This window comes from Hypanus sabinus, chromosome 25 (assembly GCF_030144855.1).
Source record: "Hypanus sabinus isolate sHypSab1 chromosome 25, sHypSab1.hap1, whole genome shotgun sequence".
Classification (NCBI taxonomy): Eukaryota; Metazoa; Chordata; class Chondrichthyes; order Myliobatiformes; family Dasyatidae; genus Hypanus; species Hypanus sabinus.
In genome coordinates, this window is record NC_082730.1 from 34921156 (window position 1) to 34993244 (window position 72089).

Genomic DNA, 72089 nt, shown 5'->3' on the forward strand with positions numbered 1-72089 from the left:
TATCAAATATTCCCTCAGTCTTCTACATTCTAGGGAATAAAGTCCCAACCTAGTCAATCTTTTTCTATAATTCAGGTTCTCAAGTCCCCAACAAAATACTTGTAAATTTTTTTGCTGAGCTCTTTCAATCTTATTTATACCTTTCCTGTAGGTTGGTGTCCAAATTGACACAACACAACAAATAAGGCCTCACCAATGTGTTATACAATTTCAACATACAAACCCCAGCACCTGTACACAATACATTGATTTATGAAAACCAAAAAATTTCTTTACAACCATATCTACCTGTGACATTATTTTCAAGGAATAATGGATCTGTATTCCTAGATCCCTCTGTTCTACTGCTTTCCTCAGTGCCCTACTGCTCACCGTGTAAGATGTACACTGGTTGGTTCTCTCAAAGTGCAACACCTCACACTTGTCTGCATTAAATTCCATTTTCCATTTTTTAGCCAATTTCATCAGCTAGTCCAAATCCTGCTGCAAGCTCTGACAGTCTTCCTCACTGTCCACTACACCCCTAATCTTGGTGTCATTTGCAAATTTGCTGAATCAGTTTACCACATTATCATTCAAATTGTTCAAATAGATGACAAACAGCAACAGACCCAGCTGCGATCCCTGTGATCTGCCACTTGTCACAGCCCTCCAGTCAGCAAGGCAAACATCCCCTGCGAAGCCAATGTCTAATAGAATTTACTGCCTCATCTTGAATGCTGAGCGACTGAACCTTCTTGACTGACCTTCCACGCGGAATCTTGTCGAAGGTCTTGCTAGACTCCATGTAGAGAACATCCACGGTCCTGAACTTTCCTGGTAGCTTCCTCAAAAAACTCTATAAGATTGGTATGACACGACTTACCAAACACAAAACCACGATGACTATCTCCAATACCTTCCAATAACTTTCCCACTGCTGATGTCAGGTAACTGGCCTATAACTTCCCAGCTTATTCTGAGAGCCTTTCTTAAACAACAAAACAACATTAGTTATTCTCCAATCCTCCAGCACCTCATCTGCAGCTAAGGGTGGTTTAAATATCTGTGCTAGGGACCCTGCATTTTCTGCACTAGTCCTTCACAGGGGTCAAGGGAACATACTTGTAGGACCCTGGGGTTTTATCCACCCTAACTTGCAAACACTTCCTCTGTAACTTGTACAGGGTCCATGATATTGTAGCTACATTGCCTCACTTCTATAGACTCTGTGTCCACCTCCCAACTAAATACAAATGCTAAAAAACAAGTTTAGATTGCCCCATCTTTTTTGGCTCCACTAATTGATTGCCACTCTGACCCTCCAATTTTGTCCCTTGCTATCCTTTTGCATTTAATATATCTATAGAATCACCTAGGATTCTGCATCACCTTGTCTGCTGGAGCATCCTCACGTCTTCATTTAGCCCTCCTGATTTCCTCAAGTTTTCTCTTGCATTTTTTTTACTCCATAAATACCTCATTTGTTCCTACCTGCCTATTCCTGTTACGGACCTCGTTTTTCTTAACCAGGGTCTCAATTTCTCTTGAAAACCAGCATTCCCCAAATCTGCCTTTTATTCTGACAGGAACACTGTACACTCAAAATTTCACTCCATGAAGGCCTCCCATTTAGCAAGTACACCTTGGCCTGTGAACAACCTGTCCCAATCCACACTTGCCAGATTCTTTCTGATACATACAAAACTGCCCTTTCTCTAATTTAGAATATCATCCCAAGCACGTTCTAGCCTCTTCTATAATTACTTTGAAACTAATGGCATTATAATGAATAGATGCAAAGTGTTCCCCTACGCAAACTTCAGTCACCTGCCCTGTCTTATTCCCTAGTAAGAGATCTACTAGCACACTCTCTCTAGTTGGGACTTCTATGTACTGATTAAGGAAACTTTCCTGAACACATTTGACAAACTCTTCAATTCTTTTAGAGTATGGGATTCCCAATATGTGAAAAGTTATAATCACCTACTATCATAAGCTTATATTTCTTGCAACAGTCTGCAATCTCTCTACAAATTTGCTCATCTATTGGGTGGCCTATAATCCCATTAATGTGGGTTATACCTTTTTTTATTCCTTAGTTCTACCCATAAAACCTCACTAGATGAGGTCTTCGCTCTGACCTGACTGAGCACTGTTGTGACATTTTCCCTGACTAGTAATCCCATCCCTCCTGCTCTATCAAATCTAAAAGAACAGAACGCCAGAACACTGATCTACCAGTCCTGTTCCTCCTGCAACCAAGTCTCACTAATAGCTACAATGTCATAACTCCACGATCTGATCCATGTCCTGGGTTCAATACACCTTGCATTGAAATATACACAGCTCAGAACATTAGTCTCACCTTTTGGTTCCTGACTTTGCGTGCAGGCTTAACCGCATCTCTCTGCACAACCAATGGACTATCTGTTCTGGTGTTCTAGTTCCCATCCTTTGCAGCACTAACAGGGACAATCCCTTCTGTACAGGTCTCTCCTTCCCTGGAAGAGAGCCAAAAGATTCAAATATCTGAAGCACCCCCTCCTGCACCATCTCCTTAGCCACATGTTAAACTGTATGATCTTCCTATTTTTGGTCTCACTAGTACATGGCACGGGTAGCAATCCTGAGATCTCAACCCAGGAGGTTCTGTCCTTTAAACTAGCACATAACTCTCTGAACTCACCTTGCAGGACCTGGTCACTCCTCCTACCCATAACAGTGGTACCGAAGTGGACCATGACCTCTGGCTGCTCCCCTCCCACTTAAGAATATTGTGGACTCGATCTGAGATGTCTCTGACTGGGAGGCAACAAACCAGCCAGAAATTTTGGTCTCATCCACAGAACATCCTTTCTGTTTCCCTAATCAACAAATCCCCTGTTACTGCAACTCGCCCCTTCCTCCTTTCCCTCTGAGCTGTAGAGCCAACCTCAATACCAGAGATCTGACCGCTGTGGCTTCCCTCTGCCAGGTCACTCACCCCAACCATATCCAAAGCAGTGTAGCTGTTGTTGAGGAGAATGTCCACAGGGGTACAATGCACTGGCTGCCGATCCCCTTTCCCCATCCTTACGGTCACTCAGTTACCTACATCCTGCACTACCTCTCTGTGCATCCTATCAACTCCTCAGCCTCCTGAATGATCCAGAGTCCGTCCAGTTCCAGCTCTCATTCCGTCTGTTGGAAGCTGCAACTGGATGCAGTTCTTGGAGGAACAGTTGTCAGGATCACCAGAGGCCTCCCTGCTTTCCCATACACACAAGAGGAGCATTCCACTACCCTGCCTGGCATCCCCACTGCTCAAAATGTACACTAAGAAGAAAGAATAAATAGCGACCTATTGCCTAGCCTCTCCTTGCAAAAGCCTCAACACCCCCACTTTAAAACTGGCCCGCTCACACAATAGCTGCTCCGCTTCTGTCTAAAAGTCAAAATCAATTAACTGCTCGGGACTGTGGCATGCAAAATGCGTCGACTGCCCCACATGCTTCTTTCAAGGTCTCCCCCCTCTAAGCAATCCAGTGTTTCCTCGGGGTTGCGATTCCCCCAACTTTGCACCACAGTAGATTTACGATTATTTAGACGAGTTTGAATAGTTGTGACATTTAAAACATCTCTAAATGCAGAATGCCTTTTGGGTACCGTGAGAGCTTCATCCTGTCCCTTTGTCTGGGGAGTAAGTTCAGCTGGCTGGTAATTTGGTGAGCCCAGCCAGACGGCTGGGTCCTGCATCTTATCAATCTGATCATCAGTAGTTTCTTTGTAGAAAAGTGTTTCATATTTCACTAAATTGTTTCATCTTTATTTCCATTAACCTGGGAAGGATTTAAATCAAGATTATAGTAGAGATTGTTAAATTTCATAGTCATTATGTGTGACGGGGCTAAACAGAGATAGGTGAGCCCTGATTGAACTTTTAGGGTGTTCTGCACAAGGGCTCCCAAGTCCCGTTGTATCTCAGATTTTTGGATTTTCTTCCTGTTTAGAAAATAGTCCACACATTTATTTCTACTACCAAAATAATATGGTAAATACCCATAGATCCTATCTCTAAGAATCTTTTCCAACAGCTTTCCCACCACAGACGGAAGGCTCACTGGTCTATAATTACCCGGACTATCCCTATTACCTTTATTGAACAAGGGGACAACATTCGCCTCCCTCCAATCCACCGGTACCATTCCCATGGACAACAAGGATGTAACGATCCTAGCCAGAGGCTCAGCAATCTCTTCCCTTGCCTCGTGGAGCAGCTTGGGGAATATTCTGTCAGGCCCCGGGGACTTATCCATCCTAATGTATTTTAACAACTCCAACACCTCCTGTAGCTGGGAGGGTGAGTAGTTTCAAGTTCCGTGGCGTACACATCACTGGGGATCTCACCTGGACTGTCCATGCCGGCTGTGTGGTGCAAAAAGCACAACATGCCTCTTTCACTTCAGACTGCTGAAGAAGTTTGGCATGAGTCCCCAGATCCGCAGAACTTTTTACAGGGGTACCATCGAGAGCATCTTGATTGGCTGTGTCACCGCCTGGTATGGGAACTGTACTACCCTCAATCACGGGGCACTGTCGAGATTACAGCTCGGGGCACCTGTAGATTCTATTCTATTCAGGCCATTTACAGCAGCAGCTTCATAAAACTGGCCCAGAGGATCATTAGGGACTCCAGCCTCCCCAACCACAAACTGTTTCAGCTGCTTCTGTCTGGCAAATGGTGCCACAGTGTTAAAGCCAGAACCAACAGGCCCCTTCTTTCACCAGGCCATCGCATTTATCGATAAGTTTGATCTGATTCCCTATCTGTCTGTACATACATATATATACAGAACAATTATGTATACAATCTGAGTATACATGGCAGTATCCTCCCATATGCCCCTTCCTTTTTGCTTGTACATAGTGATGGACACACAACATAAAGATTTTTACTCCCTCGTGTTGTGAGATGGATGTAAGAAATAAAATTATAATTTGAATGCATCAAAACAGGCCCTTTAGCCTACTGAGCCCAGACTGGCTATTAAACTTTCTTCTGCACTGATCTTCTATTATTCTTTCCACAGTCCCTTCAGGTCTTGTCAGGTTCCACCATTCACTCACTGAGGGTAATCTTCACAGTGGTCACTAGCTACCTGCCTGCATTTCTTTTGATCTGTAAGGAGTACCGAGAGTAAGGTTACGGGGAGAAAATGCAAACTCCAGGCAGACAGCCAGGAAATCAGGACTGAACCCAGTCACTGGAGCTGGGAAGCAAAGTCTCAACCAGCTGTTCCACTGTGCTGCCCTCTAGTAACTTTGCCTGGTAGTTTTCACAAAACACAACAACTGAAAAGCCCATGATACACTCCTTGTCGGAGTACAGTGACAGCTAAGCGTGTGTGATTGGCTCTCTATAAAAGCAAAATAACAAACTTTTTTGATGAAATCGATGCAAACACCATACCCTTATCAATTGCTTAACAATTTGGGGCAATCTCAGTAAAAATCCGGGTTAAGATTTATTATGCTTCTAACAATTCCAAGGATTGATCAGTTCTGCAACGTTTTACTTAATCAGGGTTAAAATACCCTGTGCATTATTTTCTGCTGCACCAAGTAAATTTGATGACAACAAAGGTAAAAACCAAGAGATTAATATGTGTCATGATTGATAGTTGGTGAAATTTAATTTATGCATAAGTACAATTTTACCTGGTTACCTGGTTGAATTCCTGAACTGAAACTGCATCCTTGAAGATAGCCTGTAGCTCATCTTCAGTATCAGTCACTTATGCTGAAATCTCTTAGCACTTTATAGCTTTGCCTGTTATTGGAAATTTTCATTTATATACATTATTATTGTATGCTCTATATCTTATGTCTTGAGGTCTTTGCATCATGATTTTAGTTTGGGACTGAATATTTCTTCATCCACTAACCTCAAATTTAAAAATGGCAAACTTCTGAGTTGCAAACATACCTCATGTACTAATGTTTCCAAGTTGGCTGAAAAGTTGTTATTTTACTTTGAAGAGGTAATTAATTATCACTGGGATAAAGATGTTTGAAAGAACCTTTGGAAACTCTTGTATGATCACTTTTGTGGCATTTGTGCTGCTTAACTGAGAAATTAAGGAAGTGAGTTGTCATCCAGAAATTGCTCATCAGATTCCATCTATATCGTAGTCAGTGTTTGTATTAGAAGATTGTGAGTCATTAAACCTTATGGATTGCCTGACAGGTTTTGGAATTGCAGTTGATCTCCCAGGATTGTTGCTCAAATCTGAGATTTTTGCTTTTGCTTTTTGTTGCATTTTGTTTTGTGTTTGTATCCCGTTACTTCTTCAAATCAGGGATTGGTCTGAACCTTGGTCAAGGAGTTTAAACTGTTAATTCAAATTTATCAAGAATAAAATTTAAACAGTTTAAACAAGCAAGCAATGCTGTAATAACAAAATCTTTGCTTTCAAATACTTTGGAAAGTTTGAGAAATTCTGCTGAAGTTCAGTAATTGAGTTTCTGGATGGATTTGTGGATATTAAGGGAATTGAAGTTAATGGTGATAGTGTAAGAGAAATGGGCTGAAGTAGATCAACCAGTTGCTCACTGTCTGATATGGTAACACCCCAGGAACAGAAAAATCTATGAAAATGATGGGTAGTCCAGGTAAAGCCCTCCTCTCCATAGAATATACTCATATGGAACTGGGCCACAAGAAGGCAGTATCCATCACAGACCCTCCACCATCCAGGCCATGTCCTCTTCTCACCATCACCACCAGACAGGAGGTCCCAAGAGAAGCCTTAGGTCCCCCATCACCAGGTTCAGAAACAGTAACTTACAACCATCAACCTCCTGAACTAGCGTGGATTACTTAAATCAGCACTTCTCTGAACTAATTCTACTACCGACAGGCTCACTTCTTGGACAACTTGGGTTTTCAGAATTTATTTTTTTTTGCAGAGTTTGTTTCTTTTCCACATTGGTTGTTCACCAGTCCTTGATTATGTATCGTTTTTTTCAGATATCCTGTTGTATTTCTTTTTCCCTGTAAATGTAATCTCAAGGTAGTATATGGAAACATACAAATACTTTGATAATAAATTTACTTTGAACTTTGAGAATTTGGATGAACAGCTAAACAAATCGAAGGAGAGACAGCCTCCTCTGACTTGTAATTTTCACATTAAAATCATGTACAAGGTAACAATGGTGTTTTGACAACAAAAAAATGCTAGGAAGTTAATTGACTATACTTATACATTTCTCCTGGTTTAGGTGAACTGGTAAACAGATTACAATGAAATATGTGGGGAATGGAATTGATAGGATTGTCCTGAGAAATGATATAAACTTGGATGTCTAAATGGCTTTTTCCTGTATCGGAGATAAATATGATGCAAGTAATTTGCCTTGTGTACACCAACTAAAAATGTAGGAATGCTAGTATGTTTCCAATAGTATTCTTTCTGGGAGGAATTGGAGCCAACTGCTCCATACACTGGCACTGTAGCGGTCTTAGTAGTGTCATTTAACATCTGATATAGGACTAGAAAACTGAAAGCATCTGTGCCTTGGTTCTGCCTATGAACTCTCCATTTACAGTCATTATTTAGGAAGTGATCATTAGGGTCAGAGCAATGAAAGACACCATCAACAAGCTTTCAGTAGAAATGTGAGGAACAGTAGGAATTTCATCGAAAGGAGAGAGTGCAAACATGAATATACATTGAACATCTAGAAGTAATGAATAACGGATTACAGTTTTAAAAAACTTTATTACTCAAATACCTTTCTCACATATGCTCTGTTAAGATTGAAGAATGACAATGATCACACGAAAATGGTAGAAGGCACCTGCAATCTGTATTTTTGTTTACCAATATTGTCCCAGGGTCATGTTTTTAATATAGCATGTAACAGATAACATTTTGGGGTTTTTTTGGTGACTCAAATATAACCAATATTAGCAATGATGAACCATTTTTGGGATCTGCATTTATAAAGTTTCACACACAAAATGCTGGAGGAAGTCAGCACGTCGGGCAGCATCTATGGGAGGAATAAACTGTTGACATAAGGGGTTGAGACACTTCCAGATGATCAGTTCTGATGAAGGGTCTTGGTGCAAAGCATTGACGCTTTATTCCTGCAGCATTTTGTGCGCATTACTCTGGATTTCCAGCATCTCCAGAATATCTGTGTTTGTCATATTTCTTTGTACAACCTGAGATGGAATGATGACCTTTGGTATTGAGCAGTACTAAAGTGACTGCCGATTTTCACAAAAATGCACAGATGAATTAAACAGTTTTCCTCACGTTTCCCTCACCAAGAAACTTCGCTGCAAAAAAATTAATAATGTAATATAAACCAATAGATAGTACCATGTTTCGAGAGCATGAACTTATGGAAAGGTCAGCCAAGCACTTATCAACATCATATACTAGTTAAGAGTTTCCAAAGAAAGAAATACTTATCTTAAAAAGCAGATGATAATCATCACGGGACTGAGAAGTATTGCTGAGTTGCTTATAAATCCCTCAACTCTCTGAGAAACTAAGAGACACCAACATGAATAAGTGAAACATATTCTGCTTGAGCTTGAGTTATTTGCAAAGTTATTGGATGAGAGGGGATCTGATTGAAACATATAAGATTATTAAGGGATTGGACATGCTGGAGGCAGGAAGTACGTTCCTGCTGATGGATAAGTCCAGAACTAGAGGCCACAGTTTAAGAATAAGGGGTAAGCCATTTAGAACAGTGATGCGGAAAAACTTTTTCACCCAGAGAGTGGTGGATATGTGGAATGCTCTGCCCCAGAAGGCAGTGGAGGCCAAGTCTCTGGATGCTTTCAAGATAGAGTTAGATAGAGCTCTTATAGATAGCAGGGTCAAGGGATATGGGGAGAGGGCAGGAACGGGGTACTGATTGTGTATGATCATCCATGATCACAGTGAATGGCGGTGCTGGCTCGAAGGGCTGAATGGCTTACTCCTGCACCTACTGTCTATTGTCTATTATTGCTCTTGTGCCTCTAGAAAAAGTTAAGAGGCTCCCGAATGGTTATGCAATAGTAATCATAAGACATGGTAGTAAGTCAAGGGTTAAATATCTGCAGCAAATATTGTTTTAAGAATTCTAGAGACACAGTATGGTAACTGTTCTGTAACTGTTTCAAACTGTCAGCTGCACAGGTACCATTAAGTAAAATAAAAAGTCATACAGTATTGAAACAAGACCCTTCAGGCCAATAAAGTTTGGTCAAATAAAGTTAAGCAGCTGATGGTGGACAGTTATCAAAAGTGCACAAAGTATCAGTGTGAAGTGCTTAGCCATATATGTCAGTGCTGCAACGCTCTCAGTGCCTTTTTGTCCAGCACCGAAATACAGTACGTGTTGCAGGTTTTCTCTCAATACTGCAAGTTCCTGAAAGAAATAAGCAATTCAACAGGAGTGAAAACAGAAAGGATTGAAAATGCATCCATGGACAGCAAAGCTATCTTCGAAATGTTGATCTGAATGTTAACTCTGTTTTTCTCCCTCCAGAGATGTTGCCTCCCTTGCTGGTTACTTGCAGTCTCTTTTATTTTCAACTTCTTGTATCTACTGTATTTTTAAAAAAGTTCAACTGTAATTGACCACGAGTTTGTATCCACTAAAGAAATCAGATTCGAGACTTTTCAATGTATATTTAATTCAAAACGTACATTTAATTTCATGCAGAGTGGTGGGAGTGTGGAATGAGCTGCCAGATGAAGTGGTGAATGTGGGCTCACTTTTGACACTTAAGAAAAACTTGGACAGGTACATGGATGAGAGGGGTTTGGGGGGATATGGTCCAGGTGCAGGTCTGTGGGACTAGGCAGAAAATTGGTTTGGCAGAGCCAAGAAGGTGCTGTTTCTGCGTTGTAATGTTCTATGGTTCTAAAAACTCGATAAATCAATAATCCCTCCAGGAATGAGATGGTTTGTTATATGAAGTATCACTATAAATCTCAGTAGATTTGGCTTCAATCACAGCGTTCAGTTCTGAGCACTCAAAAATGTATGCTTTACACAAAACATATTCTCCTTTGATTTCAGTGTACCGAATAGAAGTGGGCTTGTCATAACCAATTACAATACCCCCAAGTTACCCACATATCCTATAGCCAGTATTAATTGCATTGTTTCGAAAATCTCTATAACTTTCTTTGATAATTATACACATTATTAAATGAAATCATAAATTAAAAAGATTCCCCTCTTCCTAGCTGACTGACGCATTATTTGTTGTAAACTTTTCCGGGATCTACACAATTCTGTGGGTTGTATATGCAGCATGATCACAACATACATGTGTCTCAAAGGCAAGGAAACAAAATACACCAAGTCCTCTGCATTGGGATCAAACATGCCAACGGAAGTACATTTTGGCTCTGTCCAAGGTAATCCAGTGCTGTGTACATGTTTTCATTTCTGCATATTGCTTTTCAGAAACCAGACTGTGTAGCAGCTCTTCTGTGAGTGCTCAGTGATCAGCAGTTTCCTTGGTGCCGTATGAACCAATTGATCAGGCCTTCATACTGTTTGTGAAAAACGCTCTTTTATAGTTTTGTGGAGCTCCCCAACTTTGCATCAGCTGTCAAAGCAAGAAACATGCATTTTTTAACACTGGAAGTCATTTCAATGAGAATCTACACCCAGTGGTCACTTTATTTGGTACTGGAGTGGAACCCATCTGCTTCTGTAGCCCATCCACTTCAAGGTTCAACGTGCTGGCATTTAGATACGCTCATCTGCACACCACTGTTGGTTATCAAAGTTACAGTAACCTTCCTGTCAGCCTGAACCAGTCTGGTCATTCTCCACTGACCTCTCCCATTAACAAGCCATTTTCGACCACAGAAACACCCCGCTCACTGGATGTTTTTTTGTTTTTCGCACCATCTCTGCAAACTCCAGAAACTGTTATGCTTGAAAATCCCAGGAGATCAGCAGTTTCTGAGACAGCCAACCACCCCATCAGGCACCAACAATCATTCTGCGGTCAAAAGCATTAAAATCCAATTTCTTCCCCATTCGGAAGTTTGGTTTGAACAAGAACTAAACCTCTTGACTACGTCTGCATTCTTTTATGCACTGAGTTGTGGCCACACGACTGGTTGATTAGATATTTGCATTAATGAGCATGCATACCTAATGAAGTGGCCACTAATAATAGAGTGCTTGTTAGAACATAGAAATCTACAGCACATTACAGGCTCTTCGGCCCACAATGTTGTGCTGGCCTTGCCTCAAATTTCCCTAGCTCATAGCCCTCTATTTTTGTAACCTCCATGTACCTATCTAAGAGGCTCTTAAAAGACCCTATTGTATCCTCTTCCACGCATTGATAGATGCCATCAGCGGCAGTGCATTCCACACACCCACCACTCTCTGTGAAAAACTTACCCCTGACATCCCCTCGGTACCTACTTCCAAGCACCTTAAAACTATGCCTCCTCGTGTTAGCCATTTCAGCCCTGGGAAAAAGCCTCTGCCTATCCACACGATCAATGCCCCTCATCATCTTATACACTTCTATCAGGTCACCTCTCATCTTCCATCGCTCCAAGATAAAAGTTCACTTAACCTGTTCGCATAAAGTATGCCCTCCAGTCCAGACAACATCCTTGTAAATCTCCTCTGCACTCTCTCTATAGTATCCACATCCTTCCTATAGTGAGGCGATCAGAACTGACCACAGTACTCCAAGTGGGGTCTAACCAAGGTCTTACATAACTGTAACATTACCTCATGGCTCTTGAACTCAGTCCCACAGTTGATGAAAGCCATTGCACCATACACCTTCTTAACAACACAGTCAACCTGCGCAACAGCTTTGAGTGTCCTATCGACACAGACCCCATAATCTTTCAGATCCTCCTCACTGCCAAGAGTCTTACCATTCGTATTATATTGTCTTCAAATTTGACCTACCAAAATGAGCCACTTCATACCCATCTGTGTTGAAGTCCATCTGCCACTTTTCAGCCCAGTTCTGCATCCTGTCAATGTCCTGACGTAACCTCTGACAACCCTCCAGACTATCCACAACACCCCCAACCTTTGTGTCATCAGAATTAGCTTGTTGGAACAGATATACAATTTTATTGCAATTAGTCCTTGAGCTGCTCTTATTATGCAACCATTTAATTTTGTTTATGTGGTTTGGAAACCACAGCACTCATCTCTCAATGCAGCCAATAACAGTACACACTGCCAGGTCTGTGTTACTCTGCCAGAGGCACTCGAGCTCAGTTATTCATTTAATTTCAACAATCCAAATGCCAAAGAGATATATAAAAAAAAGACACTAAGACAGTAGTAATTCAAAACAATTTGAATTGCTTTTGAAAAATTTGTGAAATGCCTTTGAGATGACTTTGTAGGGAAAAGGCAATTCAGGATTGAGTGTCGTGTAATGAACCAGATTTGATTAGGAAGCTTAAGGCAAAGGAACCCTTACACCTATGATTGTGTGGCTAAGTACACATCTAAAACCACATTCAGGTTCACTGGTGACACCACTGTTGTGCTGTTGTGGGATGTATCAAAGGTGGTGATGAATCAGCATAGAGGAGGGAGGTTGAAACATTGGGCGAATGGTGTCATAACAGCGCCTCTCACTCAATGTCAGCAAGACCACGGAACTGACTGTAGACTTCAGGAGAGGGAAATCAGAGATCCATAAGTCAGTACTCAGAGGAGTGGAGGTAGAGAGGGTCAGTAACTTTAAATTCCTGGTTGTCACCATCTCAGAGGTCCTGTCTTGGACCCATCACATAAATGTAATTGCAAAGAAAGCACGACGGAGCCTCTACTTCCTTAGGAATCTGCGGAGGTTTGGCATGTCATCAAACACCTTGACAAACCGGCAGGTGGAGTTCAACCCAGATGAGATGATTCACTTTGGTAGGTCAAATATGATGACAGAATACAGTATTAATGGCAAGACTCTTGGCAGTGTGGAGGATCAGAGGGATCTTGGGGTCCGAGTCCATAGGACACTAAAAGCTGCTGTGCAGGTTGACTCTGTGGTTAAGAAGGCATATGGTGTATTGGCCTTCATCAATCATGGGATTGAGTTTAGGAACCACGAAGTAATGTTCAGCTATCTGGGACCCTGGTCAGACCCCACTTGGAGTACTGTGTTCAGTTTTGGTTGCCTCACTGTAGGAAGGATGTAGAAACCATAGAAAGGGTGCAGAGGAGATTTACAAGGATGTTGCCTGGATTGGGGAGCATGCCTTATGAGAATAGGTTGAGTGAACTTGGCCTTTTCTCCTTGGAGTGATGAAGGATGAGAGGTGACCTGAGAGGTGTATAAGATGATGAGAGGCATTGATCATGTGGATAGTCAGAGGCTTTTTCCCAGGGCTGAAATGGCTAGCACGAGAGGGCACAGTTTTAAGGTGCTTGGAAGTAGGTACAGATGAAATGTCAGGGGCAAGTTGTTGTTTTTTTCACTCAGAGAGTGGTGAGAGTGTGGAATGGGCTGCCAGCGACGGTGGTGGAGGTGGATACGATAGGGTCTTTTAAGAGTCTCCTGGATAGGTACATGAAGCTTAGAAAAATAGAGGGCTATGGGTAACCTTAGGTAATTTCTAAGGTAAGGAGATGTTCAGCACAGCTTTGTGGGCCAAAGGGCCTGCAGTGTGCTGCAGGTTTTCTATATTTCTAACTTCTATAGATGTGTTGTGGAAAGTGTACTGACTGGCTGTGTTACAGCTTGGAATGGGAACACCAATTACTTTGAGTGGAATATCCTATAAAAGGTAGTGGATTCAGCCCAGTACATCACAGATAAAGTCCTCCAACCATTGAGCACATCTACATGAAATGTTGTCTTAGAAAAGCAGAATCCATCAAAGATCCTCACCACCCAGGCCATGCTCTTTTCTCACGGCTGCTATCAGGTAGAAGGTAGAAGTGCCTCAGGATTCACACCACTGGGTTGAAGATCAATTACTACCCCTTAACCATCAAGCTCTTGAACTAAAGAAGATAACTACCCTCATCCTATTTCTGGTTTTCCCGCTTTAATGACTCATCTTGTTATTTCATGCTCATTATTTATTGATATTTATATTTTCATTTGCAAAGTTTGCTGTTCATTGATCCTATTTACAGTTACTGTTCTATAGATTTGCTGATTATGGCCCCAGGGAAAAGAATCTCAGGGTTGTATGTGGTGACATGCATGTACTCGGATAACAAACTTTACTTTTAATTTTGAAAATTAGTGATCGTAATATGATAGAATTCACCCTGCAGTTTGAAAGGGAAAAGCTAAAGTCAGATGTATCAGTATTACAGTAGAGTAAAGGGAATTACAGAGGCATGAGAGAAGAGCTGGCCAAAGTTGAGTGAAAGGGGACACTAGCAGGGATGATGGCAGATCTGCAAAGGCTGGAGTTTGTGGGAACAATTCTGAAAGCCAAGGTTAATTTCTGCCTGCTATACTGCTGGCATTTAGGGTAGCAATGAAGGTTCTCCATCTCTGTCTGTCCTTAGCCATCTTCTCTATTGTGCTCTAGGTACCTGTGCCAGTAGCATCCTCTTGGTTTTCACTACCGTCAGTCACACAGGTCCAGGCTGGAGACTCGGGAATATAGTCTCACACAGATATAGGATTCTCCATTGCCATTTCTGTAACAATTTTTTTGACCAGTCAGGGCTGTTGGCCCTGAGCTGAACCCATGAACCTGGAGGACAGGTGGACCACTCTTAGTCTGGCCTCTACCCTTTGACCTGTTAGGCATGGGTGACCCTAGCAAGAGTCAAAACATAAGGCCTCGACTCCAGCCAACATAGCCTCCAGGTCATTCAGGCATGTAATTCTCCAAATCCTACAACAAGGTACGAGGTTGGGGTCCTCTTGAAAGATACATCCCAAAGATATATTCTAAAGGGAAGATTAGGCAACTGCGGCTGACAAGAGAAGTCAAAGGCAGCACAAAAGCAAAAGAGAGGGCATCTTATAGAGTAAAAATTAGTGGGTAATTAGGGGATTGGGAAGCTTTTAAAACCAAGAGAAGGCAACTAAAATGCCATAAAAGAGAAAAGATATGAGGGAAAGTAACCCAATAATATAAAAGAGGATACAAATTATTTTCTTCAGGTTTATTAAAGAGAAAAAGAGAAGTGAGAAAGGAAATTGAATGGCTGGAAAATGACACTGGAGAGGTAGTACTGGGGGACAAAGAAATGGTGATGCACATAATCAATATTTTGCGTTAATCTTCACCGTGGAAGACACCAGCAGTATGCCAGAATTTCAATCTGGTTGGGGGCAGAGTGAGTGTAGTTACTATTACTGAGGAGAAGGTGCTTGAGAAGCTGAAAGGTCTGAAGATAGATAAGTCACCTGGACTAGATGGACTACAACCCAGGGACCTGAAACAGGTAGCTGAGGAGACGGTGAAGCAATTAGTAGTGACATTTCAAGAATCACTAGATTTTGGAATGGCTCTGGAGAACTAGAAAACTGAAAGTGTTTCCACTCTTTAAGGGAAGGAGGCAAAAGAAGTTACAGCCAGTTATCCTGACTTCAGTGGTTGGTAAGATGTTGGAGTGCATTATTAAGAATGAGGTTTCAGGGTTCTTGGAGGCACGTGATGAAATAGGCCAATGTCAGCATGGCTTCCTAAATGAGAAGTCTTGCCTGACAAATCCATTGGAATTCCTTTGAGGAAATACCAAGCAGGATAGACAAAGGAGAGTCAGTGGACATAGTTTACTTTCTAGAAGGTCGTTGACAAGATGCCGCACATGATGCTTCTAAACAAGATTGGAGCTCCTCGTATTACAGGAAAGATACTAGCATGGATACTCGTAACCCTTTTGTTTACAGAGCACAGAAATAGAATTTCCAATTGATTTTCAATTATGTCAGTGGAAGGCCTAAATGGTTTTAGAGGTCTGCTCTCTTAATTAAGATGGGGGCGTGGTCAGCGATAAATTTTCTACTCCTAAAGGAGTGAATGTTTGTGAGGGCAGGAACTCTGGTTGGAAAAGTAACTATTGTGATCCTGCACAAATATCTTTAAAGCAGGTTACTAGTACATTCAGGGAAATTACTCGAAAACAGTATAGTTCAGTCCCAGGAAAATGGAAGAACTTATCACTCAGTAAATAAACTTTTGACCTTTAACATAGAGGGCAATGAAGAATGAGTAAACACCATTACAGGTCCCAGCTTGCTCCCCCAGTGGCCTTCATGATCCAATCTGTAACTGACCTCCGGGACAACCAACTGCAGTAGCAGCTCTAGAACAGAGTGCAGATCTGACTGGCTTAGTTAAATGTTGGTCACTAGTGAGCAGAAGTCAGTGTTTCAGAGAATCAGTTTGACTAGACCTTTGGCATTATCTGTTTCCTCTCAGGACTGCCCTATTTCTTGGGAAAAAACAGCAACAATATTCTGTCCCTGTATCTGCTAACTTCCAACTAACTTATTTGATAACAGGATTTTCTCTCCTTCCCTTTGAAAGACATTCCTTTTAGTTGAGGTCTTGGTTAAATGGATTATTGGGCAAAATTAAACATCAAACATCAAAACCTACTTTCCTCCAGTCCTGTATCTGCCTGTGCACCAGGCTTTCTGCAGAATGAACAACATCTCTGGCCTGTTCCACCCTAACCATGTGCTTTCAAAGCTACTTCAGGGTCTCTGGATGTTTTCATCTGGAATGCGCCTTTAAAATGTACAAATTAGGAGTGGAAGTGGGCCGCTCATTCCCTCAAGTGGGAATGGGTGATCCCTTTTAAGCAGAGATCTCTAGCTCTAAATTCTCAGTTCTTATTCTCATCCACCTAGTCAAGATTACCCATGGTTCTGTATATTTCAATCACTCCTCTCATTCTTCAAAGCACTAGCAGATAGAAGCCTAACCATTCCTCATAACCTTTTTCCTCATAAGAGAACCAGCCCCTTTCAGCTATTAATCTGTTAACATCTCTCTGAACTGCTTCAAACACATTAACATCCATCCTAACATAAAGGACTAGTGCACATTTTTCACTGGTGCCGTTTCACTAATTATTGAAACACATCTTCCCTACCATTTCCCCAACAATAAAAAAATAAGATTGCCTATCTGGTTGCTATAAAGTATAACCATCTATCAATGAATCATGTACAGAACAGCAGATCTCTTTGCATCTCAGAGCTCTGCAATCTCTCGCCATTTAGATGTGTGTTTTTGTTTAAACTTCTCCTGCCAAATGGGCAATTTCCAAATGCTGATACCCTTTTGAAAGCCGTTGTCCAATTTAACTCTGCCATCCTGTTAGGTAATGCAGTCGAGAAGCTAAATATTCAGCATATTAAAAAAAAAATTCTCTTGTCACCGTTAGTTACTATGCCAATTTTCTCAAGTATATTCTCTGCTTCCTGACCATTTAACTGATGAAAAATTTCTCCTTTATTCCTTTAATATGCTGATACCTCCATCACATCTTTCAATCGCTGCTCTCAGAGAAATAATCCCTGTTTCTCCATGAAATTAATTCCTTATCCCTGAAACTATTCTAGTAAATCTTCTTCTTTATCCTTTCAGGGCCTTCACTTTCTTCTGATGTGCAGTTCAAGGAATGAATGACTGCAATCCAATAAGTGTTTCATATTTCTCTTTTCCTTTTTGTATCAAATTTAGGATCATAGTTTTTCCCACATGCTCCACTGTCTTTAAGCACTTTTCCAAGTTCCTTCTCCATGTTTGTTAATATAAAATATACAAGAATGATTCTGGGAATTAAAGGGTTAACATTTGAGCAATGTTTGATTTCTCTGGACTTGTAGTCACTGGAGTTTAGAAGAAGTGGGGGTGCATCTCATTGAAATCTATTGAATATTGAAAGGCCTAGACAGAGTGGAGATGGGAGTAATAGTTCCTAATGTAGGAAAGTATGGCTCAAAGGGCACAGTCTCAGAATAGAAGGACATCCTTTTTGTACAGAGATGAGGAGGAATTTGTTTAGCCATATGGTGGTGGATCTGTGGAATTCATAACCACAAACGGCCGTGGAGGCCAAGTCACTGGGGATATTTAAAGCAGAGGTTGATAGATTCTTGATTAGTAAGGGCGTCAAAATTTACAGGGAGAAGACAGGAGACTGGGGTCGAGGGATAATAAATCAGCCATGATGGAATGGTGGTACAGACCCATTGGGCCAAATGGGCTATTATGTTCCTATGTCTTATGGTCTCATTGTCTTATAAAATTGATGTGCTTACCTTTGGCTCATCACTGTCAAGGAGAAGCTCTTCCTCAGCTTCTTGCAACTCCTCAGCAGGGTCATAGGCATATACAGGTAATAATTGGTGTCGCAACATATCCAATCTAAGCAAGGGCAAGAGGAAAAGAACGCAAAAATAAACAATCAATGTCTGTGGTTGCTTCTGGTTAGGTAAGCAAAGCCCATAAGTATTCTAGTTAAATACAAAAAAAAATCAATTCCATTTATGAAGACATTGTAGGCCCAGTAAAGAACTAATGCTGCAGCGAGTCAGTCATTCAGCTGTTCAATACTCCCCAGAGTGAAAATGATTCAATGGCTTAAAGAACATTAAAAATAAAGATTAGCTTTATTTGTCTATTTGTCACATGTACATTGAAACACAGCAAAATGCATCATTTGCGTCAATGACCATTACAGTCTGAGGATGTGCTAGGGACAGCCCACAACTGTATCCAACATAGCATGCCCACGTCTCACCAAACTGTATGTCTTGGGAATGTGGAGGAAACCAGAGCACCAGGGGGTCATGGGTAGAAAGTACAAACTCAAAGACGGCAGCATGAATTAAACCAGGGTCGCTGGCACCACCCACTATGCTACCATGCTGCCCTATGGCTAGAGAAATGTGTCAGGTTTGACCCTTTGTGATATGACAGCTTGTTTAAAAGATATACTATCATATTTGGGCTCCATTTCTTTCATGGTGAGTGGTAAATTGGATATAACTTTGGCTTATTCATAAAAGGCAGAGGGTACTGATGGAGTGGTGCTTTTCTGACTGATGGTCTATGACCAAAAGTGCTTGCAAGGATCAGTGCTGGGACTTGTGCTCCATGTGATCTATATTAAATGACTTGAATACAAATGTAGATAGCCCGATCAATAACTTTGCAAACAAAGCAAAATTGGTGGAGTTGTGGATACTGAGGAACATTATCAAATAATTTAGCTGTAGATTATAGACATAGATCAGTTAGAAATTTGGGCAGAGAAAGGGCAGATGAAGTTTAATCTGGACAAACATGAGGTAATGTATTTTGTGAGCACAAATGCAGGAGGAAAGAGTATACATTAAATGACAGGATTCTCAGCAGCACCAATGTGCAGAGGTTCTTTTGTGCAAGTCTATGGCTCCCTGAATGTGGCCACACGAGTGGATACAGTAGTAAAACATGCATATGGCATGCCTGGGTATAAAAGTCAGGAAATAAGCTCTGATTAGCCACATTTAGAGTTCTGAGTGCAGTTCAGGTCTCTGCGTGGAAAATTTGGAGAGGGTGCAGAAGATGTTCCCAGGATGTGCGTTACCTAGAAAGGGAGGTTGAGCAAATTTGAGTTGTTTCCGCTGGAGCGCCAGAGGCTAATATTTACTGAGAGGAAGAATATTTCAAATACCATCCCATGATACAGTGACTGATCCAGAAAAAAAACTAGTTCATCAAGAATCAACCTGCTTTTCTTCCTTTTCAATTGCTGCAGCACTTTTCTCTATTATCAAATATGCTACGTGGCTACAGGATGTTTGTTGTTTCCCACCCTCACCCACAGAGAGTTGTAAAGCTTGTTTTCTGTCCTCACCCACTGAAAGTTGTAAAACTTGCTTTCACTTAACCCCTTCCTGGTTCCACATCTACAAAGATGGGGCAAGGAGAAGAATGAAGTCCTGGCTGGCCAGGGCTTGCTTTTGTGTTCCAATGTTATCAGGAGAGGCAAGGAAAGTTATTTGGTGAAAAGGAAACTTTAAACACTGGTACTACAAACAACATAGCAGTAAGGCAGCTGTGAATACATGCACGTCCAATCAAAAATATAACCTTCATTTCCTTCTTTCTCCACCCTGTATTTGCCGAAGAACAGAATACATCATAAGCAATAACTGCAATGAAATTATTGATATGAATCTGTCTGGCAATATCTATGCATATGGCACAATTATTGTCATATATTGATGTGGGCACACACATGAACTTTTCTTCAGTAAATTGTTTCCAACGGTCTTTTGGTAAGAACATTTTTTTAAGAAGTCTCATATGAACTAGATATAAACAGCTGCTTTATTTAATTTTCTCATAGAACAGAAAATACCTTGTATGCCAAGTTTTGTAATGAAGAAATAGACGTGCTTGTTTGTTAATTAATCACAAAGTTATCTCTTTCAATTAGTTTGAAGCAGTGAACTACAACATCCCAGTTCCATTCTCTGGATAAAGAGAAACTATTTCCAGTAGTTGGGAAGTCTAGATCCAAGGACTCTGTTTAAAAATTAGAGCCAGACCTTCCAACAGTTTAAAGAGGAATGAGGCAACACGAGTGAATCTGCAGATGCTGGAAATAAATAAAAACACAAAATGCTAGCAGAACTCAGCAGGCCAGACAGCATCTACGGGAGGAGGTAGTGACGGCGTTTCAGGCCGAAACCCTTCATCAGGAGTGAAGTGATTCACTCTGAGTTCTGGCAGCATTTTGTGTTTTTATTAAAGAGGAATGAATTGTCTTTCACAATTGTCAACCAATACTTGTTCAATTGTCAATTTTAAGTTGGGTGTGGTTAGATATTGAGCAAAAGTATTAGATAAAAGTATTATGATAAAGTTGGATCACTCATTTCAGTGGATTGCAGAAATGGTTTAGTAGCTAAAATATTCCTGTTTCGATGTACATATCTCATATTCAGAGCATTATTATTGCTCATTCTGGGGTAGAAGGTGGAGAACTTAATTTCTGAATAGATTGGGAAGGCTGTGAAGTCTGTGAGTGATATAACATCCATACCAATCCATTGTGGGGTTTGCACACCATAGCAGACTTCAAAGCGGAATGCAGTGGAGTTTCCAACATCGCTGCCTCTCCCCCAGATGAGCTAAATCTTTTTTTTAATTTTATATGCTCGATTCGATGTCGCCAATACTGAGCCCCTGAGGAACCCTACAGATGATGCGACTGGCAGCTTGCTCATCTCTGAGGCCAAAGTATGCAGGTGTTTCCAACAAGTGGGCAGTCGCAAGGCCATGGGACCAAATGGCATCCCAGGGCAGATACTCAGGATGTGTGTGGCACAACTTGCAGACATTTTTTAATCTCACCCTCTCCCCCCGCTTCAAAACATCCACCATTGTCCCAGTACCTAAAAAGGCCAAGGTAACATGTCTGAACAACTGGCGTCCTGTTGCACTCACCTTAATAATAAGCAAATGCTTTGAGAGGCTAATCAAGGACAACATCTGCCACCCACAGTGGACCCCCCTACAATTCACCTATTGATACAACCGATCGACAGATGACACAATAGCCACAGCTCTACACACCGTCCTTACACATCTGGAGAAGAGGGATGCTGAGGTGAGAATGCTGTTCTTGGACTACAGTTCAGCATTCAACACCATAATTGCCTCCAGGCTCGATAAGGAGCTCAGAGACCTCGGCCTTCACCCTGCTTTATGTAGCTGGATTCTGGACTTCCTGTCAGGCTGCCGGCAGGAGGTAAGAGTGGGCTCCATCACTTCTGCCCCTCTGACCCTCAACACAGGTGACTAAACCTCCTCCTTTACTCTCTCTAAACCCATGACTGCGTTGCCACCCACAGCTCCGATCTGCTAATTAAATTTGCTGACGACTCTACATTGATTGGCCTTATCTCAAATAATAATGAGGCAGCCTACAGAGAAGTTCTGACACAGTAGTGTCAAGAAAACAACCTCTCCCTCAATGTCACAAAAACAAAGGAGCTGGTTGTAGATTACAGGAGGAATGGAGACAGGCTAACCCCTGTTGACATCAATCAATCTGAGGTTCAGAGGGTGAACAGCTTTAAATTCTCACGTAGTCTGTACATACTGACTGTGTGGTGAAAAAGGCACAACAATGCCTCTTTCACTACAGACGGCTGAAGAAATTTGGTATGGGTCCCAAATTCTAAAAACTTTCTACAGCGGCACAATTGAGAGCATCCTGTATCCCTCAATTGCAGGACTCTGTAGAGAATGGTGCGGACAGCCCAGAGCATCTGTAGACGTGAACTTCCCACTAGTCAGGACATTTACAGAGACAGGTGTGTCAAAAGGGACTGAAGGATCATTGGAGACCCGAGTCACTCCAACCACAAACCGTTCCAGCTGCTACCATCTGGGAAACGGTATCCCAGCATAAAAGCCAGGACCAACAGGCTCCAGGACAGCTTCTTCCACCAGGCCATCAGACTGCTTAACTCATGCTGATGCAACTGTATTTTTATGTTATATTGACTGTCCTGTTGCACATAATATTTATTATAAATTACTATAATTGCACATTTAGACAGCCGTAACATAAAGATTTTTACTCCTCATGTATATGAAGGATGCAATTAATAAAATCAATTCAATTCCACTCCAACAGGTATCCATGCTTCACACAAGCACGTCAGATTGCAATCAGAAATCACCCTTGGGGGAGGCTGGCTGACAATTTGAAAATGTTAATCATTAACTAAAAGTTTCGCAAACGCTGATCATGGAGCTCGGGAATGTAACCAAGGCATGAATGCGGCATTGTCGAACAGGATTGGCAGAATAAACAAGCACAGCAATAAATGATGTATCCTCACCGCTGTTTTCTTATGAAACTTCAGCTTTCTTCACAGAGTTGTTCTGGTTCATTAATTGGGCAAACGTGGAGAAACACTTTGTAGGTATGGGCCAGATGTCCAGGAAGCTAACATTCGTGCAAACGTTGTTTGGTCTCCTTGATCGTTTACATCTCCAAGCAGGTTTAGACTGGTTATTTAGAAACACTGAAAGCTCTGAAGGAATATTTTAGCTGACAATACACGCTCATTGCCTTGAGGTATCTGGAGGAGCCATTCAGTATGTTCAGGATTATGCTGAATGGCCATTTGCTCTGTGTTGTGACAACGGGAATGGGAAACACAACAGATATAGCGGGAGAGACACTACCCCTTTGGATGAGGAGCAAACGTTTCAAAAAAGCCTATTAATGCAGTCAGTGGCAAGAGAATGCAGGACATCGCCAAACTCATTTAGGCAAAGACAAGCTAGCCTCTAGGATTCATCCATCTGAAAATCTGGCAAAAATGTTACCAAACCACCTTACATCAATGCACACTGTCTCTTACACACTGATCTACACGTCTTGTCCTCAACCCATTCTTCAGCACTGGTTTGGAATCCACATGTTATGATGTTACTTGATATTCCGCAAACATTAATGTCACAGATATAAAAGAAACATCATTACCATCATATCTTCATGCATCTACCAATACCTACCATTCCTAAAGTGTATGCTAGAATAGCACGGGTGAGGTTGGCTCACAATTTTTCTGACTATCGTTTCGCCTCATGAACATTCAGTTGCACCTGAGGTAATAATGTGTTGCCCTATGCTTCTTCTCTTCCTTCCCCTTCTCCTCCTCTTCCAAGGCCAGGATCAGGAGGTCGTCTATAAGACAGCGTGGCTTGGGGGACATGATTCTGGTGTGGGAGTGGAATAGGGCTTTTGGAGCGGGGGACAGGGGATTAGAGGTTACATTTGTTGGATACCGAAAGACCTAGACAGAATAGATGTGGAACTTGGCAAGAGAGCCTACTTCATTAAAATAAAGGTATATCCCTTTAAAACTAAAATCAGGAAGAATTTTTGAGTCAGGTGCTGTTAAATTTGTGTAATTTTATGTCACAGAGGGCTAAGGAGGCTAGGTCATTGGACAGATTTAAGGCAGAGATTGAAAGGTTCTTCATTGGTGGGGGGGTTAAAGGTTTATGGAGAAAAAGCAAGAGAATGGGGTTACTAAGAAAAACAAATGCTCTAAGACTGGTCCTTTGAACTGTGATATTTTATGGTCTTATGGGTGGGAAGGGGAGGCTGGAGTTGGAGAATGCAGGGTCTGGATGGGGTGACAAATTAGGAGGGGTGTTGCTGATGAAGAATGGATACTTGGGATGGGCAGTGACATAAGTATTGTACTTACTTTGCTCACCTCCTGTGTTTACACTGTGTGAATATGCCCAGGAATGCCCAAAAACAGGCATCCCACTGTATAACACGATCCAAGTTGTCTTACCATGCTCCAAAAGGACCATGAGAATGACATTAGCAATGTATCCCCAATGTGGAAATAGTGTTGCTGTCACAAGGGTACTTATGATAGGAATAACACATTCTTAATGTGAAACTCAGAAACAGTCATAATTATGCCAGATTCATGAAAAAAATACATTTCCCATGGTGTGCACTGAAAATAAAGGTCACTTGGATGCATTTTCAGTTGACATAAAGCACAGAAACAGGCCCAAGCTGACCACGATGTAAGATTCTCTAAAGAGCCTTAAATGATGTAAGGGCTGTAGCCTTCAAAGCAAATTGCTTGGAATTGCTCTGTGAAGGCTATGTTATTCCTGGCTGACACCCTCAGGATTTCAGAGCCTCTGAGTTCCTGCCATCAGCTGCCTCACTCTGCAAGGTCAGATGTCTATTGGGACACTAAGCTCCTCCCAGGATTCGGACTGGGAAAGTCCAGGGGATGGGACAGTGGGCGAGAAGGGGAATCACTTTGATCAGTTAGCTCATTTTCACATACCCTCTCACCATCTCAATTCCATGTTAGCTTTAGGGGAACGCATAACATACTATGACATTAGTCTTTTATAAATGACACATTTGTATCCAATGTTAACTATTTCCTACTATCAATGGGAAACAATAGACCCTCCCTGGTCACTAAAACCCCAGCTATCATTCCAGCAAAGCGTCTACAAGACACTTTGTTAATTGGTTTAGTTGAGCAGCTGGCTCTGGGATTTATTATATGTATTGCTTGTAATGTGTGTACTTGGAAGTAAAATTGAGCCATGCATAACTTCAGAATATCCATGGTCTGGTAGTGACTAGAATGCACTGATAAACAAGCTTTAGAAAATAAACTCTTCTCTGGCTTCATATATTCATCATATACGCTGGGAAAGCACTGGATCCTTTTTAAGCTTCAGAAAATTTTAGAGCGGCTGCCATTACACTACCAATAGTGTATCTAGAAGCCAAAAGTCTGTCTTATAAATTTCTACCACCACAACCTCGCCTCTTTATTTCTGATAAGGTGATAATTCTCAATAAATATAATATCACAGGCATTATTTTTTCTATAATTAAGGCCAAGACATTGAGCACCATCCAAATTAGACTTGAGGTCTCTCACTACTCAATGAGAACATCTCATTCTCAATGAGATACTTTTTACAATAGGCTGTATTCTGCAGACCAACAGCACTGTTGTCCACAGATTCCCCCTTTGCACACATGTTCCTGGGCTGAATGCAGAGGGTGCATCTGATGGAGCTCTGCAGTCAGAAGTCCCATGGTGTCCTCTACAAGCCCCACTCTAAAATAAAAATCTCCTGACAGTTGGCAAAGTGGGAGCCAGAAGTTTGTCAGGCTACAACTGCTTTAAAATGTCTGTCACATTCAGAGACATGGCAAACTAATAAAATATAAATAAAAATTTTGCAGCCATTTTACTAGCTACTCCCGAATGATAAAGCAAATATCCGATCAGCCAATCATGTATGCGGCAGTAACTCAATGCATAAAACCATGCTGACATGGTCAAGAGGTTCAATTGTTGTTCAGTTGAAACATTGGAAGAAGAAGAAATATGATCTAAGTGACTTTGATCTTAGAATGATGTTGGTGCCAGATGGGGTGGTTTGAGTATCTCAGAAACTGCTGATCTCCAGGCATTTTCACATACAACAGTCTCTGGAGTTTACAGAGAATGTTGTGAAGAACAAAAAGCACCCAACGAGTGGCAGTTCTGTGGGAGAAAATGCCTTGTTACTGAGAGAAGTCAAAGAAGAATCGCCAGACTAGTTCAAACTAATAGGAAGGCAGTTGTAATTCAAATAACCATGCATTACAACTGTGGTATGCAGAAGAGCATCTCTGAGTGCATAACACATTGAACCTTTAAGTGGATGGGCTACAGCAGCAAAAGACCATAAACTACACTCAGTGGCCACTTTGAGGTACTTAATAAAGTGGCGACTGAGTGTATAATTGAATGTAAATCGAAAAAGCCCAGAACTTCAACTCAGACACATTAGGCAAATGGGTTTAAGAAACAAACTAGTCTCACTTCCTTAACATCTGCCACACAAATCCCCATTGAAATCAAAGGGGAAATGGATTCCACTTCAGGTCTGGCATGGTGCATTAGGACTTGGAAGGCAATTTGCCAGCATATTGCTAGGAAGTCTCAGTGAAACTGAGCACCATTGCTTGATTCCATGGGGAATCTGGTTCTGAAGTTCAGTTTCACAACTCTGCAAACACCATTCCATTATGTACAAGATTACCATGTGTGGCCGTGCGTTTATTTGTTGCCATGCAGGAATTGACAGAACTTTGGATGAACAGACAGACTGAGATATACTGGTGGATAAACTACAGTGATGATGTTTTCTCAACCTATCTTTACCTGCTGGATCTCTTCAAGCTATTAAAACAAAAGCCAGATTAAACACATTTACCAGACATGCTATTGGTATAAATCAATAAGCTAATCTATTTTTAAATACAAAACCTAAATGAAGCATCTGTGTTCAGTCACAATAGGCAAATATTGATTACCTGCGTCTCTTCTGAATGTACATCACCTGGGTTAAAAGAAAGGAAAAGGATCAGTAAAAATGCTTAAGTATTTACAGCAAAACACCAGGTATTATTGTAAAGTTAATCACTGATGTAGAAATATGTCTAACAATTATGTCTAGGTTACAATAAAGCATAGATTTAGAATAAATACAGCTGCTCTTTTTGCCATCTGACATCCATTAACCCTGGCTGAAAACCAGAGCAGAACAAATGTAATGAAATGGGAGAATAAAATACTTAGACTAGCAGGACAGACAGACATACTTTATTGATCCCGAGGGAAATTGGGTTTTGTTACAGCTGCACCAACCAAGAATAGTGTAGAAATATAACAATATAAAATCATAAATAATTCAATAATAATAAGTTAATCATGCCAAGTGGAAATAAGTCCAGGACCAGCCTATTGGCTCAGGGTGTCTGACACTCCGAGGGAGGAGTTGTAAAGTTTGATGGCCACAGGCAGGAATGACTTCCTATGACGCTCAGTGTTACATCTCGGTGGAATGAGTCTCTGGATGAATGAACTCCTGTGCCTAACCAGTACATTATGGAGTGGATGGGAATCATTGTCCAAGATGGCATGCAACTTGGACAGCATCCTCTTTTCAGACACCACCGTCAGAGAGTCCAGTTCCACCTCCACAACATCACTGACCTTTTAGTGATGAGAATGAAGTCAGTCAAGAAAGACTTCTTTAAAGATTTGTATGGCATAAGTAGCAGTAGCTTTCATGTAGCAAAGTGGCTGATTATCCCCTTACACACAGTGTATTTGAGAACTAGTAGAGGACAGACAGAATTCTCCTTCAATGTTCTTCACAATAATTACAAAAAAAAAATCCTCTATTATCTCAGAATTTGAATGGAAATATCAGAGTAATCAGTCCCTAGTGCTGATTACTCAAGTCTCAAATACAATTAGAATTTGCCTGCTGTGTTACTTTCTCCTCCAACCGACATCTACTCTCTAAAAAAATCTGTAGAAACACATTTCATTTTAAGTAGATAGGTAGCTTCAGATCACAATGGTGACAGCAAAAATACTCAAATGAATAGTCACCATCATATTTTGATGGATTGACAGGGTACTGTTTAAATCACATACAGAAATTGTGTGAATGTATGATATTAGAATAGTCAAAGTGTTTATTAACCATTTGTTAAGGGAACCAAGAATGAATGGCCTGATGTTTCTGGTCTAAGAAGTACCAAAGGACTAAATGCTGTGAACTGTATAAAATAATGACAAATTTTACCTCACAATCAGAAATATCTCAAAAGCATGTGGTGGTTGGCAAACTTGAAAGTTTAACGTTATGCAAGACTTCATAATGAAAATGCAACACTGGACTGATACCTTTTAGAATAAAAAAATTTGGGATTTCGCTGTGGTTCCCAAGGTAATTAACAATGGTCATTATCCACGTAAAAACTGGTCAGGTCAAGTATTAAATTATAAAGCAACTCTTCATTAGCTAAACCACCATTGTTATCCTTCTAACACTGATTGAAACTAATGGATCCTCAGACTAGTTTAACTCTGATGCGGGACTTGAGAGGTTATCCACCAGCAGACGATCAATGGCCACATTATCAGGTACACTTGCTCATTAATGCAAATATCTAATCAGCCAATCGCATGGCAGCAACTATGTGCATAAAAGCATGCAGACATGGTCAGGAGATTCAGTTGCTGTTCAGGTCGAACATCAGAATGGGAAGAAATGCGATCCAAGTGACTTCGACTGTGCCAGGTGGGGTGGTTTGAGAAACTGATGATCCCCTGGGATTCCCAGCACAACAGTCGCTAGAACTTACAAAGAATTGTTTACAAAAAAAAAAAATCGGGTAAGTGGCCACTGAGCACAAATCCTGCCAAATACATGGAATACAGAGAGCTACTGTTGGACTCTATCTGTGAACAGAGCTGGACCTCTGAATTCTCCAGCAAGTTCGGGACAAACCATATGAGACAAATGAGAATGCAAATGCTGGAATGTAGAAAAATTAAAGTGCTGGAGGAACTCAATGGATCACGGAGCATCTGTGAGGGAGGGGGTCAAAACCCTTGTCCTGCCTTGATATTTACCAGCAAAGTCCTTGTCTTAGCATCCACAAAATTGGTTATAATGCTTTTGTTTGAATAACCTTGTTAATCTGCTGAGTTTATGAGAAAGATGTTATAGCCAAGAAACCAGCAAATTCTATCAGTCAACAAAATGAGGCTTTTGAGCAAGAGCCCAAAAACTGATTTAATCATTTAATTGACTTTAATAGCATCATTTTCTCCAGATATTACAAAATATTGTTAAATTTGTTATTTTATCTGGGCCCCATTTTTTTAAAATTAGGCATAATTACAGATCATAGATGTCACCCTGATGTTTTACAAAGTCAAAACTGGATTGTATGAATATGAAAAATTACTTTACCATAGCAACAGCAAATCCAATTAATGTCAGAACAATGAAAGGTATAAGAATAAATCCCGCAACTATATTACTTTCATCAGTAGGCGGCACGATCGTTGAAGAATTATTCATTGCCAAGTGAAATTTTCTTTAGAATATTCTGCATCTGCACCAGAACCAATCGTCCTCAATCACAGTGTTTTGGAGAAGAGGACTCAGTCTTGCCCAGATGGTGGACCATTTGGTTGAATTTAGATGAAGTCAGAATGCACAGTTAGTTTGCTATATAGTCTTCAATTTTCCAATTCATGGCCACACTTGATATTATAGTAATCAGTACATCTGAAATACAAGATATCAAAATGATAAAATTAGCAAGACAGTTGTTAAATGGCAGTTCAGTAGATTCAGACTTTACCAGAAAAAGGTATAAATAATGCCATTAACAATGTAAATCATCCAAGAGCACGCCCAAAGGAATGTTTTCAAACAAAGTTTGAATGAGCAACATAATGAAATACCAGAGCTGCAGATCAGAAGTTTAGTCAATGAGATAGCATAGATCACAGTGCCAATGACATCAAGTAAACTTCACCCTGGCAAGCAGCCTTTCACCTTGACCTCACTGAGGTTCTCAAGCTCTGGCCAGCAAGCAGACTAACACCTACCGAAAAGCCAGCAAAACCTCCAAAATCCAACAGCTGAAAGGTTGTAAAATGAAAGTAAATTAAGTAGCCAAGAAGCTCTGCAGCTGTAGAGGACAGTGCCACTGACTTTCAGTCGAGTGCTGTGCAATTTTTGTTGCTAATAGTAAATAATACAATAATAGACTTAAGCATTAAAATTAGCTTTATTTGTCACATGTGCATCTAAACATAAGAAACTTGTCATTTGTGGCAATGAGCACAGAGTCTGAGGACATGCTGGGAGCAGCCCCCAAGTGTTGCCATGCTTCCAGCACCCACATAGCATGCCGAGAACTTTCTTCCCCTTAGTAAAACGTGCACCTTTGGCATGTGGGAGGAAACTGGGACACTCAGAGGAAATCCACACAGCCATCGTGAGAACATACAAACTCCTTACAGCAAACAGCCCAATTGAACCCGGGTCATGGGCACAGTAATATTATTTCCCTAACCGCTACGCTGTCATACTGCCCTAATAATCATATAAACAGCCTTTTTACAGTTAAAATTGTAGCATAAAAAAAGTCAAAATAAATTAATCACTTTTGGTGATCTTGGATTTGGGACTAATGTTGGGTGGGTCTACTCTTCTCTTCAAATAGCAGCATATTGTCTTTTCCATCTGAAACCAGCATATTCAAAGTTCAAAGTAAACTTATTACCAAAGTCCATAACACATCTCCATATCCATACTACCCTGAGATTCATTTCGGCATTCAGATATCTGATCTGAATGTTGCACTTCAGTACCACGCTAGATTGTCAGCCAGACAAAGGCTCCAGTTCCTGGAATAAGTCCTGCACCACAATTTCCTGGCACACAAAAGGTGTTACCATTAAAATAACCACAGTAATCCCCGCCTTACTTTACCTTGTGCTAAATCCTGCTCAACTATGTTGAGGTTTGCTCTACAAAAACTCGATATTCTTTTCCTTTATGTTGACATTCATTTCAGACTTTGTATTTAGGATGAAACTTTTCTCGACGCTAGGACGCTTCAAATCAGCTCTTGAGTACAGCAGTTTCTCTACCACTTCAGCAGTGCAAACTCTTTGCTGAAAAGCCTCTTCCAACCAAAGGCTCTGAAGCCGGTGTCTGAATGGGTTTTCTCTGGGTGCTCCAGTTTTTCTCCCCCACAGTCCAAAGATATACCAGTTGGTAGGTGAACTGGTCATTGCAAATTGTCCCAAGATTAGGCTAGGATTAAATCTGCAGATTACTGCGTGGCATGGTTCGAAGAGCTGGAAGGCCCTATTCCACCCTTTCTCAATAAATACATAAAAACATGGTTGACATTCTTTTAGTCCACTGTTTCTTTGTTACGTTACAGTGCAACACTTTGACACGGTTCTCAAAGAGAGTGTGCAAGAAGAACCAGGTTGTTGCAGTTGGAGTAATTGAATCAGTATATCTTCAGAATAAGAAATCAGCCATGATGAAATGGCAGAGCAGACTTGAAGGGTCAAATGGGCCAATTCTGCTCCTTTGTCTTATTTAACACTTCATAGTTAACAATAGACGCATCTCCATCTCTGAAGATCTTACTGGAACAAGCTGTCACAACCGCGGATTTGGCAGCGCAACAGATACGGCAATTGCGCTCGTGAAAATGCATGAGTCAGCGAATTATTATTTCATTGTGATGGTATTTAACTCCATTCTTTTCATTGCACTGCTTGTCAATACCAGCAAAGCACAGCAACATTTCATTGCATTTGGCCTTGCTGGAGAAATTGGACTGTCAAGTCAACTGACTCTGAAGACGAGCCATATTGGTTTTATATTTAGTTATTCCTTTCAGCTGTAGTGTTGGCTTCATTTTCCATTTGAGAGTTTTAGTTAATGGCCCTGTCTGGCCTAGCGTTTATTGTTTTCTTTTCCCTCTAACTCTGTTCACATTAAAGTCTGTCAACTATCGACCGGCTTCAGTGTCTCTCACTCTGCACTTGGGCCATATCCGAATGTGGTGACATCAGCTGCATAACTTCCTGAAATCTCACCAGGTATCAAAATAAAGAGATTTCCTAAGTAACAGACTTCCTTTCAATCTCATACTGAACACACAAATAGACCAAAAACTGAGATCGGAGCTCATTCATCATGACAGCCCTCTGTCATTCACTCCCATCTCCCACAGAACAAAGTGGCAGGCTATGGTTAAATAGCTGGTTTACTGGGTGGTGTGGCGTGTTGGACCTTTTCTGTGCTGTAGCACTAAATAAAATAAAATTGCCATGTTTTGTAACTTCAAAACATTAAACTAATTGCAAGGAAGGCACAGGAGTCCGAAATGAGTGTCTAACTTCGAGTTTGTGATTGTTTATGGTGAGAAACACTTTGGACTCTTCTTCCATCTCCTGCAAGTAGGCTCGGCTAAGTCTACTTTGCTGAAGTGTTTTCCTCCAGAAACGTTTGCATATATATCCTCTATCCAGGGCAGAGGATATTGATCTACTTTCAGTACTGGGATGATGGTGACCTTAAAATCACCACAGATCCTGACAGATCCAATCATCTTGGCTACTGGGACCACTGACTTTAATATTGGCTCCACTCAACCTTGGAAAGAATTCCTTCAGCCTCCATGTCGCTGGCTACTTTATCAAGGACGGTATAAAGAACTGGGCAGGCTTTGTAAAAACTTGGGTGTGGCATTTTTATTTAACACCATTTTACCTGTGTGTGTGTTTTCCAACGCCATCCCTAAATACTGTTGTGGCATCATTCAGTATCTTTCTAAAATACAATAAAAATTATGGCAGCAAACACGAACTATCAGGGCAGTTATATCATTTAACAACTGCAAAGGAGGCAGTGCAGCTCACTAAAGAATTTACATTGGCAGAGATCTTGATGGCCAGTGGGTGGGCCTAAACCACAGTCACCGAGTTATACAGCACAGAAACAGGCCCAGTGTCCTAACTTATTCATGTCAGCCAAAGTATCTTCCTCAGTTAGTCCTATTCGCCTGCATTTAGCCAATATACCTGTTACTGACAGAATCTTGGAATCAAGCAAAAAAAAAGCAAACGGCCGAGGTAGATTTTCTTTTCCTTTTAAACTTTTCCAATCTATGTCCATATCTAAATGTCCTTTAAATAGTGGGATTATATCTGTCTTTGTCACTTCCTCTGGCAGCTCCTTCCATATCCCCATCACTCTCTGATGCACCATCAATAACTCACTCTGAGACATAAGACGAGATATCGGCTTTTATTGACTGAAGAAGGAACCAGCAGTGAGTGACCAACATATTACATCCTGGAGAATGAGGCAGAGGATCAGACCTCCATCGCCTTTATACAGGGGCCTGTGGGAGGAGCCACAGGAGCAGTCAGAAGGGGGTGTGTTCAGACAGGCACATAGTTCACCACATTCACCCCCCCTTTGTTTGAAAGAGTCCCCATGTGGCAAAGTTTCGTACAGGTCAAGTCTATCAGGTGGTCGAATCTGTCGCTGCGATCTACGTAGCACCGGCTGTGATTGCACCGATGCCGGCAACATTGGTGATTGCACAGGAGACGGAGGTTGTGCTGGTTCCAGCTCATGCATGTGCGAGGCACCTGGTATATAAGTGTCATGAGGAGTCCATGTAGGGCCTGGTGTGCGCAGTGTCACCTCGGGTACAGGGTTCATAGTTACTGGAGAGTGTTCAGGGTAGTGGTCTGCTGCACCTGCGGGTGCCAGGTCGCAGATGGAGACCGTGTCCTCCCGCCCATCAGGTAAGACCACGTAAGCATACTGAGGGTTCGCATGCAGAAGGTGAACCCTCTCAACCAGCGGGGATTATTTATTGCTCCTCACATGTTTGCGGAGCAGCACCGGCCCCGGGGACATCAGCCAAACTGGTAGAGTGACAGACTTCCTGGGAAAAGAGAAAAGGAGTTCGTGGGGGGGGGGCACCATCCGACCACCTGGGCCCTCCAAGGGCTTGTGCTTGGCACAATGATCCCCTCCCTGAGCAGCCACTGCACCTCTGACTGAATGAAGGTCCTGTCCCCCGCACTGTACCTCCTGCTTTTAGTCGCCACCGGTTTACAGTCGGGGGTCAGGTTGGCAAACAGCGGCGGGGGAGGGACCTTGAGAGTGGAGAGACTGCAAGTGGTGTCGGTAGCGCAGCTGTCGTGTTGGATGGGATGTGTGTGTCCGTGTGTGTGTGTGGTCAGTGGTGATGCAGTCCCACAGAACTGAGGATTCCAGACAGTGAGTGGTGGGAGGGGCCCGTCATATACCATAGTCACACTTTCGAGACGGCTCTGGAAGTCCAGCCCCAATAGCACAGGTGCGCACAGATTAGGCATGACCACTAGCGCAAAGTTCCGATATTCTGTGCCTTGCACCACCAATGTCGCTACACAACCCCCTGTGTCTGTGGAATGCGACCCAGAAACCAAATGGATCTTCTGACTTACTGGCTGTGTTGCGAGTCCGCAGCGTTGCACTGTGTCCGGGTGAATAAAACTCCCAGTGCTGCCCGTGTCAAACAGGCATCTAGTCCTGTGCCCCTCCACCCGGATGTCCATCATGGACCTTGCAAGCTGGTGTGGGGCGCTTTGGTCGAGAGTTACAGTGGCCAGAGTTGAATCGCCGTCGGGGTACCCGGTAAGCATCGGAGGGCCGGGGGCGGGGCATGCTGACGTCGACAAAGATGGCCGCCCACATCCGGGGTACCCGGTAAGCAACGGAGGGTCGGGGGCGGGGCGTGCTGACGCCGACAAAGATGGCCGCCCACATCCGGGGTACCCGGTAAGCATCGGAGGGTTGGGGGCGGGGCATGCTGACGTCGACAAAGATGGCCGCCCACATCCGGGGTACCCGGTAAGCATCGGAGGGTCGGGGGCGGGGCGTGCTAACACCGACAAAGATGGCCGCCCACATCCTGGCATGCAAGATGGCGGCCCCCACGTTTCACCCGCAGCGCTGCACGCCGCTCGCAGTTTAGACTTACAGACTTTGGTGAAATGGCCCCGCTTTCCGCAGCTGAAGCAGGTCGTTTCTTGCACTGGGCAGCGTTTACGAGGGTGATTTTTGTGGCCACAGAAATAACAAAGCACAGGCTTCTGATGGGCCACCGCCGTGGTTAGGTTCGGGGAGCTCGTGGAATCGCGACTGGCAGCGGCGATTTCGCTCGCGGGAGCCGGCGGTGGCGGGGTCTGAGGCATCCACGGAACCGGCGGGGAATCGCGTGACTGGACAGCGTCGGCGTAGTGCAGCGCAGCTTCCAGAGCGTTGGCCGTCTCCATCGCCGAGCGTAAGGTAAGATCGGAGTGTTCCAGCAGTCGCTGGCGCATGTACACTGACCTCAGTCCCGTCACAAAGGCGTCTCGCACCAGCAGCTCCGCATGCTGTTCTGCCGTGAGCGTCTTGCAGTCACAAGCTCGGATGAGTGTCTGTACTGCTCGGAGAAACTCGGCGCTCGATTCTCCAGGCCACTGTCGCCGGGTAGCTAAATGATGTCTTGCGTAGACAGTGTTCACCGGCCGCAGGTACTGTCTTTTGAGGGTGTCCAGTGCCCCTTTGTAGGTCGGCAGGTCCCGGATAATGGAATAAACTTTTGGGGTGACCCTCGAGAGGAGAATTCTGTACATAACGGCAGGGTCAGTCGCACGAAGCTCCGCCAAGTATGATTGGAAGCATGCAAGCCAGAGTTCAAAGGCAAGAGCTGCTTCAGGGTCTTGAGGGTCCAAATCCAACCTTTCCGTACGTAAAACGGTTTCCATGTTTTAAAACTTCCAGTCAATAAAATTGATGCACCATCAATAACTCACACTGAGACGTAAGGCGAGATATCGGCTTTTATTGACTGAAGAAGGAACCAGCAGTGAGTGACCATCATATTACATCCTGGAGAATGAGGCAGAGGATCAGACCTCGATCGCCTTTATACAGGGGCCTGTGGGAGGAGCCACAGGAGCAGTCAGCAGGGGGCGTGTCCAGACAGGCACATAGTTCACCACACTCTCTTTGAAAAAAATTTGCCCCTCAGGTCCCTTCTAAATCTTTCCCTTCTCACCCTATGCCTATGCTGTCTAGTTTTAAATTTCTCTAGCCTGGGGAGAGAAAAGTGTAGCAATCCATCAAAACTATGTCCCTCATGATCTTATAGCCTTCTTTTCTCTAGGGAAAATAGCCCAGTCTCTCTTAATAACTGTGGCCCTCTAATCACAACAACACCTTGTGAATCTTTTCTTTATTCTCTTAGTGTTAATCACATCCTTCTTGTAGCATGGTGGCCCGGAGAGCATACAATATCTGGCCAGCTTCTTACCTAGCTGTAACATAATGTCCCAACTCTTGAACTCAATGCCTGCTTTACTGACCCCCCCCCCCCCTTCCCATTCAGAATACTTTTCAAACCTGGCCAGGCGGTGACACCCACTTAAGGGGAAAATAAACACGAAAGGATAGTTACACTGAATACATCAATCCCAGTGATCAGCTCAGATAAACTTCACATAGTGTAGAGCCAAGCAAATGGCAAATTACTAGACACATTTCATCTGCATCCATGGCAGGTGGGATGTTTTGCATAGAAGTCAATGCCTGGATGGTAATGTCACAAAGGGACTCTGATGAAAACTTCAAAGTTTCAACCTCAAGTAGGCAGCCTTTGGCTGTATGTAAACTGTGGTCAGCATCACAAAGGAGAACTCTTTTGGCAAGTAGAACAGCCAGAACTTAATCATTAGATGCTCCAGGTTGGGGGAATAAGTGTTGCGACAGGACCACTGTATCTGAATACCACAAAGAGTTTACCAGGAAACACAGACATCCACCTTTTCCCTTCTCTGATTCAGCAGTCTGGTCCATCCTATGTATTGAGAAGCCCTCAGGTCATAAAATATATACCCCCACCTTTTCCCTTCTCTGAATCAGCAGTCTGGTCCATCCTGTGTATTGAGAAGCCTTGGTGTCCTTGAATCCCAGCAACATTTTTGTTCATCTTTGTACTCTTTCCAGATTAGTGACATATTCTGTATTACAAGGTAACTAAGGTTGTAGGTACACTATATTCCAGGTGGGACCTCACCAATGTCTTGTACAGTCGCAACACAACATCTCAGCTGCTGTACTCTATGGAAACACAGGGAATCACAGCAGCTGGAAACTGGATCAACAAACAGCTGGTGGAACCCTGTGGGCTGAGCAGCATCACTGGGGGATAAAAAATTGCTGATGTTTCAGCTCAACACTGCGCATCAGGTCCCAATACAAGATCTCAGCCTGAAATAGGAATAGCATCACCAACCACAGATGCAACTTGATCTGCGGAGTTCCTCCCACAGGCTGTTTGTTGCTTCTGTACTCAGAGCCCTGATTTCACAACCCTTTCTGACTGTGGCACCACTTTCAGGGAACAACATGTATGTGCTCTCATTCTACAGAACTCTTCAGGGCAATACCATTCACTGTGCACGTTCTACCATGGTTTGACTTCCCAAAATGCAACACTTCACACTTATCTGAATGTCATTCCTTGGTCAGTTGAACAGCTGTAAAGATCCCCCTGTAATTGCTGATAATCCTCTTCATTTTCTGCAGTGCCAACTACTTTAACACCATCTACGGACTATGGACAGTAAATCCCTTGGTGCGTTGGTAGGGGGTGCCAGGAAGCCTGCACGCAATGCCAAGGAGTATGGAAAAGACGAGCACCACCACTGCAGAAAACTGCTGGCGGAGCTTGGAAACCACGTTTTCCAAATGGAATGGTGGACAGCTTCTGTAGCTAGCCATGAATTCAGCGAGAGATGATTCTAGTGGTGGGAGGGTATAGGTCCAGAGGCACTGCCTCTGAATAGAAGGACTTCCCTTTAGAACAGAGATGAGGAGGAATTTCTTTAGCCGGAGAGTGATGAATCTTTGGAATTCATTGTCACAGATGGCTGTGGAGACCAGGTCACCGGCATATTTAAAGCAGTGCTTGATAGTTTGTTGATTAGTAAAGGCCTCAAGGGTTATGGGAAGAGGCAAGAGAATGGGGATAAGAGGGAAAATAAATCAGCCATGATCAAATGGTGTAGACCCGATGTGCTGAATAGCCTAATTCTGCTTCTTTGTCTTGTGATGGCTCAACTACCACTGCTCACAAAATGGAAGTTGCCAAACTTCTAATGCTCTGCAGTGTAAGTTCCTCTTGCCACATCTCAGGATACCTGCATTCAGCACTGCCCTAACAGATAACAATAATTGTTACAGGGTTTCTCTGCAACAGTGGTAGTTTACTTCATGTGGAAATCTGCCTGTGCTTCACTGGATTAAACTTACATTTAAAATGACGTGCAAGTTTGTAATGGGACAGTGCAGTAGGGGGAGTTTCACTTTGTGTCTAACCCTTTTTATCCTGGGCATGCATTTTATGTGCTTTAGGTTAGCTTTTCGGATGAAAGTAAGTTTATTAAAGTATCGCCAATAAAAAAAATCCTTAAAATATTGTTGCATCTTCAGCCTGCCATTTGATAGCATTTGTAACGCTGATGGCCAGAAGATCCATTTCATTTAAATGGAAAGATTCTGATCCCCCTACTACACTTCAATGGTTCTCTCAAACTATAGCTTGTTTAAACCTAGAAAAAATTAAGAGTGGCACGGTCAATTCCTCGATTAAGTTCGAGGAATCTTGGGAGTCTTTTATTCCCCATCTCCATACATAAGACAAGTTGATTTTTTTTCTTTTTTTGAATCCTTTTTCCTAATACTTAACCGTTTACGGAAGGAGGAATGGAGTCAAGGACAGAATAATTACAATTAACAAATTATGACAGCCAGGTTTTTTTTGTTTTGTTTTCTTTTTACTTTCAGGGATTTTTGTTTTTTTTTCTGTTTTTTTACTTCTGAACAAATATTATGAACTTTTTCCTGCTTCAATTATCAAGAGATCAGGTGGACATGTCTGGATATGATATTTGAAACTTATGTTTGTATGTGTTATAGCTATTATTGTAATCCTGTTCTCTTGATATTGTTATTATTGATCTGTTCATTTAACTGATTATAATGCAATAAAAAGACTTGAAAAGAAAAAAAATATATTGTCGTCTGGGTTTAGGACACATTCTAGCCCCTGCATTGACCAACAGTCTCTTGCCACCACACCAATAGCTTTCATATTGCCTGCCAGCCAGTGCATCTCCTGCAGTACATACTGATACACTTGGCTTTCTGCCAAAACTTACAAGTCCCACTGCAATCTCCTCTACTGAAAGTCTGCAGCCTTCTGCAATGTGCTGCAGCCCCAGTGGTAGGGAAAAGGAAACAGAAGGCATCACGAAGGGTAAAGTAAAAGAATAATTTATCATTGGCTGTATGGCATTTGGCACTTCACTGTATAAAGTTGCCTTTTGCAAAATGTTTTATTCAGTGGTTTTTGTGCTGCGTTGGTAAAAATACTGCAAAGACTAGAAATTGGGGAAAGTAACATGAAGAAACAACTTGGAAAACTGGGTTTGTATCAACACCCAGTCAACACCATTTGGCTTATTGTAGAGGCCCATGACATAATAGATTGTAACAAAGTGCCTGCTGATAGGATGTGCATAAACAGTCACACACCATCGCTGGTGTATTTAGAGATTCCTCTCAGCCCCTTTTGAAATTCTGGTAAGCCTGTTTTTGCCTATTCAAAGTTGCTTGGGGTGAGCAGTGCTGAACGCCTTGGCTGACAGGAACGTGTTCACAAGTTCACAGTCTGTCCTCTGGGAAAAGATGGACGTGCTGGGGTGCATGCTGCAATTGTGACCATCTTCGAAAAGAAATAAAAGTAATTGAGGAACCATAAGAAGGGTCACTGATTCTAAGCATGCTCCTCGGCTGCCCCTGCTCTGCACGCTGATCTCATTAGCAACTCCACAAAACTGGACGGAAAACAATCCGTGCTCGACATGAGGAAAGGGGAGCAGGTGGACAGACATTTCAGGAATGGAAACCCTTCTAGTCTCTGTTGAAGTCTAATGCCCACTGTAAGGAATTCGGAAATTCTGGAGACTGCCAGATACCTCCACCCAAAGTATGGAAGAGGAAGACTTGTTTGCATATCTTAGGTCACAAAAATTTTGCAACTTGCAACCAAGGCAGTTAAATTTTAACCTGGTTATACAATGCTCAAAGGAGTTTCTAAGCAATGATGTTGTCACTAGGGTACATCCCATCAATTCAAAGGGAAAATTTGGGATACATGCGGAAAAGAAAACTCATCTGATCTTTCTCAAATAGTGAAAGTGAAAGTTTATATTCATCCAAGAGGGTAGCCAAAGCCAATGCATCATAAAGTGATCCACACCTCAAATAGTGCAGCATTCTCTTAGAACAGAAGCAAAAAAAAACAACAAACTACCCAAGGAATTCGGATCAGGCAGCATCTGTAGAGACAGGTGGATGATCTATGCTTCGGGGCGAAACTAGCCTGACCTGACCTGCTGTGTTTCTCCAGCAGTTTAATTCTTGATCCAGATTACAATACATCTAGTCTTTTGTGTTCTTCTTAGAACTGCAAGGAACTATCAAATTGCATTATGCACATATACCTTTGGAGCAGGGCTAACCACAGTTTTCTACTCAAGTCCACAGGGCTTGAGGTTTTTTGAGGTTTGCGGGGTGGATCAGCAGCAGCTTCTATTTTCTCTCTAAAATTTAACAGTATTAATTCTTGACCAATAATTTCAAGGGTTGGTTCTCATTCACCAGCCTTTGCTTGGTTAGGAATGACCAGTTCCCAAGCGCAAAATAGAAAAATGTTGCAATCCAAGTTTACATCTGAGATATAATCAGTCATTAAAAACTCACATACTTCTCTGCTACAACCTTAACCATGCAATGTCAGCATGCTTCGCTTCCATCCATTCCAAATGTCAGCTTTGTGGGCAACTGATCACCTGTGTCTGAGGCAATTTGCTTTTGTGTCTGCTATTTGATAAAGCTCATCAAGGAATAATAACAGGAGGAAAACCACATTCGTCCCACCCTGCCCCAAGTTTACTCTATCATACGACCATGCAGACCTTCTCTAATGACTTACTTCTCCAAAATTTCACATTTTCCTGATTTCCTTTTTTTTTGTCGAGGAGACATCATCTCAAATATAGTTAATAACTACAGACCCTGTGAGTTAAGATTCCAAATATCGTTGAGCCTCTAAGAATCTATCCTTCAAAATCTTTAATAGCCAACATCTTATTTTGAGATTACAACCTCTAGGCTCTTCAGTCATACAGAATTATCTGCAATCTCAATTTTATCTCTTTCAAAGAACATTTCTCAATGCCTATTGAGGACAATACATTAATTCCAGGATATTGCAACATTGCCTCAACTGGACTATACTGCTTTCAATTATAGGTTTTTGTTGCTATCTTGATGAAGGCCTAGTCAGGGTAGCCGCAAGCTTTCAAGGCTTCTCTCAAATACTTGTGTGCTTTGTCTTTAGCTGTAATGTTGGTGGGCACATTCTCAGTGCAGTGATGTAGTGCTCTGATAACCCCCAACTTATGTTCTAATGGGTGATGAGAGCCAAACCATAGATACTGATCTGTGTGGGCTTGTTTCCTGTAAACTTTAATATCTAGATGTCCATTTTCTTTGACAACTGCTGCACTGTCCAAATACACCAGTCTATTGTTCTTGATGGCTTCTCGTGTAAATTTGATCATCCACTGAGTTGACCTCTCTTGTGAAGGCCTGCACCTCATGACCTTCTTCAAGACAGCAACAAAAACCAGCAGGGGTGTCAGCTCAACGGACAGAGGTAAGGAACAAAGCAGACGGTTATCATACGAGGAACATTTGACGGCTCTGGGTCTGTAGTCGCTGAGGAGGGATCTCATTGAGACCTTTCAAATGTTGAAAGGCCTAGACAGAGTAGATGAGGAAAGGATGTTTCCCATGGTGGGCAGGCTAGGATATGAGGGCACAACCTCAGGATAGAGGTGAGTCCATTTAAAACAGATGTGGAGAAATTTCTTTATTCAGAGGGTGGTGAACTTGTGGAACTTGTTACCATAGGCAGCTGTGGAGGCCAGGATGTTGGGTGGATTTTAAGGCTGAAATTGATAGGTTCTTGATTGGATATGACATCAAAGGTTATGGGGAGAAGGCTGGGAAATGGAGTTGAGAGGAAAAAAGGATAAACCAAAATTAAATGGTCGAGCAGACTCAATGGGCCAGGTGGCCTAATTCTGTTCATATATATTTTATGGTCTAAAAACATAGTCATCCCATATGTAGCTGCAGTTGCTGAGAAACTCAGAAGGGTTTTCAACAAACATCAAATCCCTGTGTTTTTCAAACCTACAAACATATTCAGACAGAAACCTGTCCACCCTAAGGATACAACAACCATATTTAAACAGAGCAATGCTATCCAATGCTATGAGAACTTCACAGATCTGTACATTGCTGAGACAAAACAATCACTTCACAAACAGATGGTCCAACATGGGAGGGCTAAACCCTCAGGTCCAGACTCGGTCGACACCTACACCTAAAGGATGAGGGACGCTCCGTTGATGATGATAATGTGCACAATTTAGACAGGGAGAGTAGGTGGTTTGAAAGAGAGGTTAAGGAAGCCACCTTTGTCAAACTGGAAAACCCATCCCTGAACAGACAGGATGGGGTAGGACACCACCGATCAGTTACTTCTAGTGTGGTCCTAATGTCTCTACACCAGTTCACGCTTCCGTTCACACAAAGCCTAATGAACCTCTCATTACCTCTCCGACTCTTAACAACTTTCAAGTGATTGCTGTACCTTTAAACAACTCAGTTTAAAAGCCAGGAAACTACCCACCATGGATTAGAACTGAAGGAGTCTTTCCCTCGAGTGGTGAAACGTCTTCAAGACAATGCAGCAAGTCAGGTTGCCTTGGTTTTCCCAAAAAGTTCAATGAAGCATTTAAAAAAAAACACACCAAAATATAAATCTCACTTCAAAGTGCTCCACAGATCTACTGGTAACCACAAGAACAGCCAGAGACTTTTGTGCTTGTGATAGCAGCTCATCACAAGACAACTGTGATTTCATTAATATTCCAGCAAAAAAGAAACTAATGACAACACTGGAGGAATTGGTAATTAGCTAATTATTGATAAAGAATAAACACATTGAACATAATTTACGCAATATTCTTCCGCTTTATACCAGGTATAATTTTTAGGTTAGATTTTCAATTATTTTCCATATTTACATTCCTGAAATTTTATCTGAAACTGCACAATGACCACGGGCATTGCAGAGACAAGTCAAAAACGAACAAAGTACGTGCTGTTTATAGGAAACTCCTATAGTTAGCAAGAAATTTCTCCCCGCCAAAAAGGTCACTGAAGAGCTAACATATAGGAAGTGAACCCAGTTTCGTTCCACATGTAACTTCAATGACCCGCTGATGGAACACACCACTGATCGGCAAGGTTTAAGAGCTCTTGTGAAAGCTTTCAGATTAACTCATTACGTTTAATTAACAGAATGAACATCATATTTTTTTAGAGCTACTCCTAGTCTTGATAAAACGAAAGCCTATCGATAAACGTCGGGGTTAAAATCAGATAGTCCCCGGAAATTCATTAGAGTTACCGAACTACTCAATGCAACAGATTAGCGCAGATGCAGTGTTGAGCTCCAAATACCAGGAAGTCATTCTGCACATAAACAAACCACACACTGCACCTTCCCGAAGCTTTGCAGGTCATCTCCCTTAACGCAAATCTAATTGTACTCATCAATAACTATACTGTACCTACCCCATCCCTTTCTTACCTCGCTCTCTCTCTTCCCCGATATCACAGTGGAACAATTAGCACCTCCCCGCCCTAAAGCTATCAGATGATGGACAGTCAATCCGCCCACTGGCCGAAAGAGGAGCCGGGCTCGCCGGAAAGCAGTAAACCAATCGGAAGTAGCCAGAGGCGGGACTCGAGCCGTAGTGTCTGCAGCGAACAAAAACAGTGATAGGCTAGGAGGTTGCAAGGACGGAGAGCGGAGGTGTGTATATTTGTAAAGGGATAACATATAGAAACATAATTGGTAAAAAAGACGAGAAAGGCGAAGAGATAAAACACAGTATAGGTGGGGTTTGGAAACTCACCCCCAAAGGACGAAAGAGACAGAAATGCCCCTCACATTAAAACAACGCGCTTGGTTGGGCGTGTAGTTGAAGAGGTATTAACGGCAGTGCTATGAAGTGGAAGATGTTCGGCGGGATAAGGTTGATTAATCTGACCGGTACAAACACGGTGGGTGGAATGTCTCACTTCAGTATCCTGGCGCATTTTTGTTTCAATGATCGTGTGATCTTGCGGAGAGAGATGTCTGACCCAGAAGGCACGGACGGGACATTTAATGACCACCAAGTTTATTGTTTTTGAAACGGAGTGCAGCGAAATGGTGGAACAGCGCCGCAAATTAGGCATAATCTGTTTTAATCATTCATTACAAATGGTTTTCAAAGTTTATTAACTCGCCACTGGTGAGCATCTACACTGAGCAACTAAACGATTTGTGGCTACATTTTCGTAATATGCATCCAAAATATCTGAGTGGGTTATACTGATTGACCGCGGCCGCTGAAGAAATTGCGCTATTGTCCACTCTGCTTCCTTGATGATTCACTCAGATTGAAAAGGGTAATCAATACAGAACTGAAGGTGCTATGTTTGAATGGATGCACGGTGCACAGTAAGACATGATTGTAGTGTTGTTAGAAATTGGCAGCTCTGACGTTGAATCGTGGCTGAAAGAAGATCTTGATTGGGAGCTTAGCACCCAAGGGTGCACATTGTATAGAAATGACCAGCAAGTGGCTCGAGGGAGTGGGCTGGCTCTGTTGGTTAAAAAATGAAATCTGGTCCTTAGAGAAAAAAAGTGACATAGAAGAGGCAGGGTCCTGGTGGATAGAGTTAAGAAACTGCAAGAGTAGAAAGACCTTGATGAGGGTCATATTCAGGCCCCTGAATAGTAACTGGAACATGGTGTACATATTACAAAGGGAGGCAGAAAAAGCGTGTAAGGAGGGCAATATTACTATGGTTGGGTGGGGGGGGGGTGGGGGCGGTGGATTGCAATATGCAAGTAGATTGGGAAAATCAGATTAGCGCTGGATCCCAAGAGAAGGAATTTGTAGAAGCCTAGGAAATGACCTTAGAGAGCAGCCTGCAGTTGAAAGGCTTTTCTGGATTGGGTGTTGCGCATTGACCCAGATTTGATTTGGGGAGCTTAAGATAAAGGAACTCTTAGGAGACAGTGATCATAATATGAAACAATTCACGCTGCAATTTGAGAAGGAGAAGTTAACATCACACGTATCAGTGGAGTAAACAGAATTGTAGAGGCATGAGGGGGAAAGGGGACCGCAGCAGGGATGATAGCAGAACAGCAGTGGCTGGAGTTTCTGGGAGAAGTTCTGAAGGCACGGTATAGATACATCTCAAAGAAGAAGTATTAGAAAGACAGGATGACACAACTGTGGCCAACAAAGCAAGTCAAAAACAAAATAGAGTAGGGCAAAAGTTATTGGGAAGTTAGAGGATTGGAAAGCTTTTACAAAACAGAAGGTAATTTCAAGACCCATATGAAGGGAAAAGGTGAGATATGAAAGGAAACTTGCCAATATCAAAGTTTTTTTCAGATACATATGGAATAAAGCAGAGGCGAGAATGGATGTCAGACCACTGGAAATAATTCTGGAGAGATAGTAATGGGGGGGGGGGGGGTCAAGACAATGGTGGACAAACTAAGTATTTTGTATTGATTTTCACTGTAGAAGACATTAGCAGTATGCTGGAATTTGGAGTGTCAGAGGCAAGAAGTGAGTGCAATTGCTGTTACTAGGGAGAAGGTACTAGGTAGCTAAAATACCTGAAGGTTGATAAGTCATTTGAACCGGATGGACTACACCCCGGCTTCTGAAAGATGTGGCGGGGAGACTGTGGAGGTATTATTAGCGATCTTTCGAGAATCACAAGATTCTGGCATAGTTATGGAGGATTGGAAGATTGCAAAAGTCGCTCCACTATTCATGAAGGGAGGGAGGCAGGAAATTACAGGCCATTTAGTCTGACCTCAATAATTGGATTGGAAAGATGTTGGAGTCAATTGTTAAGGATGAGGTCTCAGGATACTTGGAGGCACATGATCAAATAGGCCAAAGTCAGCAAGGTTTCCTTAAGCAAAAATCTTGCCTAACAAATCTGTTGAAATTTTTTGAGGATGTTGTGTACTTGGATTTTCAGAAGGCCTTTGACAAGGTGCTGCACCTGAAGCTGTGAACAAGATAAGAGCCCGTGGTATTACAGGAAAGATGCTGGCCATGGACACAGGATTGGCTGGAGGCAAAGAATGGGAACAAAGGGAGCCTTTTCTGGTTGGCTACCATTGACATTTGTTGGGACCACATCTTATTATGTTATATGTCAATGATTTAGATGACAAAGTTGATGGCTTTGTGGCTAAGTTTGCAGATGATAGAAAGATAAGTGGAGGAGCAAGTAGTGCTGAGGAAGCAGACTGACAGACTGGGAGAATGGGCAAAGTGGCAGATGGAACATAGTGTAGGGAAGTGTAGGATCATGTACTTTGGTAGAAGGAACAAAAGCATAGACTATTTTCTAAATAGAGAGAAAACTGAAAAATCTGGGGTGCCAATACACTTGAGAAATCAGGTGTAGGATTCCCTAAAGGTTACTTGCAGGTGGAGTCAGTGATGAGGAAGGCAAATGCAATGTTAGCATTCATTTTGAGGGGACTAGAACATAGAGCAAGGATGTAATACTGAGACTTTATAAGGCATAGGTCCGGCCTCGCCTGGAGTACTTTGAGTAGTTTTCTAGGAAAGGACGTTCTGACGTTGGAAAGGATTCAGGGCAGGTTCATGAGAATATTTCTGGAAATGAAAGGATTATCGCATGAGCAGCGTTTAATGGCTCACTAAAATTTAGGAGAATGAGGGGCGATCTCATTGAAACCTATCGAATATTGAAAGGCTTAGATAGAGTGGATGTGGAGAGGATGTTTCACATAGTGGGGGAGTCCGGAACCAGAGGACAAAACCTCAGAATAGAGAGGCGTCCACTTAGAATGGAGATGACAGGGTATTTCTTTAGCCAGAGGGTGGCAAATCTGTGGAATTCTTTGCCACAGTGGCTATGGAAGCCAGGTCATTGGGTGTATTTAAGGCAGAGGTTGATAGGTTCTTGATTAGTCGAAGTGTGAAATTCACTGGGAGAAGGCAGGAGAATTGGGTTGAGGGGAAAATCAGCCATGATGAAATGGCGGAGCAGACTCGATAGGTTAAATGTTCTAATTCTCTTCCTATCTCTTATGGAACCTTTAGAGGATGCTGTGATCACTATATATTAGAATTCACCCTGCAGTTTGAGAGGGATAAACTGACATTAGAAATATTGGTATTATAGTGGATTAAAGGGAACTACAGAGGTATGAGAGAGGTGCTGACCCAAGTTGATAGGAAGGGGGCATTAGCAGGTTAGATGGCAGAGCAGCAATATTTGGAGTTTCTGGAAATAACTTGAAAGGTTCAGTATTGGTTTTTCCCAAAGAAGAAGATTGATTCTAAAGGGAGGATGAGGCAATTGTAATCGCACACTTTGTCTTCTTATGTATATTGGTTGTCTGTCCGTTTTAGGTACAAGATACTGCCGGTGATCATCGACGACATTCTGTGGGCTGCAGAAAATTCTCTTAAATATACCTCAGTGCAATCTGCCACATGGAAATTGTCTTTAAGCAATGAAGTTTTAAACTGATTAATCTTAAGATCTCATGGTCGACTTATGGACTCAGCGGCCCAGGCAGACACGGCATCTTTAAGAGGCTGAAGGTTCAGCATCATGGCTGAAAGCGAGCCAGGAGGTGGGGAGACTCCAAACCAGGCTGAAACACAGAGGGGTGAGGCCCCACTACCCAGAATCTTGTTGGCAAATGTGTAGTTGCTGGAGAACAAAATTGAGGACCTGAGGGAAAGCTGCTCTGTCAGAGAGAACTGAAAGCCTGTTCCATTGTATGCTTGATTGAAATGGGGCCTTTCCCGGTCACAACAGATACAATGATCAAACTCGAACACTTCTCAATTTTCAGGAAGGACTAAACTGCTAATTCTGGAAAGGCAAAAGGAGGAGCTGTGTGTTTTACACTAAACTCTCATTGGTGCTCTGATGTGGCGATTTTGTTGTAATTGTATTCCCTCGACCTTGAATACTTAATGGTCAAGTGTTATCCATTCTATTTACCTAGAGAGTTCTCTGTAATTCAGATTGCAGTTTACATATACCAGTGGCCAGCTATAATCAAGCGCTCATGATACTGTCTCCATACAAGAAACAGTTCATCCTGATGCTGTTCAAATCATAGTTGGTGACTTCAGCCAGGCTTGCTTGAAGAAAATGCTGACCAATCACCGTCAGCATAATAACCTGTGCTGCCAGAGGTGTCAACATGTTAGACCACTGTTATACTATGATAAGAAATGCCTACCATTCCTTGTCCAGACCGCATTTAGATAAATCTGATCACTTGGCTGTCTTCTACCTGCCTACAGGCAGGTCTAAAGAGCAAAGCTCCAGCAACTAGGACAACAGAGAGGTAGTTGTGGGAGGCAGAGGAGCATCTGTGGGGTTGCTTCAAGTCAGTGGACTGGGCCGTGTTCAAGCACTCATCTACGGATCTGACTGAATAGAATATGGTTGTCACAGACTTTATTAAAACAGCTGTGGATGAGTGCATTTCCACTAAATCGTTAAGTGTCTTCTCCAATCAGAAGCCCTGGACAAACCATGAGATGCAGAATCTACTAAGAGCCAGATCAGAGGCACTCAAGGCTGGTGACCAGAAAAGTTACAAGAGGTCCAGGTATGATCTCCAGAAAGCCATCTCATGGGCAAAGGGAAAATTCTGAACCAAACTTGAATCAACGAAGAATGCTCAACAATTGTACAGGGCTTGAATACTATTGCTTCTTATGAAGTTAAATCAAGCAACATGGGAAATGGCTGGGCTTTGCTCGATGCCTTCTATATTCACTTTGACCGTCAAAATATGGAGGAGCCATCATGAACTACCACAGCTCCCAATGATCCTATGATTTCAGTCTCTGAGGCCAACATGAGAGCAGCCTTCTGGGGGGTGAACCCCTGAAAAACATTCAGCCCAGATGGGGTACCTAGCCTCGTACTGAAGACCTGTGCAGATCAACTGGCTGGTGGGTTCACTGAGATCTTTAACCTCTTGCTTCAGCAGTCTGAGGTACTGATCTGCTTTGAGCAGTCAACAAATAAAGCAGTGCCTAAGAAAAGCGATTGACCTGCCTCAATTACTATTGCCCAATAGCACATACATCCACAGTGATGAAATGATTTGAGACATTGGTGATGAAACGTATTAACTCTTGCCAGAGAAGTGACTTAGGTTCACTCCAATTTGCCTACTGGAGCAACAGCTCCACAGCAGAAGCCAGCTTATTGGCTCTTCACTCAACCCTGGAACATCTGGACAGCAAAGTTACATACATCAGGATGCTCTTTATTGATTACACCCAGGCATTTAACACCATCATCCCCTCAAAACTAATTAGTAAACTCCAAGATCTGGGCTTCAATACCCCCAGTGCAATTGGATCCTGGGATTTTCTCACTTGTCAGTTTGGATTGGCAAAAACATCTGGTCCACAAACTCCATCAGCACAGGAGCATCACAGGGCTGTGTAATTAGCCCCCTGCTCTACTCACTTTGCACTCATGACTGTGTGGCTAAGTACAACACCATCACCATGTTTAAGTTTGCTGATGACACCACTGGTATGGGAACACCAATGCCTTTGAGTGGAAAATACTACAAAAAGAAATGGATTTGACCTAATACATCACGGGTAAAATGCTCCCAACCATTGAGTACATCTACATGAAAAGTTGCTGTAGAATAGCAGCATCATCAAAGATCCTCACCACCCAGGCCACGCTCTTTGCTCATCTCTGCCATCAGGTAGAAGGTACAAGTGCCTCAGGATTTGGACCAACAAGTTCAAAAACTGTTTCTACCCCTCAACTGTCAAGCTCTTGAACAAAAAGGGATAATTACACTTATTTAAGGACTCTTTATCTTGTTAGTTCATGCTTATTATTTGTTATTATTTATTTATTATCTGCATTTGCAAAGTTTGTTTACTGTTCCTGATGTTTAATGTTTACAGATGCTGTTTTGCTGTTTACAGTTATTGTCCTATAGAATTGCTAAGTATGTCCACAGAAAAAGAATCTCAGTATAGTATATGGTGATGTGTATGTAGTTTGATAATAAATTTTATTTTAAACTTGGATAATAGTGTTATATTGAAGCTTGAAGTTTGAGAAGCTGCTTTAAATACTCCACTCTTTTGGGATCATTCATTTAAAAATTTGGGGGGGGGGGTAAGTGGAAGGGATATAAGTTACTGGTCCTCAAAAATACATGACGAGATCAAAATGCATGTTTAACTCTCATATATCAGATGGTGCAGAATCACGCAACGTTTATGCTGTGTCCTCTTTGTAATAATACCACAATCTAGTCAATATTAACCATTATGCTAAGTACCTACTGCCTCACCAGGAGTCCTATTTTTTGTACGTCTTGCACCAATTAACACGAGTGAACACTACTTAAAACACAACTTACATTCTTCAAGGGAAGGTGCAGTACATTTTCAGTAGGCAATACGTGTCCTGGTTGAAGTGATTGTGACTTGCAGAGAGCTTCATTACCCAACAACAGAGAGAGGGGAAAAAAACCGAGTATGCAACTTTCTTCAAGTGCATTGAGATGGAGATGAGGACAGATGCTGTTTGCAGAGGAGTCAGAGACCAGTGAATAGGCAGTCAGAGGAGACAGGTCCCTTGGATAGATTGCCACAACCTCACACAAGTAATCAAGGTCAGTTGAAATCCATCAGCATCGGACACACAATTGATTAGTACCTCTGACCATCACAGATGGAGAGGGATGGGGTGGCTTTTTGACCAAGTTTGCCCATGATATAAGGACAGATGGAAGGGCAGATGGTGTTGAGGAAGCAGAGAGTCTGTAGAAAGACACAGGCAGATTAAGAGCAAAGAAGTGGCAGATGGAATACAGTGTAGGGTCATGCACTTTGGTAGATGGAATAAGGGCAAAGACTATATTCAAAACAGGGAGCAAATTTAGAAATCAGAGGTGCAAAGGGACCTGGGTGTCTTAGTGCAGGATACCCTAAAGGTTAACTTGCAGGTTGAGTTAGTAGTGACAATGGCAGTTTTAGTTAGTAATGGAAAATGTAATATTAACATTAACTTCAAGAGGATTAGAATACAAAATCAAGATGTAATGCTGAGACTTTATAAGGCTCTGGTCAGACTGCACTTGGAGTATTGTGACAGTTTCTGGCCCCTTATCTAAGAAAGGATGTGTTGGCATTGGAGAGGGTCCAGATGAGATTCATGAGAATGATCAAGAAACGATAGGGTTAATGAATAAGGTGCATTTGATGGTTCTGGGCCTGTACCTGCTGGAGTTTAGATGAATGAGGGAGAAATCTCATTGAAGTCTATCAAATACTAGAAGACCTAGATAGTGAGGACCTGGAGAAGATGTTTCCAATAGTGGGAGAGCCTAGGACCCGAGAGCATAGCCTTCAAGTACAGGAACAAAGATGAGAAGGAATTTTTTTTAGCTAAGAGTGATAAATCCGTGGAATTTATTGTCACAGGTGGCTGTAGAGACTAAGTCATTGGGTATATTTAAAGCAGGGGTTAATAGGTTCTTGATTAGTAAGGGTTACAGGGAGATGGCAGGAGAATGGGGATGGACCATGACTGAATGACAGAGCAGACCCATGCTGAGCGATATAATTCTGCTCCTATGCATTACTGTCAAATTAAAATTTCAGTGAACAGTTGTTTATTTTGTGACATCTACTTATTGTTGTAAAGAGAGATTTTGGCACATTGGCCTTCATAAATAATGGCATTGAGCACAGGAGTTGGGATGTTAGTGAAATTGTATATGATGATGGTGAAGGCAACTTTGGAGTATTCCAAGCAGTTCTGATCTCCTACATACAGGAAAGATATCAATAAGCTTGGAAGAGTTCAGAGAAAATTTATGTGGATGTTGCTGGGATTTGAGTTACAACAATAGGACTTCATCCCTGGAGTGCAGGAACATGAGGGGAGATCACACAGAGGTATACAAAATTAGAAGGAGCATTAATAGTGTGAATGCATTCAGGCCTTTTCTCCTTAGGATTGGTGTGACTGGAACTAGAAGTCATAGTTTAGGATGAAAGATAAAATATTTAAGAGGAATCTGAGGGGGAATTCCTCCACTCAGACTGTGGTAAAGTGAGCTGCCAGTGGAACTGGGTAGATGCATGTTCCATTATAACATTTAAGAGAAGTTTGGACAGGTACATGGATGAGAAAGGTATGGAGGTCAATGGTCTGGGTACAGGATGTTATGGTAGTTAATAGTGTTATTCCTATGCCACTCGTTAATGATTCCCACATGGAAGAAGCTCACATATTGTACAAGCAACTTTATCCATAAAGTTCAGTCGAATATCCTACAAGGCTGGTGTTCTGGTGTGCTCTCCTCAATATCAAGCACAACATGGTGTCAGAAATGGTTGATCATTGATGAATTGGTGCTACATACCAAGTGAGATCCCCAGCAAGAAGTCATTTACAGTAAGTCCGTTTTTGTTCACAGATATCTATGAAAAAATTTCCAGAGAAACTTCCTGTGCTGGTTGCTAACTTAATGTACTGCATGAGCAGAGAACTGGCCAGGGTTGCTAGGCAATGCCTTCAGGTTGCACGCAAAAGTGAATACATTGTAAAAATCTGTTGTTCACGAGCCTGGGGAAAGTGCAAAGAGACACAAACACAGCAGAGAAGTCAGTCAGACTCTCAGAAAGATAAAAAGACTTTTGTAGTCACAATAAATGAAATAATAAATAAACAAATGAACAGAAAAATGGAGCAAATACTGCAGTACCCACATCTACTTATCTAATAAAGCCCCCTGAGACATTTGATTTATCTAAACCAGGGGACCTTGAGAGATGCTAAGGCTCTTGAAGGCATAGCGCGGCGTAGCGTGCGATAAGACTCTGAGCTTCTTTGACTCAGGAACTAAAAGGATTGGCCAGAATCCTGAGTTTTGCATCTAGTTTGGTGAAGAACTTTGCTCCACCCAACATACCCAATGTGTGCTCAACAGAAAGAAGAACTTTGTTCCATCCAAGATCCCCAATGTGTGCTCAACAGGTCGCAGAATGAACTTCTCCTGCCTCACTGCATTATTCAATTTTGTTAGATCAGTGCAGATCCTAACTGTGCCATCTGGCTTGGGAACAAAAACAATGCCCATACCCCAGTCAGTATTCTATTCACTCTAGTCATGATGTCAAGCGCCTCCATTCTCTTAAGTTCAGCTTTGACTTGGTTCATCAATGGGACTGGTATATGCCTCGCTGTAGTCAGAGAGTAGAGCTTCGCTCCTGGCCTCAGTTGGATAAGGTACTCCTCTTCCAGTATCCCCAGGCCTGTGAACAACTCTGGGTACTTCTCCCGCCACTGGACATTGTTTAGTGAATCCAACCTTACAATGAGGTTCAGCTTCTTGATGCACTTCATCCCAGTAATGGCAAAAAGAGATTCTGAACAACATAGTCATCCTCTTTTAACTGTTTCTCACTTTTACAGTTGGAAGTAGTAAACATCCCCTTCACACTGAGCTTACATTTCCCTGATCCCATGAGTACTTTCTTTGCTGGGTTTAGCTTAATTTGCTGTCTCGTAGCCTCGCAACAATTCTGTCTCCAATGAACTCATCTCTCAGATTTCCATATATGCGGTGTTCTGACAGGGCATACAATGCTGTGATGAAGCAATTTACCTTTCATGTGGCTCCTGCTTTCTGGAGTTATCAGAAATATTCACGTATATCGCATTTTGCTTTCCTATGAAATATTCGTTGAATTTGTCCTGCACCATCTTGTACTCCTTTTTCTGAGCATGTGAGTCCTAATCCACCCATGACATCATCTGCTTTGTCACCCATACGCAGTATATCAGTGTGTGTACTCAATGCTCTTCTGAAGTCTGAGTGAAAATGCTGGCAAAGTGTCTGAGCCATCTCTCAAAGTCCCCTGGTTCAGAGAAATCAGATGACTCGGGAGGCTTTATTAGGTAAGTAGATGCAGTACAGCGGATGATTGCTCCATTTTCATGTTTGCTTGTTTATTTATTATTTTATTTGGTTGGATTACAAAACACTTACTTTCTCTTCCTGACAGCCTGACTGACTTCTTTGACTTCTCTGCTGTGCCTGTGTCTTAGTGCACTTCCCCAGGCTAGTGGCCACAGATTATTACAATCTATCCACTTTTGGGTGTAGCTCAAAGGTGTTGCCTAGCAACCCTGGCCCTTTCTCAGCTTATGCCCCATGGTGCATACAATTAGCAAACTAGCATAGGTAGTTTAGATTGATAAGTCTCTGGATTTTTTTTTATTAATATATATGCGACCAAGAACAGTCTTACTGTAAATGATTTCCTGTTGCCAATTCATCAACGATCAACCACTTCTGGCACCATGTTGTGTTTGTTATTGAGGGACAGTGCAGGGCACACTAGGACACCAGCATGCAGGATATTCAACTGAATTTTATTTTACAGTACGTGAACTCCTCTCTTGTGGGAGTGGCTAACTGAGTGGCATAGGAATAACACCTTTAACTACCACTACAATGGGTAAAACAAACCAGAGGACAGTTAATCAGGAAGATTTGGAAATATGCTGCAAATCCATGCAGCTAGCTTTCCAGCATTATATGGTTATTTTGAAGATCGGTAATGCTGAAATATTTTTATAAATTTTCTATTTAAAATGTATCAAAAGACACTAATTCTTAACATGAGTGATAATCAATTCCTAAGCAACAGACACTTGGCTAATATAAAACCTTGCATTAAAATTGATTGCCCTTATCTCAAACAATAACGAGGTAGCCTACAGGGAATAAGTGGTGTCAAGAAAGCATCCTCTCCCTCAATGTCGCAAAAACGAAGGAGCTGGTTGTGGATTACAGGAGGAATGGAGATAGGCTATCCCCTATTGACATCAATGGATCTGGGGTTTGAGAGGGTAAACAGCTTCAAGTTCCTTGGCATCCACATCACTGAGGACCTCATGTGGTCTGTACACACCAGCTGTGTGGTGTAAAAGGCACAACAGCACCTCTTTCATCTCAGACGGTTGAAGTATGGGCCCCCAGATCCTAAGAACTTTCTGCAGGAGCACAATTGAGAGCATCCTGACTGGCTGCATTACTGCCAGGTATGGGAACTGTACCTCCTTTAATTGCAGGATTTTGCAGAGAGTGGTGCGGACAGCCCAGCGCATCTGTAGTTGTGAACTTCCCATGATTCAGGACATTTACAAGGACAGGTGTGTAAAAAGGGCCCGTAGGATCATTGGGGACCAAAGTAATCCCAACCACAATCTATTCCAGCTAATACCATCCAGGAAGTGGTACCGCAGCATAAAAGGTAGACCATCAGGCTCCGGGACAGCTTCTTCCACTAGGCCATCAGACTGATGAGTTCACATTGATTTGAGTGCACTCTATATTACATTGACTGTTCTATTTATTATAAATTACTATGATTGCACATTGCACCCATGTAACATGAAGATTTCATTCCTCATGTATGTGAAGGATCTAAGAAATAAAGTCAATTCAATTCAGTTGAAATATTGATTATTGTTACTTATTTCAAGTTTTGGAAATTGCTCAGATAAATCATTAATCCTTCTCAGTAAGGCATTCACGGGAGAACTCTGTTCTAGTGTTTTGTAATCTAAAAGTTAGTGCCACCATCACTAGACACTGAAACCAAGAGACCTGGCCACAAATTTGCATACACGTACATCATGACAAGTACTTTATCTGGCATTAGTTATTCTCAATCCTATTTCACGGACTGTGGTTACTCAGCCTAATCCATCAAATTTAATTGGAAACTAAAATATTTACATTTCAATCTCACTACAAAATATTCTAAAGCAGTTCAACTCTGTTGCATGACGATTTAGTTTGTTTCTCTTATCAACTTACTTACTTGCCTGCTTAGCAACTAAATCTAACTTCATATTTGAGGAGTATGATCCTCCCAGGTTTATTAACTCCTCAGTTAATGACTGATGGTTGATTGATAAGTTTGTGGCCTAAGGTAGAAGGAGATGAGTTATTAACTTCAAACTTTCTGCATAATCACTCAAAGAGTTGAACTGCATGTACATGTAACGAGAGCTGTATAACTAATCTCCTTCTACTTTAGGCCACAAACTTATCAATCACCCATGCTGTGGACACTTTCTGGAGGTCCAAGATCCGTATGCTCCACGACTGCTGGACTAAGTGTATAAATGTAGGAGGGGACTACGTTGAAAAATAAATGTGTAAATAAATAAATAAAAACCTTGTATTAGGTTCTGAAAGGACTTTTCAGTATTGAAGATTTGCAGGAGTTTCCCCTCATAAGGATATATAGAGCTATGAGGCACAGTATTAAGATAAGGAGTTGGCACTTAAAAGCTAATACGAAGAGGAATTTCTATTCTTGGATGACTGTGACTCCTTGAAATTCTTTAACCCAGAGAGATATATATGCTGAGCCATTAAATATACTGTATGAATAAGATGGATAAATTACAGAGGATCAATTGTTAGTGTGATTGGGCATGAATATGTGAGGCCAGAAATCAGGTTAGCCATGGTCATATTGAATAACAGAGCAGATAGGAGTGACTGTATGAGCTCTTTTTTGTGTTCACATGACTTTGGAAAAGAGATTGCCTCCACCTCAGGGATTTTTAGACCGTTGCGCTTCAAAATCAGTGGCAAGCTCCACTGGTATTCCATTGACGGCAAATTCTGAGGAGGGCTTCCCCCCTTCTGCAGTTTAGGAAACTCACTGCTGAAGCTGAACGCATTGATTTTCTGCCATGAATCTTCTACCTGGTCTGAGGTCCTGACTTGCAATTTGCTTTTTCCTCAATAATCAACCAAAGGCTGATTTTTGGTCAGTCCATATTTGGAGGATTGTGTGCCATTTTGGACTCTATCTAAGAATGGACGTGTTGACATTGGAGAGGGCCCAGAGGATGTTTACCAGAATAATCCCGACAATGAAAGGGTTAACGTACAAGGAGCATCTGATTGCTCTGGGCCTATACTCACTGGAATTTAGAAGACTGGGAGGGGGGAATATGTTTGAAGCCTACTGAATTTTGAAAGGTCTTGATACAGTAGATGAGGAGAGGATTTTTCCTATAGTGAGTGAGACTAGGAACAAAGGACCCAGCCTCAGAATAGAAGGATGTCCCTTTAGAAGAGATGAAGAAGTATTTCTTTAGCTAGTGATGGGAGAATTTGTGGAATTCATTGCCACATACGCTGTGGAGGCCAAGTCATTGGGTATTATTTGTTAAGTTCTAGATTAGTAAAGATGTTAAGGATTACCGAAAGAAAGCAGGAGAAGGGTTTGAGAGGGATAATCAATGAGCATTGCTGGAATGTCCAAGCAGACCTGATGGTCTGAGTGGCGTAATTCTTTTATGTCTTATTGTCTTATGGCTATGTTGGCCCTTTGAAAATGGTGGTGAAATTTATCATCAAGTGGCTTCTAAGATAGGGGAAGCAGTGCATGGTTTTACACATTGCCATGAATCTCTATTGTCAGAGGGCTTGAGTGAAGCTGAGACATGCTGGTAGAAGAGCAACAAACAATCTCCTGGAGGATCTCATCAGGTTAAGTAGAACTTGAATGACAAAAAAGCAAATATTGTTGCTTCAGGTCATATCCCTGTACCAGAACCTTGCAACAGCATCAGCAGGCTCTTCTGTCTCCAAGTCAGTAGGAGGCTTTTTCTCCTTTAGATGTTAAGCATCAAGCCCATCTTCTTAGTAGAGCCACTGAAAGCTTTGATAATAGAGCACCACTCATGAGCTTGGCAAACACAGGTGCACTGTGCATCCTGCTGCTCAACCAGTGAGGTTTGGAATAAACTTAGTTCTAGAGAGTAGTCACTGAAGTCGCAACAACCTAGGGGTTAACTCCACTTTCACAGGAAGTTAGAGGTGAGGTGCAAAATTTTGGCAAGAAAGGTAAAGGCACCTGTTGGGACCAGGGTGCAGCCTTTCCTGACTGAAGCCTTCTTTTAGAACAGCTCCAATGTAGATCTACTGGTTAGTGTCAAAGGTTGCATGCCACTGTGAGGCATGTGCAAGATCCTTGGTCAGTTGGATATGAGGATGTTGCTCTACAGTTTTTCCCGAGTCAAAGGTTGATGAAGGCTGTTGCTGTTCCATGCCTTTTTCAGAGCTGTTGCACAGCAAAGTTCATGTCCGATGTGCTTCTGGATGGACTAAATCCTGATTGCATTTCAGCTGAGGAGGACTCTAATGACAACATTTCCGGTGGTACGCAACAGGAAGCGCATACATACCCTTCTGTAAACACCAGTTTGGCCTGTCTCCTCTCTTGAACATTGCTGCAATTACAGCATTTCTGATGTCCCCCGAAATATTCTGCTCTTCCCAGTTGTAGGTGAAGTTGTGGATTTGAAGCTCTTCACATTATGTGGCTGACCACACGACTTTCATCATGTGAAGGTGTTGAGCTTGTATTTTGCTTAGGCAATCACAGCTGATTTCTGTCTGGTTGACTGATGACGAAAAATATCACCATCTACCTACTGTTCCACAACCACACCTTCAGTCATGCCTTAAGAAACGGCACGTACATAAAAACATTGGCTGTGTTCAAGACTCTAAGCATTTTTCCCCCAGAGGGCATGAGATTGTTAACTTCAATTGTTGCACTCCAGAGGAAACCCACGCAAGGATGGAAGCATGCTTAATGTTTTTCATTTTACCCAGTGTGAGGGAGCTGGATCTCTCCACACAGCACGAGTTTTTACATAAAACCATGACAAAGGAGCAAAATTAGGCCACTTGGCCCATCGAATCATGGCTGATCCTTTTTTCCCTCCTCACCTCCATTCCCCGGCCATCTCCCTTTAAACTCTGATGCCACGTCCAATCAAGAACCTAGAGCCAAGCCCTTCAAGAGGGGCAACAGGGAGCACTTCTTTATTTGAAGGCCAATATGGATGTAGAATGATCTCCCACATTGAAATTAGTTCAATTGAAAACTTTAAAAATTGATATATTTTAATTAGGCATAGAGACATGGAAACAAGTAAGTAAGTAAAGCAGAAATCAGATTAAATGAGAAGTAATGGGATGATAGAGCAGGCCTGAGGAGCTGAATGGTTAAGAGTTGCCCTTAAGTTCCTTTCTATGTTTCCTAGGTACACTTCCTCAGCAAGCATCTCCTGTCTCTTCATTATCAGAGCACTATGTTGTCCATGTGTCTGTTCTTTGCTTCAATGAAGTACTAACCTACTTTATAGATTCAGATTCATTTATTTATCACATGTACATCGAAATGCAGAGTGAGATGTGTCACAGCCAACAAGACCGAAGAACGTGCTGGGAGCAGCCCGCAAAATGATGCCACATGCTCTGGCGCCAGTGTAGCATGCCCATCATGTTCAACGTTCTGAGTAAATTTTATTACCAAAGTGCATATATGTCACCATATACAACCTTGAGATTCATTTTCCTGTGGGTATGCTTAGCAAATCTATAGAATAGCAACTGCAACAGATCAACCAGAGTGCGGAAGATAATAAACTATGTCAATGCAGATATAAATAACAAGAACATGAGGTAATGAGATAACGAGTCCTTGAAGTGAGTTCATTTCTTTGTGAAAACATATCAATGATGGGGCAAATGAGTGTAGATATTCCCTTTTATTCAAGATCCTGATGTTGGGGGGTAGAAACTGTTCCAGCACATGGTGGTGTGAGCCCTGAAGCTCTTGTACCACCTGCCTGATGGCAGCAGTGAGAGGAGAGCATGACCTGGGTGGTGGGGATCTCTGATGATGGACGCTGCTTTCCTATGACAGCATTTCATTTGGATGTGCTCAGTGGTTGGGAGGGCTTCACTGTGATGTACTGGAGCAAATCCACTTCATTTGGCAGAATTTTCTGTTCAAAGGCATTGATGTTTCCATACCAGGCTGTGATGCACTAATTAATAAATACACTCTCCACTACACATGAAGTTAGTCAAAGTTTTAGATGTCATGCCAAATCTCCGCAGACTCCTGAGGAAGTAGAGGCATTGTCGTGCTTTTTGCTCAATTGCACTAATGATTTGGTTCCAGTTAAAGTCCTCTGGAATGGTCTACCCAGGAATTTAAAGTTGCTTACCCTCTCCACCCCTGATCCTTCAATGAGGACTGTCTCATGAACCTCTGGTTTCCCATTCCCAAAGTCTATAATCCATTCCTTAGTCTTGCTGACGTCGGTTGTTGTTATGACACCACTTAGCACGATGTTCAATCTCCCTCCTGTATGTTGATTCATCACCACGTTTTATCCGGCCCACAGCAGTGGTGTCATCAGCAAACTTGTATATGACCTTGGAGCTGTGGTTAGCCACACAGTCATAGGTGTAAAGTGAGTAGAACAGTGGTCTAAGCATACAGCCCTGTCGTGCACTTGTGCTGATGGAGATTGTGGAGGAGATGTTGCCAATCCGAGCTGACTGGGGTCTACAAGCGAAGAAATCGAGGATCCATAGAGGCTAAGGTCTTGGAGCTTATTGATTGATTTTGAGGCGATGATGGTATTGAATGCTGAGCTGTAGTCAATAAAGAGCACCTTGATGTATACAGCTTTGTAGTCCAGGATTGAGTGAAGAGCCGATGAGAGGCATCTGCTGTGGACCTGTTGCTCCGATGGGCAAATTGGAGAGGATCCAAGTCGCCTTTCAGGCAGGAGCTGATATGATTCATCGCCAGCCCGTCAAAACACTTCATCACTGTGGATGCAAGTCATATCCATCAAAGGCAGGTAAAATAGTGGATGCTGAAAAAGCATTTGATCAAGTTGAATGGAAATATTTATTTAATGTTTTAGAAAAATTTGGTTTTGGTATTAATTTTAATAATTGGATTAAAATGATATATAAAGCTCCTATTGCTTTATAACTGTACGTCTCCTTTTTTTCAGCAATCACGGGGGACAAGACAAGGTTGTCCATTAAGTCCTTTGTTATTTAACTTAATGTTAGAACCCGTTGATATTGCTCTTTGTGAAGCCGAAAATATTCATGGGATTTATGTGAATGAGACCATGTACAAGATCTCTCTTTACGCTGATGATTTATTGGTGTATATATATCTAAGCCTGAAGAATCTATTCCTGCTTTGCTAAAATTATTTGACAAATTTGGAGACTTTTCAGGATATAAGATAAATTTTAGTAAAAGTGAATTACTTCCTTTAAATTAATCTGTCTCTATATGTGATAATATTCCTTTTAAAGTTACTGATTCTTTTAGATATTTAGGTGTTATAATTACTAAAAAATATAAGGAACTTTATAAAGTCAATTTTCCTCCTTTAGTGGACTCTATGAAGTATTCCTTTAGTAGATGGAGCCCACTTACATTTCCATTTGTTGGTCGTATTCATGTAGTTAAAATGATGATTTTACCAAAATTTTTATATTTATTTCAGAATATTCCTGTTTTTTTGACTAAGAAGTTTTTTGATTGGATTGATTCTATTATTCTATCTTTTATTTGGCATAATAAAAGACCAAGAATTGATAAATGTCATTTGCAAAAGTTGAAAAAGGCAGAGGTCTCACTTTGCCTAATCTAAGAATGTATTATTGGGCTGTTAATTTGCGGTATATGTCCTTTTGGTTATATTGGGGTAATAGGAATGATCGGCCAGTTTGGGTAGACCTGGAACTGAGAACTGTGAAACAGTTTTATTTAACTTCGTTATTAGGAGTTGCTCTACATATACGATTAGCTAAAGTTGCTAATTTAAACCTATATCCTGTGGTTAAGTACTCTTTACAAATTTGGCTCCAGTTCTGCAATTTTTTAAATCTTAAAATATTTCTTTTTAGTATAATTTATCGTAATTACTTTTTTAAAACTTCTTGGAGTGATCCAGTTTTTTTACTTTGGAAAAATAAAGGTATTAATTCTTTTTTGGATTTATTTAAAGAAGGCAGATTGATGTCTTTTGAACAATTAGTTGATAAGTATTCTCTCTCATATTCACACTTTTTACAATATCTTCAAGTTAGACATTTTTTACAAAAATATTTAAGTAATTTTCCTTACATATTGGAGGCTGACTTGTTAGAAACTATTAGGAATATGAACCCCTCGTTGAAAGGTTCTATTGGATGAATTTATAATTCATTATTACAATGGGATAAGCATCCTTTACTTGAGATTAAACAGGATTGGGAGAAGGAACTCAATTTGACTTTTATATGGGAGGATTGGACGTGGATTCTGAAGCTGCTTAACACTTTTTTGATCTGTGCTAGTCATTCACTGATTCAATTTAAAATTGTACATTGTTGCCATTTGACGAAGGAGAGACTTTCTAAAATGATTCCCAGTGTTGACAAGTACTGTGATAGATGTAAAACTGAGATAGCTACACTGACACATATGTTCTGGTCATGTTCTATATTAAAACAGTTTTGGAAGTCAGTCTTTTCGACAATTTCTAAAGCACTCAGAATCAATTTACAACCTAATAAATTGACTGTGCTTTTTGGAATAATTCCTCAAAATATCCATGGTATTTCTGTGTCTGACCAACATATTATTGTGTTTGTTACATTGATAGCTAGGAGGGCCATTTTGTTGAAATGGAAGGCTATATCAGCTCCTACTTTGTCACAATGGTTCTCTCAAGTGATGCTGTGTCTTAGCTTGGAGAAAATTACAAGTTGAACCTTTGAACCTTTATTTGATTTTGAGAAGAGATGGGGCTCATTTACTCGTTATCATTTCCGTTAATTGATAGATTTCCTCCATGATCTAAATGTAAATTTTTTTTGATATATCTTTTTTCTTGTAGCGGTTTGATGTTTATTTTTAGAAACTTTTTGTATGATGCATGGCTCCAGGGTTGTACCTCCAATGGGTTTCTTTTTTTCCCTCATTTTTCTTGCTTAGGAGTGTTTTTTTTATTCACAAAAATTTTCAATCCTTAAGATAATTTCTTCTTTTTTGAGGCATTGTAAATGTTGTTACTTTGATGTAATTGAGCTATTTTTGCATAATAATAATAATAATAAAAAAAAGATTTGAATAGAAAAGACCTTCTTCCGGTTAAGATGCTGCTACCAAATGTGAGCAACAGCTTTCTGGTAGTTAAAAAGCTAAGGAACCCAACTAAAAGCATAATCAAAAATACATTTTCGGAGGTAAATTGTGTTCAATTTGTTGTAATGTGAGTATTATTAAAAGTAAGTTAATACTATTCGGAAAGCTGTTGGTAATGAGAAGCGGGATCCAGGGTTGGCAGGGTCTTGACGTCTGCTCTTTTTACTCCCAGTATGCATTGTATACATTTCCTCCACCCATGTCGCACGAGGTACCTAGAAGCCTCTGTACTGTAAATATCATTTGCCGTCCCAGATAAAGAAGCTCTTTTTGCCATCAAGTTGTCTTTTTGTAAAGTAGAAGTTACCACACAATTATTGCTGCAAACTGTAGTGATGTAGTGTAGGGATGAATGATGGTGAGGCGAGTTCAGGGAATGAGCTGAGATGGTGTTTCTGCAGAATCCTTGCAGATGGAGTTCTGATGCCCGTACAGCTGGCCTAGGAGTGAGGTTGGATGCTCTAGGCCCTGAAAGCAAAAGTCAGGTCCCAGGCAGAGGAGATTAAGTGCCCGTACAACTAGCCTACTTGCGAGGTTGGATCGCTGTGGGGACTGAGCTGATCAGAAGAGCTTGAGAATGGCTTTGGGCTGGGTGACGAAATCTGCGCTCAGAGTGAGACGTTGGGAGGCATGGTCTAGGCCTGCAGCCTTTTGATGCAGCGGTGTCTGGGTCCTAGTGCGAGGTACACTTCACTGTTAAGACAATTTAAACATCAGCCCAGATCGGAGGCGAGAGCTAATTTTGCTCACTTTCCGCAATCTTCACAGTTCTCTCCTGGCCTTTCACTATTCTGTTGTTTGGTCAATTTAAATCCCGGCCCAAGTAGGCTGAAAAGACTGGGTGTAGGGATCTGGGGCAAGAGCCAATTTTGGTCATTCTTCGTGATGGTCATCTACGTGGCGCTGAGGCTATGAAGGCTGCTCCGTCTGCTTTGCTCCGTACCCGTTAATATGATGAACTGATAAGCAAGGCTTTGGGCCTACTCCAGGCCTCTTTGGGGTTTGGTTCAGAGGACTCAATTTTGGTTTAGAATGCCATTGTTCACTTCAATTGTTTGCATGATTTGTATTTTTTTCTTTCTCTTGAGCACTGAGAGTTGGTCTTTTATTTTTATTTTTTCTTTAATTAGGTTCTTTCAGGTTTCTTGCTTTGTGGCTACACGTGAGCAAGCAAATATCAAGGTTGTATAATTTATACATTCTTTGATCATAAATGAACTTGAATCTTGAAAAGAACAGTATTTAAATTCAGTACGGAATTGTCATACTAACGCTGAGCCAGCAGGCAGTGCTATTGTCATTTATTAAACTGGACTTCAATCTGGTAGCAGCTGTGGAGGCAAGACACTGAAATTAAGTCGGTGAAAATTTATGTAGTGATCTGGATTATTGACCAACATCTCCCTTATGTACACATGGTTGTGGCATACGGTGAGATCAAAAATATACACATTGCTTACTCAGAATTTCTCAATTTGTACTGTAAAATATGCTTTGTTCATTTAGAATTGGTTTTTGACAGTTTTTTGGCAAGTTTTGCTCTAAGTGTTAAATGATAATGTCATGGTCCGGATCGGTTCCCCTTTAAATTTAGTTAGGTTGTGTTATGATCCGGACCATTGACTCCTTGTTCCCTTCTAATTCCGTTTCACGTGTCCCTTGGCCATTAAGGTAATCTACTCTCGACCCGAACCGGCAGCTTATAAGCCCCTGGCTTTGACCGTTCGGGGTGAGAGTGCTAAGAAGCATTAGCAAGTCACCGTCACTACAACAAGCCAGAGTTATCCAGCCCGCATCAGAGTGCCGGCAATTCGCCTTCCTTCACCAGAGTGGGTCCGGGCAAGGACAAACTGCCAGGGGTGAGTTGAAGGCGGAGTCCTGGCTCGATGTTCATGCCCAGTGTTTGGTGTCCACGTTTCTGGGTGCGGCGATCCATGGTGTCAGACATTCTGGCTGTGGCGATTCAAGTTCCCAGTCTCCAGGTCCAAGGTCTGCGGTGATCCAAGTTCCAGTGTCCAAGTCCAAGGTCCCAGTCTCCAGGTCCAAGGTCTACAGCAGTCCCAGTCATGGCCGCGATGATCCAAGTTCCAGTGTCCAAGTCCAAGATCCCAGTCTCCAGGTCCAAGGTCCGCGGTGATCCAAGTTCCAGTGTCCAAGTCCAAGATCCCAGTCTCCAGGTCCAAGGTCCGCGGTGATCCAAGTTCCAGTGTCCAAGTCCAAGATCCCAGTCTCCAGGTCCAAGGTCTGCGGTGATCCAAGTTCCAGTGTCCAAGTCCAAGATCCCAGTCTCCAGGTCCAAGGTCTACAGCAGTCCCAGTCATGGCCGCGATGATCCAAGTTCCAGTGTCCAAGTCCAAGTTCCCAGTCTCCAGGTCCAAGGTCTGCGGTGATCCAAGTTCCAGTGTCCAAGTCCAAGATCCCAGTCTCCAGGTCCAAGGTCTACAGCAGTCCCAGTCATGGCCGCGATGATCCAAGTTCCAGTGTCCAAGTCCAAGTTCCCAGTCTCCAGGTCCAAGGTCTGCGGTGATCCAAGTTCCAGTGTCCAAGTCCAAGATCCCAGTCTCCAGGTCCAAGGTCCGCGGTGATCCAAGTTCCAGTGTCCAAGTCCAAGATCCCAGTCTCCAGGTCCAAGGTCCGCGGTGATCCAAGTTCCAGTGTCCAAGTCCAAGATCCCAGTCTCCAGGTCCAAGGTCTGCGGCGATCCAAGTTCCAGTGTCCAAGTCCAAGATCCCAGTCTCCAGGTCCAAGGTCTGCGGTGATCCAAGTTCCAGTGTCCAAGTCCAAGATCCCAGTCTCCAGGTCCAAGGTCCGCGGTGATCCAAGTTCCAGTGTCCAAGTCCAAGATCCCAGTCTCCAGGTCCAAGGTCCGCGGTGATCCAAGTTCCAGTGTCCAAGTCCAAGATCCCAGTCTCCAGGTCCAAGGTCCGCGGTGATCCAAGTTCCAGTGTCCAAGTCCAAGATCCCAGTCTCCAGGTCCAAGGTCTGCGGTGATCCAAGTTCCAGTGTCCAAGTCCAAGATCCCAGTCTCCAGGTCCAAGGTCTACAGCAGTCCCAGTCATGGCCGCGATGATCCAAGTTCCAGTGTCCAAGTCCAAGTTCCCAGTCTCCAGGTCCAAGGTCTGCGGTGATCCAAGTTCCAGTGTCCAAGTCCAAGATCCCAGTCTCCAGGTCCAAGGTCTACAGCAGTCCCAGTCATGGCCGCGATGATCCAAGTTCCAGTGTCCAAGTCCAAGTTCCCAGTCTCCAGGTCCAAGGTCTGCGGTGATCCAAGTTCCAGTGTCCAAGTCCAAGATCCCAGTCTCCAGGTCCAAGGTCCGCGGTGATCCAAGTTCCAGTGTCCAAGTCCAAGATCCCAGTCTCCAGGTCCAAGGTCCGCGGTGATCCAAGTTCCAGTGTCCAAGTCCAAGATCCCAGTCTCCAGGTCCAAGGTCTGCGGCGATCCAAGTTCCAGTGTCCAAGTCCAAGATCCCAGTCTCCAGGTCCAAGGTCTGCGGTGATCCAAGTTCCAGTGTCCAAGTCCAAGATCCCAGTCTCCAGGTCCAAGGTCTGCGGTGATCCAAGTTCCAGTGTCCAAGTCCAAGATCCCAGTCTCCAGGTCCAAGGTCTGCGGTGATCCAAGTTCCAGTGTCCAAGTCCAAGATCCCAGTCTCCAGGTCCAAGGTCTGCGGCGATCCAAGTTCCAGTGTCCAAGTCCAAGTTCCCAGTCTCCAGGTCCAAGGTCTGCGGTGATCCAAGTTCCAGTGTCCAAGTCCAAGTTCCCAGTCTCCAGGTCCAAGGTCTGCGGTGATCCAAGTTCCAGTGTCCAAGTCCAAGATCCCAGTCTCCAGGTCCAAGGTCTGCGGTGATCCAAGTTCCAGTGTCCAAGTCCAAGATCCCAGTCTCCAGGTCCAAGGTCTGCGGCGATCCAAGTTCCAGTGTCCAAGTCCAAGTTCCCAGTCTCCAGGTCCAAGGTCTGCGGTGATCCAAGTTCCAGTGTCCAAGTCCAAGATCCCAGTCTCCAGGTCCAAGGTCTGCGGTGATCCAAGTTCCAGTGTCCAAGTCCAAGATCCCAGTCTCCAGGTCCAAGGTCTGCGGTGATCCAAGTTCCAGTGTCCAAGTCCAAGTTCCCAGTCTCCAGGTCCAAGGTCCGCGGTGATCCAAGTTCCAGTGTCCAAGTCCAAGTTCCCAGTCTCCAGGTCCAAGGTCTACAGCAGTCCCAGTCATGGCCGCGATGATCCAAGTTCCCAATATCCAAGTCCAAGGTCCGCGGCGATCCAAGTCCCTAGCCTCCTAGTCCGAGGTTCATGTTCCTCTTTGTCCTCCTTGATTTCCCGGTTCTCTGTGTAGCGAGTAATAAACGCTATTTTATTGAACCTAAGAAAGACGTGTTTGTGTCCTGCTTGTGGGTCCTCTCTCCCAGCACCCTTGTCCCCACCTCGTGACAGATAATTGTATGATAAACATGATAAACATGATAAACATGTTATTTTAGAATTCTTATGCAATGTATTCCTTTTAAACTTTTACATATTTAAACTCCCATTATACAGATCTTCTAAACTCAGATTAAATAGGATTATGTTTTATTCATCTGTATGTATGATATGAGTTTAGGGCAAGTTACCACAAACAATAACAACAACTTGTACTTACTTCAGCCCATCGCCGCACTGGGGCATAGGTCGCTGGCAGAGGCCTCTGTCCTGGGCCGGTCCTTCAAGTTATGCTGAGGAGTAGCCCATCTTTGAAGATCCTTCTCCCAGGGATGAGGTCTCCCTGAGGCTTGCTTTTCTGTGATACTGGGCTTTTACACAATGGGGTTGCTAGCCCTATGCCCAACCCTGCGTCTTTCACAACTGGGCCTGGGAAGTTCACAGTGGAATTAACTGACATTTACATAACTATTTATATGTCAATTTCACAAGCATTATGAACATTTAACATAGACCAGCCTAATACTAGCAGAAATGTTCAAAGTAGTAGATTTTAAAGAGGATCTTAACAAAAGAGAGAGGAGTAATGAGAGAGAGAGAGAAGCTTTCGGTGGGAATTCCAGAGTTTAGGTATCGAGACCTGGAGAGGTTATAAAAAGGATACAACAAGGTTCAGAGATGTTGGAGGTTTGCAAGGCCGTGTGAGATTATTGAGTTAACAAGGAGAGAGCTTGTGGAAAATCTGGAATCAAGGAAGAGCATTTAACAATTGAAATATCACCATACCAGCAGCCAGTGAAGCCTAGTAACTGCAGGGGTAGGTCTGGGCATATTAGAACATGGGTTCATTTTTACCGAGTTGCAGGAGCATTGCATTATTGATGCACCATCAATAACTCTCGGAGACATGAGGCGAGAGATAGGCTTTCATTAGCTGGAAGAGAGAGCACTATCAGCAGCAAGAGACCATCACACAACATCCTGGAGACTGAGGGAGGAGCAGTGCCTCCAATCGCCTTTATACAGGGGTTTGTGGGAGGAGCCACAGGAGCAGTCAGCTGGTGGGGGGGGGGCATGTCCAGACAGGTACATGTAGTTCACCACAATTATTTAAGCCCAACTTTAATAAACACATGATAGAAGTATTTCAGGACAAGATAAATTGTTGCAGAGTGAAATGAGGCCTTGTTATAGAGCAAGACGTATGTGGCATTGGTGAGAGAATGTCTACGTTCTAGGGCTCAGCTAAGGGTCAGGTAGAGAGAAGCTGGCATAGAGTCTGATATACCATCAGATAATAGCCAGAGAGATTGATTGATGGAATCAGTTGATTGGAAATGGGTGTTAAGTCTAAGTTAATTTCCTTGTTATCTTAGCTAATCAACAATGTTCTCCTGGTAAACTCTACTTTGTATTTCAGGAACAATTCGTTTATTTGGTGTGATACTGTTATGAATTGGTCAGGCCTGACATCGATACAGGGAAACATAACTTCTGTTGGGAGTAGGACTGGCAGGCCCAATCCATTTTAGTGAGAAGTTGGATGTAGCTGTTTTTAAGAAGGTATCTGATTTTCTCCTCAGTGTTATGCCTTTTTATCCTCTCAGGATGCTGATTGCGAAATAGGATACATAGGTTTATAAACGTGATGGCCCGGTGCCTGAGTGTTAGCTTTGAATCGGATGGACTTGAGTTTCTTGACCAGAGATCATTGAGAATCATGCAGAGTACTCATTACAATATGTGAGTTAAAATCCCTGAGAGGTTGTAAGATGCTCATATGAAGTTGTAAACACAAGCAAAGACTGCAAATGCTGGAAGTCCAAAGCAATGCACACAAAATGCCGGAGGAGCTCACAGCACCTATGGCAATGAATAAACAGTCAACGTTTCGGGCCGAGACTCTTCAGGACTGAGAGAGAAGGGGAACGATGCCAGAATAAAAAAGGTGGGGGAGGGGTGAGAAACTAGCTAGAAGGTGATGTGAAGCCAGGTGGGTGGGAAAGGTCAAAGGTTGGAGAAGAAAGAACCTGATAGGAGAGGAGAGTGGACCAATGGAAAAAGGGAAGGAGGTGGCGACCCAGGGTGAAGTAATAGGCAGGTGAGGTGAAGCAAAAGGTCAGAATGGGGAAATAGAGGACGGGGGGGGGGGGCGGGGGAATAAGAGGGGAATTTGTTTACCAGAAGGAGAAGTTGATATTCATGCCATCAGGTTGGAGGTTACCCAGACAGAATATAAGGTGTTGCTCCTCCATCCTGAGGGTAGCCTCATCTTGGCACAAGAAGAGACCATGGACTGCCACATCGGAACAAGAGTGGGAAAGGGAAATAAAATGTCTGGCCACTCGGAAGTCCGACTTGTGGGGGATGGTGTGGAGGTGCTTGACGAAGTGCTCCCCCAATTTACGACAAGTCTCACCAATGTAGAGGAGGCTGCATCGGGAGCACTGGACTCAATAGACAGCCCCAGCAGAGACACATGTGAAGTGTTGCCTCACCTGGAAGAGCTGTTTGGGACCCTAAATGGAGGCAAGGGAGGAGATGTAAGGGCAGGTCCTAATCTTGGGCTACTTGCAGGGATAAGTTGCTGGAGGAAGATTATTGGGGAGAGAAAAATGGACAGGGGATCTGTCGGGGGAGGGATCCTTGAGGAAAGTGGGGAGGGGGAGGTAAAGATATGTTTAGTGGTGGGATTTCTTTGGAGATAATGTGTTGTATGTGGAGGCTGATGATGTGGTAGGTAAGGATGAGCAGGACTATATCTCTATTAAGACAGCGGGAAAATAAGGTGAGCGCGGATATATGGGAAATGGAGGAGATGCAGGTGAGGGCAGCATCTACAGTGGAGTAAGGGAGCCCCTGTTCTTTAAAGAAAGAGGACATCTCTGATGTTCTGGAACGGAAAGCCATGTCCTGGGGACAGATGCGGTCGAGGCGAAGAAACTGAGAAAAGGGAATAGGATTTTTACAGGAGACAGAGTGGGAAGAGGTATAGTTGAAGTAACTGTGGGAGTCAGTAGGTTTACAAAAATGTCAGATGACAGCTTGTCTTCAGAGATGGAGACAGGGAGATCGAGAAAGGGGAGGGAGGTGTCAGAAATGGACCAAGTGAATTTGAGAGCAGGGTGGAAGTTGGAAGCAAAGTTAATAAAGTTGACAAGCTCAGGAAGGGTGCATGAGGCAGCAGTTACCAGCGTAGTGGAGAAAGAGTTGGTGAGTGTAACTGGAGAAGGCGTGGAACACGGACTGATCTACACGACCAACAACGAGACAGGCATAGCTGGAGCCCATGGCTTCACCTCAGGTTTGAAGAAAGTGGGAGGAGCCAAAGGAGAGGTCCAGGCGGAGGAAGGTGGTGTTGAAGGAGGAATGGTTGGTTCTTTCATCAAGAGAGAAGTGGCGAGCTTTGAAGCCTTCCTGATATGGGATAGAGCATACAGGGACTGAACACTCATGGTGAAGATGAGGCTGTCAGGGACAGGGAATGGAAAGTTACTGAGGAGATCAAGGACATGAGAAGTTTCACATACGTAAGTGGGAAGGGGCTGAACCAAGGGGGATAGAATGGAACCGAGGTATGAGGACACGAGTTCAGTTAGGCAGGAGCAGTCAGAGACCGTGGGTCAACCCGGACAGTCGTGTTTGTGGATCTTGGATAGGAGGTAGAAGCAAGGAGTGTGGGCTAAGGGAACGATAAGTTTGGTGGCAGTGGCTGGGAGTTCTCCAGAGTGGACGAAGTCAGTGATGGTGTCAGAGAGTTCTCTGATGGTGTAGAGTGGGATCCTCCTCGGGGGTAGGTATGAGGAGGTGTCTGAGAGTTGCCATCAGGCCTCAGCAAGCTAGAAGTCTTTGCACCACACTACAGCAGTACCCAGTTTGTCTGCGGGTTGGTGGTAAGTTCGGGATTGGTGCAGAGAGCAGTGCATTCGGAGGGGGTAAGAGAGGAGAGAGGAGTGCTGAAGACGAGACGGTTGAAGAAATTACAATATTCAATGTACTTAGTGTGATGCCCTGGTTCACATCTTTACTGTTACGCTGTAGGTATTTCACTTAGCAGCTCTGTAAGAGCCGCTGTTCTGCTCTCGGCCTGTTTGGGTTCTTGTTGAAGGTCAGGGATGATGTGGAATGCGTGCCATCCAATTAGCGGGAGGTTTTCTTGGTGAGGGAAGATAAGGTTGGGCTTGAGGTTGTTTTGTTGGAGAGGAAATAAAGCGAGAAGATGCTGGTGAGAACTGGTCGTAGGATGGCACCCCGTGGGAGACCTGTCTGATCGAGATGGATTGCGAGCGATGTTCGGAAGGTGGTGTGTGATTTCACGCAGACCGA

At 42.6% G+C, this 72089-nt stretch overlaps 1 protein-coding gene across 2 annotated transcripts; it reads right to left on the reverse strand.

Annotated features, from left to right (window-relative positions):
• Positions 1–7231: 7231 nt before the first annotated feature.
• Positions 7232–43807, reverse strand: LOC132381168 (small integral membrane protein 29-like). Of its 2 annotated transcripts, none has more exons than XM_059950455.1 (5): positions 43735–43807; positions 29319–29639; positions 26860–26885; positions 18236–18341; positions 7232–10594 (listed from the first exon to the last, which is right to left on the reverse strand). In XM_059950455.1, exons 2-5 carry the CDS (start codon positions 29427–29429, stop codon positions 10526–10528), a joined length of 312 nt encoding a protein of 103 aa, XP_059806438.1. In that variant the 5' UTR covers positions 29430–29639; positions 43735–43807; the 3' UTR covers positions 7232–10525. The 2 variants fall into 2 exon arrangements, with proteins under 2 accessions (XP_059806438.1, XP_059806439.1); XM_059950456.1 differs by having other exon boundaries at positions 43719–43741.
• Positions 43808–72089: the final 28282 nt, after the last annotated feature.

Bases quoted from the DNA above. Each gene is read 5' to 3' on its own strand.
- LOC132381168 (XM_059950455.1), bottom strand. From the start codon at position 29,429: ATGAATAATTCTTCAACGATCGTGCCGCCTACTGATGAAAGTAATATA. The intron at 26,886-29,318 runs GTAAAGTAATTT...CTTTTAACCCAG, and splicing joins TTGGATTTGCTGTTGCTATG to GTGATGTACATTCAGAAGAG. The intron at 10,595-18,235 runs GTAAGCACATCA...TTGCTTTGACAG, and splicing joins TTGACAGTGATGAGCCAAAG to CTGATGCAAAGTTGGGGAGC.